Source organism: Cydia strobilella, chromosome 21 (assembly GCF_947568885.1).
Source record: "Cydia strobilella chromosome 21, ilCydStro3.1, whole genome shotgun sequence".
NCBI classification, from domain to species: domain Eukaryota; kingdom Metazoa; phylum Arthropoda; class Insecta; order Lepidoptera; family Tortricidae; genus Cydia; species Cydia strobilella.
In genome coordinates this window covers 475,897-536,844 of record NC_086061.1, presented here as the reverse complement: position 1 = coordinate 536,844, position 60,948 = coordinate 475,897, and the positions used below count along the sequence as shown (strand labels likewise).

General features: G+C 36.2%; 2 protein-coding genes across 2 annotated transcripts; one reads left to right on the top strand and one right to left on the bottom strand.

The window, feature by feature from the left end:
• Nucleotides 1-711: 711 nt before the first annotated feature.
• On the bottom strand, nt 712-38,759 carry LOC134751234 (orexin receptor type 2-like). The gene is made up of 7 exons (XM_063686617.1): nt 38,292-38,759; nt 36,490-36,646; nt 24,065-24,203; nt 20,217-20,320; nt 9,636-9,735; nt 3,888-4,009; nt 712-931 (listed from the first exon to the last, which is right to left on the bottom strand). Exons 1-7 carry the CDS (start codon nt 38,757-38,759, stop codon nt 768-770), a joined length of 1,254 nt encoding a protein of 417 aa, XP_063542687.1. The 3' UTR covers nt 712-767.
• Nucleotides 38,760-39,853: 1,094 nt separating this feature from the next.
• Nucleotides 39,854-40,723, top strand: LOC134751232 (carbonyl reductase [NADPH] 3-like). The gene has a single exon (XM_063686616.1). It carries the CDS (start codon nt 39,854-39,856, stop codon nt 40,721-40,723), a length of 870 nt encoding a protein of 289 aa, XP_063542686.1.
• Nucleotides 40,724-60,948: the final 20,225 nt, after the last annotated feature.

Genomic DNA, 60,948 nt, shown 5'->3' with positions numbered 1-60,948 from the left:
TACTAGAGACAGACGTTAAAATTAATTCAAATAAAGTACAAAGTCAGGAACTAAGTATGATCAAATTTCTAGTTAAGAGTAATTCCAGACTTGATCTAAACATTTCATGTCTGATCTACAAAATACTTACTTATCAGTACTCGTGGCGCAAAATAATAAGTGATTGTGATGTTCCTAATAACTATTAAGAGGATAAAATTTATGGTAATTTTTCCATACAAACGTTCTCGACATTTTCCTCTCTGGATTTTAGCCCTAGCCCTAGATGAATATTTTTTTATGTGAGTTTAATATTACCAGTATCTCTGTCTGTACGTTTTCCTTTTTTTATAAGAACTAGGTTACTTCAAACAGCACTAAAACCGGCCGAATAAATGCGCCGTAAACAGACGCCTAGCATACAAAATCGACAATAATAAACGCAAAAACAAAACGGTCAGACACCGATATTTTTTTTCTCATTCGTTCCGAAAATTTCGTTACGATTGGTTGTTATAGAGGAGGAGAATGTCGAGAACGAAACCTCGATTTTAGAGATTTTTACGCAGGATTTTTCGCCTTAGCTGCAGTTGTCCTTATCGCACTAATTTTAGGAGCCGTCCTCGTCGCGACGGAGATATTTACCTATAATTTTCAAATCTAAGAAGGGGTTGAGCTGACATATCCTCTTAACAAGGTCAGCAATCGAGTATTTTACCAGAGGTTTAACCCGCGTTTTGTTGAACGTGAAATGATAAAGATCTTTTTAATAAACAAATTACATCCTTCTACGAATATCCGTTTGTCAATTCACAGACGAGCTGTCTCTGTGTGAGAGACTGCATCTCGATGGACGGCTTAGATTTGGCTGTGAAGGTGACGGTCGTGGAGTGCTCATGCACGGAGCCAGTGGAGCAGCAGAACGCGCGCTTGAACTCATGGCGGAACTTTTCTGAAACAAGAAATTAAAAAAAATATCAATGGTGGAACAAACAATTGATGCCAGGCTTTTACTCTGTCTCCGTTATCTCTTTCATACGTTTGACAAGGGTTGCGTTTATCTAATTAAACCTTTTACGATTCAGATTGATTTTTCAGGCTTGTCGACCTTTGTCAGGGCACCTACATATATATGTCCCTTCCATCTAAGCCATCCGTTATTTTATGCACGTAGTCGGTACCAGAGCTATCACGACTGGGGTTCAAACGATCTTAAAATTCACGTCACTCGGGAATGTTTGCACGCTCACATCTTTATATTGTGTTGATTAGTGATGGTACGGGTGTGTAATCTGAATTCAGCCAGAATTAAATTTATCCGGATCTAGATTCGACAGGTGTACCGTACAATTTATAGCCAGAAGGAGTCACGTAGATAACTATTTGTTAAGAGTTTGTTCGTTCTCCAATTACGGCTATGGAACCCTACACCTAAGCAAGCATCGATATCATATTATTATTGCAAAAACGAGATAACTGCACCAACCTCTGATAAAACGGTCTATAACGGTTGTTCTTCCTCAAATGTATGACCAAAAATGTTAGATCTGGACGCAAGCTACTATAAAATTCGTTTACATTTCGTACTCGTAAAAATAATGGCACTATTATGCGGGTAAAATACTTTATTCTTGAATACGCGGCCCTAACTGAAACTGAAGGTCTTCATTACATTATATGGCTTACTCTTATTTTATTATGTCTGGGTCTAATCTAACGAGACATGTTTTCTTCTGCGCTATCTTCAACGTCTGTTTTTATCTTGGACGCTAATTTATTAGTATTCTAAAATCCTTCGAGATTACATGAAATGTTTTTTTTTTCACATTAAAATAAATTGATGGGCGAACAAGCTTGACAATTATTAAATAAAATCGGCAAAGAGCATGTCGGGCCATGCTCAGTGTAGGGATACGTAGTTATCTTTCGTCAGAATGTGGTCAGAATAGGTTAAACGGAGGCTATTAGTAAGGATCATGTAAAGTCAGCTGCAGAGATAGTTGACCCCCTCAGACAGACAAACGGACGGATAGACGTCAGTTTGTCTATCTGTCACTAGGCTGTGTCTCATGAACCATGATATCTATACAGTTGAATTCATAAATGATGTATTTCTGTTGCCGCTATAACAACCAATATTGAAAAGTACGGAACCCTCAGTCCGGTTTTTTTTAATACACCTTCCGCCTTTTTCGACGGCCTGTCAATTTGTGATTAATAAAAAACCGGACAAGTGCGAGTCAGACTCGCCCACCGAGGGTCCCGTACTTTTTAGTATTTGTTGTTATAGCGGCAACAGAAATACATTATCTATGAAAATTTCAACTGTCTAGCTATCACGGTTCATGAGATACAGCCTGGTGATAGAGAAACGGACAGACGGACACCGGAGTCTTATAAATAGGGTCCCGTTTTTTTACTTTTGGGTACGAAACCCTAAAAAAGATTTTAAAAACGTTGACACTTCAATTTTCATCTGTCTGCCAAGTCTAGTCGGATATCTCTAAAAATATCCACACAGAAAATTACAATGAATAATATTTCTTAATAATGGAAGAGATTTCACTCAAAGTGATTAGTACATATTTTACAAAGAAATAAAATTTAAATTGAGCTAGAATAACAAACGAGGCCGCCACAAAGACATGAAAAAAGGTCGATCCAGGTGAACAAGCTTGGCATCTATTCATTAGATTCTTTGCTTTTTTAGGGTTCCGTACCCAAAGAGTAAAAACGGGACCCTATTACTAAGACTCCTCTGTCGGTCTGTCCATCTGTCTGTCACCAAGCTGTATCTCATCAACCGTAATAGCTAGAAAGTTGAAATTTTCACAGATAATGTATTTCTGTTGCCACTATAACAACAAATACTAAAAAGTACGGAACCCTCTGTGGGCGAGTCCGACTCGCACTTGTCCGGTTTTCTTTATTATGTTTTACGTTCTTTATTGACAATTAATGCCCTTTGCTTTACTGATGCCGAAGCAATTTGTAAAATCCCTCGTAATCGCCCAAAACAGTTTTCGTTACATCAAAGGCTCTAGGAAACAAAAAAAGTTTATCTGCTTCGGCTATATTCGTAAAGAACTCCTTAGTTTTTTTTTATCAATAAAAATTGTATCCTTTGTCATCCGAGACTAAACGAATCGGCATCTTATTCACCGAATTCTACTTGGTATTTTTAAACTACAATGACTGGCATACTATATCTGTGCACAATAGACTGCTAGAACAAGTAATTAAATTTAAAAAATAAAATAAATCCGACAGTGAATGGGCAGCGACAGCTGTAACGAACAATTTACCTAAACTAAATAGTTTTTTTAATCCCTACAAAATGATATCCCAATATTGCGCCTGATTACCGCCATGTTGTTTTTTCTTATTTTTATGTATACATTTTATGTAGTGACACTCGGTGAATCAAAAAAAAACTATTGATGTAAGAATCATCAAAATCAACCCACGCGTTTGGCCTATAGAGAGCCACAAAGGAACATACATACATACATATAATATATCATCATCATCATATCAGCCCTTTATCGCCCACTGCTGAGCATAGGCCTCTCTTCCAGTACGCGACTTGGCCCGGGCAAAATGAGCTAATCTCATCCAGAAGTGACCCGCAATCTTCCGGATGACGTCCACCCAACGAGCCAACGGACGCCAGGGGCTTCTTTCATCGAAATCGGCCACCATTCCGTTAACATTTTAGTCCACCTGCCATCACTCTGCCTAGCAACATGTTCCGCCCAACTCCATTTTAGTTTGGTAATGGCGAAACCAACGTATATAATATATATAGACTGATAAGCACATTGCCCCTCCGTTGCGTTGTCGGGTAAAAATGATTATTTCCTCTAACATAATATGAACTAGATCAATTACATTTCCATAAGACTTACCACTCATGAAATTATAAATGACGGGGTTGATGGCTGAATTCACGTAGCACATTATATGTGAGACTAGCGCCAGTGACGAAATGATATCGTTGTTGTTGACGCGATCGAGTACGCCAGTATATCTGAAAGAAAGAAAAATCTGTATAAAATTTAAATTTTAATACCGTACTTTAATTGGCGGCTGTGCTTTACGCCTTCAAAGTATTGGAATCATGAAAACAAAACTTTTACGTTTGAAGGTGTCTTCAAAAATTAGCTCGATGGTAGGTATACTTGACATAATATACGTTGCACCGATATCTCAAACAACTTGTATGGCAAAGTTTCGTATCGATAGTTATGACTGTTGGAAGTAGGATGAAATTGATTAGCAAGTTTTTTTATTTTTATAACACTTTTATCGAACAAGCGAGTGAAGCGCATGTTCTTACATTCAATTCGGAACAAACTTTTCAGTCAGTATCACGTCCGTGCATTTCGAAGTTTTTAGTTGTTGGCAATTTGTTCCGCGATAGCTTATATAAAGTTTTTCTGATTTTTTTAAACTTGGTATTAAGTTCTTTATAAATAAGGAAGGTGGTGATAAAAAATATATCTAGTGTAATTTTATTGCGTCAATAAATGCAAATATATACGAATTGGATCGCTGTGAAACAGAATAAGTACCTAGATATTTCTCGCATTGGCTTCACAGGAATAAATCGCATATAAACTAACGGAAACATCTTGTTTACAACATAAACATTATTCGGAGATCAAGGAACATCGCGGGCAATATTGTATTATGATAATGAAGAGATTCGGATACGAGTTGTCTGTTTACGTACAAATTTAGCGATGAAGTGACAAAGTTCGACTTAATTTGAAATTTGGATGTTGATACAAGTTGGAAATAGGTGGTACTATTTTAAGAAGCATTGATTTTTAAATGTTAGCCCGCGTTAGGCTTTCAATTCTACTGAATTCATAATGAGTACATTATGATGGTCACGTTTTTATCGTCTGTCATCACGGCTGTTACGTTTAACGCCGCGGGCACCCATTGAGCCATTGGCTGCTGTCACTGTATATTATGACCCCAGGATCGAAACAATATGCTTATGAGTAGGAATGCTAAATAGAACAATTTTTTTCCACACTAGCCGTTATTTGTCGATTAAACGACTGCCAATGAGATCGAAATCAACTTCGTAAGAAATACGGCGCGCGGGGCCCCTGCGCAGTGTTCATAGGATCATAACAGCAGTGTTCTTAGGGATATTCGTACAATATTATGCAACTGTTGTTTTTTTTTTTAAGTCTGACTTCTAAATACCAATATTTAGTTTGATTTTATCTCCAATTTTAGGTGTTTGCCGCTGTCATAAAACAAATTGGGTGCAACGATACATAAATAGGTCTTAAAATTCTCGGGCCTTTCTTTACAAAACTCAACTTCGTTTCGTTTTGTAACTTCGGTCCTTAAAAAGAACCCTTATTATATACCTGTTGTACAAATAACTATTGGCATCCTCCATTTAAGGTCCATAATTAGACTGTTACGCTCATAATCTTTCTTTTCGCTTTATCGTAGTCAAATAATAATGACCTTATAGCCCGGAGTTTCCGGCATTCATCTTTCATTGAAGTCAGACCCGGTGTTTAGTTCGCAATGTTAAAAAAATAACTAGACGCGGCGTACGACATACGAAGGCGGCGCATGGCGTCCAGACGTTGACGTCGACGCAACGTTAACCGGTGACATTTTGAAATTATGGACGGTATAGAAAGGACGACAATCTCTTATGGCAGAACTATTGCAAAAGTGACCAGCTTTCAGCTGTAAATAATAGTTCCTAATCTCTCCGGTGGCGCTAGTTAGACTCTGGGACATGAGTATAACATGAACCTTGCAAATAACCCGACCAAATTACGTATGTTGTTTTTGGTAGTATTTCGGTGTATGGTGGCGCCGCCTAATTACTGTTTTTTGATGGACACTTTTCATACATAGAGATTTGGCTCCTTTATATAGTCTTCATGTTTTAAATTGAAGAAACATCTCTTTTGACTTGACGTTATACGCCGTCGACGCCGTGAACGGAAAAGTGCAGCCATCATATCCTCACTGGAGATTAACTCACTCGAACCAAACTGCCCAATTGAATGAAGTTTATCTAACGTAATATATCGTGTAAATGTCAACAACCAAATATCGGAATTAATCGTACTGTTGGCACAGTCATGTCAACACAAAGTGTTTGTTGAATGATTATCGTCGCCTAGGAGGTTGTAACCAAACGGAGCCGCCACGTCTGTAATTTACTGTACAAAAAAGTCTGTCAATTTTTGCGGGGGAGGGGAACGTCAAATGTATACGTAACGTCAAAATAGCCATGTCAGATAAACGTCAGTCCATACATTGTGTATGACGATTGGCCGACTATTTTCGACAGAGGGGAATGCCTGTAATGTTAATGGCTACTCCGTTTGGTTATATCCTTAGTTTATCCTATGTTATATCCTCCTAGATCGTCGCTGTGCCAAAAATGTGACTTAAAATAGGTACTTCCTATTATGTGGTTTGCTCGAGCGCAGCCCTACGGTCGGTGTCGATAGTCACATTACGATTGGCGCGTCCCGAACTGTCAGACGAGCATCGCCCGTCATTATGACGTCGGAGTGTGATTTACCTAAGCTATGCCTGGTTTCCGTGGTTTTATGTATTAAATCCTTTATGTAATGATGTATGGTGTTTTCTCCTTTGACAGTAGGTGCATTCAATTGATCTATCTTTTTGGTGAACCGCGAGTTTTCAGTTCGGGGCGAACTACTAGTTTATTACTAAATTAAACTTTGCGGCATAAATCTATTGTAAAGCAAAATTATCTCTGAAATTGGAATTAGTTCCAACGAAATACAAAATTTTAATTACGTTAGCTAATAAACTACAGATTTCAATATAGGTACATATACCTAAGTACGAGTGCTTATTATAATTATTAATTATATTCTATTCTATTATACAATAATCCTATTGTTTTAACCAAATATTATGTTTCCAAGATATCGTTTAACAACCTATTGAGGTCCGTTATCCCGGATCCCGTCTCTTTTATAACATGTGAAAGTACTGTATAAGTACTCATACGTATTGATCGGACTAAATGATTTTGCGTAGGCTGCTGTTAAATTAAAAACATTTTGTGAATGGATCTAATAAGAAGTAAATTAAGAAGAATTTAAGTAAAAAATTATATCCGGTTGGATATTAAATTTGTGGTTACGCAGCTTAATTATTAGAAAATTTGACACACTTTAATATTTCTTTAACAGATTCGGTGACATCTCATAATATTTATAATTGGATGTCTATGCATGTACGATATATACTTTTTAATACAGTTGCTTAAAAAGTGCTACTTTACGTAGCTGTTTAGAGTGCGGAAAGTTGTTTTTCGCGAACTAGTGCTTTTTACTTTTCTATTTTTTTTAAATTTATACTTGTTCTAATTATTGACTACTTATTGATGAGTATTAATATTAGTTTCCTTTAAACGACGTAATCAACATAAAAACCTACTATTAATGTAAGAATATGAAAATATACATATTTTATAATTTAATTACTTACCTCATCATCATTATAACACGTTTATGTTTTAATATTGAACATTGAAAAATCGTTCTTAATAAGTTGTCTGAATGGAACGGAATAGCTGCCGAAACGCCTGTCAAAGAAGAGGCGTTTTTTTCTTACTTTTACTACCTACTAAGAGGTGTTTTAAGTTTCCAGTTTTTATTCCTTACTTGTTGTTTTTATAATTTTTTCGCAACTGTATTAAAAAACGTCGTTCGATACACGTGCGGAAATGTCATTCTTCACTCGTCCCGAGTCTTGCCTTGCCTTGATATCTCGGTACTCGTGAAGTAATGACATACTTTCCGCACTAGATCGAAATGTACAATATCACTAATATAGATAGGGTCAGGTGGGGTAAATATAAAACCGGTAAAAATAAGACTAAGATTTTAACACTCAAAAACTTATTCTATTTCATTCCTATTCCATTTAGAAGGAAGTCTACACACAAGGCTTCTAGTTACTAACTTAGTATTGTAAACAAACATACCAGCGTGCGTAGCCAACATAACGCAACTGTCAGCGTAGCAGAGTGATACAGAGAGATGACTACGATAGACTACGGAGCGTTAACGATTGGCACGGTTGATTCGCGCCCCTGTGTTCAGACACCAACATTTTCATTTTTAGGGTTTCGTACCTCGAAAGGAAAAAACGGAACCCTTATAGGATCACTTTGTTGTCCGTCCGTCTGTCTGTCTGTCAAGACCCTTTTTCTCAGGAACGCGTTTAGGTATCAAGCTGGAATTTATATCAAATGCTCAGGTCTACTGTCCCGTGGCGCTGTGAAAAAATCAGACTTCTAAGCCAACGCAATCAAAAGATACAACCGTTTATGCCGCAAGTTTTCGACACTCGCAAGGGAATCGAAACCTACAAGGTACTTCCCGTGAACTCAGAATCTTGAAATTTGGTACGAAGCAACATCTTATAGCGCAAATAAAGGAAAAATTGCGAAAACCGTAAATTTTTAGTTACATCATATAATAAAAATATTTTTTGTACGGAACCCTCGGTGCGCGAGTCCGACTTGCACTTGTCCGGTTTTTATTGTTTATTTATTACAGTGCAAGCTTTCAGTATTACACCAATTTACTTGCACCCTAGAAGAATAGATATTATAAATATCAGGAAAATTACAAAAAAAACATGCAAACAGATAAAATGTCAAGAAAGATAAAATTTACAAATTCAGTCAATTACAATATTTAGAATTTAGAAAGATAAGAATTTAGAATATTTAGAAAGTGTCTAGCAGTATTGCATAAGTATGCTAAACTATTAGCGTACATGTCGGAATCTGTGTACTAAGCGAGCATTGAATGTAGACTCCCCGTTTAACTAAGTACCTGCACGGCTCTCTATGAAAAGTGTCACAGTAGCAATTTTATGATATCCAGCACTGGATTGAAATTAAATTCCATTACTACTTATTAGGGTATGTTAATTTTTGGTACACTCATCAGTCCAAAAATGGCTTGTGACATTATATGCGTGAGGTGTCAATTTCCAGAGTATTGTCGGTTTTAACGCCCCTTTGTGGTTCAGAAATAAAAACATTAATGTCGTTGTCCCCAATTCTTATTTGTTAGTAGAGATATTATAAAATATGGTAATAGGGCTCCCCAATCCGATTGAAACGTAGATACAAGATCATCTTAAGGCCGCAATCTATTCAAATGGCAACAATTATGTAAATCCGTTCAAAGAAATCTCTGTCACTAGGTGTTTTTTTAGGTATTTTCTCGTAAATCATGTTTTTTTTTGATTCCACATTTTTCCTGTTTTTTATTCGGCCTAAAAGGTTTATTAGACGTTGATATATCGATAAACTATTTATGGAATGTGAGGTTGCCAGTGCCCTTTACTTGAACTTCGCTTGACACGCTGCCGCGTGTAATTGTGCTTTACCAATTTGACAATAAATGAAAAAGGTTATAGCTACACCTAGGTAATCAATCCTCCTGGACTTTATCTTCAGTTGGTCTCGTAAAAATTCAGGATCGGGGTAATCTCGTCATCATATATTTTGATCATCATACTACTGGTGGAAATAACAGTGTTCGTCATAGAGTTCAACCGTGACTGTTTTGCCGCGAATGAAATGTTGAATGTTGAAAGATTACCTGAGCAGGGACAGCGTGTGCACGGGCAGATAGCAGATGGCGAACATGACCACCACCGCGACCAGCATCTTGGCCACTTTACGACGCGACCGGCGTTTGTCTGTAACAGAGAATACAATATTTGTTTTCACATCACCTATTCGAAAAAGGGCTTTCTCTTCCTTGCTAGGAGGGATCGAAGTGGCACTTTTCTTCCCTGCTAGGAGGGATCAAAGTGCCACTTTTCTGTTCTAGGACACAATTTTTATATTTTTTGCATACTATTTTTTTAGGTTAAATAATGTTTAGAAACATAATAAATTCCTTATAGGTGATATGAAAAGCAGTATGTGTCTCATGGTAGCAAAATTATTTCCACGTTGGGCGTTAACAATTGAATCCCTCACTATGCTCTGGATTCAATGTACGCCCACGCCGTAAATATGTCATTTTGCTACCTTGTGACACAATCTACTATTAATCGTACATATATATAACTAGTTGCTCTGTGAGCTGTAGACCTCGCGAGCATAGCTTAAAGCTGAAAAAATACACAGTTTTTATTAAGAAATATAAAATTATTATTAAGAAATATTAAATGACAAAAAAATCCAAGAATCTGTTTGAGAATTGCGACCTGTAGAGGAGAACATCCAGACATACGAAAGCAAAATGCCCGATTCAAAACGTAGACCTTCGCTACGCTTCGTTCAATTATACATTGAAGAAAAAAACTATCTAGAAGATTAAAGAAGGCTCTTAATGGACCTCTTCTATATAAAAGTAAATACAATGAACACTTGCAATCAAGATACTTAAATTAACTGTCGCGTAACACTTTTAGGAAAAACATTGGACTGCTTTTGTAACTGGAAGTCATATTGATAATTTGCGCATAAGACTCGATCGTTTTGTGTATGCCTTATATCGGTTACGGAATGTAGACTCAGAAGAAGCAGCTCTCTCTGCATATCACGGTTATGTGGCATCAATACTCCGGTACGGACTCATTCTCTGGGGAAACTCGACGGATGCTGAATTTTTTTTCTAAATACAAAAAAATGCATCCGCACTTTATGTGGAGCCGATTTCTTAGACCACTGTAAGCCACTTTACCAATCCAAACGTATACTGCCACTTCCATGTGTATATGTGTTTGAAATGTGTATCTTTGTAAATAAAAATATAGAGCTGTTTGATGTAAGGGTCACTAACTCTGAAAGAGGGACACATAGGATTAAGTTAAACTTACCGAAAACCAATCTAGCATTATCACGACAAAATTCGTACTGTATGGCTATTAAGATATTTATTATTCCCTCTGATACATTTAAAGAAATGCCTTTTAATATTTTAAGAAGAAGTTATTTAATTGAACATTGTTATTATTCTGTCGATGAATTTATAAACAAATGTAAATTGTAATATTAAATTTATTACCTACTCGAATATCATTGTTATATAATATATAATTGTACTAATTATTCATTAATTTTATATACCTTAAATCTAACTGGATAATTATGTATATAATTGCATGAATTGCATGAAATTATAAATTAGAATCGTAGTCTGTAAATTTAGGTTTATAATATCTTGTACATAGTCAATTTAGTTAGTATAAAACAATATTGTTACGCCAGTCATGGCAAAACAGGGTACGTCCAAAAAACAAAAATGAAACACCTGTATATAAATATACGCTTGTTTGATACAAATAAACATTCATTCATTTCATTAAAATTCATTAATTCATTCTGCTTAAGTAAACAATCAGTGTAACAACAAAGCGGTCAAGCGGGAAAACACCTACGCCTACAAACCTTGTTTTTTTTTCAAGTTCTAAGTAATTAAGTAAATATTCTTTATTGTGCACTTCATGGGGGATGCCGCTGAAAGTTCACTTATTGATGATGGTGCACTCTTAGATTCCAGACAATGAAATGAAAAAGACAGCATCTTTTGCCTATTTATCTAGAAAAGGAGGTAAAACCACCCACTTTTCTAGTAGCATTTCGTTTTTGTAAGGGTCGCAGTTCTAACCTAACCTAACCTACTTTTCTGATAGCATTCCGTTTCTGTAAGGTTCACAGCTCTAACCTAACCTAACCTACTTTTCTGTTAGCAGTTCTGTTCTGTGAGAATCGCAGTTCAAAACCCACCCACCCACCTAACGCACTTTTCTAGTAGCATTTCCAGGTCCGGGTCCAAGTTTGGGTCAGAGTTCGGTCCGGGTCCGGGTCCGAGTTGGGGTCTATGTCCAGACCCGGGTCCGGGTCCGAGTCCGGGTCCAAGTTTGGGTCTGGGTCCATAAGGAAGAGAACAAATCGCCAAACGTGAACTATGTGTTATTGAAGAGTTCCATTCTGATCATCATCAGCAGTTCCACTTCATCAAATGTCACTTTTTTAATGTAAATGCTGGATTTGTTGATGAAAATACAAAAATCACTATATGTATGCCTTTAATATTTGAGGAGTTCCCTCGATTCCTCATGGATCCCATCATCAGAACTACTTTTTGACAAAAACGGGACCAATCTGTATGTAGATACTTATAATCAAAAAAATAATTTTCAAAATCGGTCCAGAAATGACGGAGTTATGGAGTAACAAACATGAAAAAAAAACAACCGAATTGAGAACCTCCTCCTTTGAAATCTTGAAGTCGGTAAAAAAATACACAGAAAGCGAAATACAAGCTTAAGACTAGGTAATAACAGACGGTCTTATCGCTAAAAAGCGGAGTACCTATCCAAGTTAAACAACTGAACAAATAATGCGATAAAGTAAAAGTTTTCTATATACAGGATCCCATTATTAAAATTTTAGCCTTAAAAGCTACCCTTAAGTTTTGGGACCATCGAGACGATTCTACTAAGCACTTACCTAAGCGAGTTTGGCAAATATTTAATAATAATGGATGAAACAACGCGCCCTAAGTATGTGCTACCCTTTACCAAATAAAGGTAAATATTTACAATTTACCTTGAAAAGTATTTGTTAGAGTCTAATTGTTCGACATGTTTAGCGCTAGAGAATGGTAGATGGGCGTTTTCTAAAATAAATATTGAAAACCTGATTCTTTCAAATCTGGTAATTTTTTGGCTCATTCTACTCAGAATCGACAGCATTCTCCATCCTGCCATTAAAAAAAGATGTCCCACATTACGTCACGTTTTGGTGTGAAAAAAAACCGGCCAAGTGCGAGTCGGACTCGCGCACCGAGGGTTCCGTACTTTTTAGTATTTGTTGTTATAGCGGCAACAGAAATACATCATCTGTGAAAATTTCAACTGTCTAGCTATCACGGTTCATGAGATACAGCCTGGTGACAGACAGACAGACGGACGGACAGACGGACAGCGGAGTCTTAGTAATAGGGTCCCGTTTTTACCCTTTGGGTACGGAACCCTAAAAATGTTCACTTGTATGTGCGTGACGTATATACAAATTTTTGGGACACTTTTATCATCAGGATTGAATATTCTAGTGATTCTGAGTTGAAAGAACCCAAAAACACCAGAATCTGAGAATCAGGTTTTCAATATTTATTTTTGAAAACGCCCAGATCCAATTCAAAATTGCATTCCGTAATACGACATATTTCATGAGGTCACAGGTCACCGAAATGTAGGTAACTAAAATATTCATAGCCAGCGTATTTTTAACCCTGATATATCAATCACGTTTTCATTACGAGGCCAGTATTGATTTATTGTTGTTACAAGTTTAAAATATTTGCCGCTGGAAACCCAACGTACGACTACGCTTTCGGAACGTTAGTTGAATGACGAAAGCAATAAGTACAAGTATACAATAGTGTTGGGAGGAACGAGCTTTTTGGGTCTAAATTTGAAGAGCTCGGCTTGTTTTTACGAGACTGTACAAAATAACTTCGGATTCATTTAAGTCCCGAGTCGAGTCCTTAAATGAGTATTTTTAAGCTCAACATAAATGGACTCGAACTTCCGAATAAAGACTCCGTCAACAATGCTGTAGTAAAGTGAATAAGTTTGCATCCCATTCTAACCCATAAATAAAGACATTTTGATTTTTTTGTAAAAAAAAAACCAGCCAAGTGCGAGTCAGACTCGCGCACAAAGGGTTCCGTACCAATACGCAATCAATTGCAAAAAAAAAACACGTTTGTTGTATGGATATACTTAAATATTTATTTTATTCTATTTTTAGTAAATATCTCATGAACCGTGATATCTGTTGTAATACTAAAAAGTATGGAACCCTCGGTGGGTGAATCCGACTCGCACTTGTCCGGTTTTTTAACACACTTCCTTTTGCGACTAAGAACATAACAATACATTCAAAAAGTATGTAATTTCGTTAAAATGAATGTAATTTCAGAGAAAATGTTAAATTTATTGTATTCGATCCCTGACCTGAAGATAAACATTTCACACCTCTTTTAATTTGTCGTCCTTTGCTAGATCTAATCAAAATGCTCAGGTGTCCAACGGAAAGGCCCTACTTAGCATACATATTAGATACCTTAGGCAGTTTCACATACGATATACGATTAACATTCTACGCATTTTTACCCCACTATGGGAAGGGTCATGATTTGAGAAGACTACGTACTTATACTCGCTTCATTCCAGCGCCAAAATATCTCGTCAGAAATGGGTGCCTTGCATACCTCATCTACTATTTCTGTTTTTCATTAAGTCGTATATTTAAACTATTTATTTTCGTGAATATTTAGGGTAAGATTACATTTTGTAAATAATATAGATCCCCCGGCATGAGACTGTTATTCGACCTTCCGTCCCAGAGCGGAAATAAGCTTTATTTAATATGTTCGTTTTCCTTGTGATGTTTTTATTCCCGAACAGAACTTTCACTCAACGTATATTCGGTCCAAGAAAGTAAATAGTGCGAGAGATTTGTTGAGATTACGTCCATTTTCCTCACGACGTTTTCATTCACCGGTGAGCGACTACCAAAGATCCGTAATAGATGGATACAGTCTAAGGAAAAAACGTGCCTCGAAAATCAAGAAAATTTGATTCTCGTTCAGAAGGCGCTACTAGTTTTGGCCTACAGTCGTATAGATGGCGTTGACGGTTTCGTTTGTTATTTAACCATATTAACGCATATCAGTGAAAGAACATGGGTCAAAATCATAAAAATAATTAATGCAAATAAAAACAATCATTTATCTATATTTAAATACATTCTATCGTATTTTTATAAATCTTCATTTTTAGTTTTAAAGTGTGTCGACAGATGGCAGTGAATTTACTGGGGTTACAAAATTTACTATGACAGTACCGCTCTAGTATAAGTTACTCTATGGCGACTACTTAACACATATACTGATACTTAATTCCCAGGCGTAGCAGTCGTGATTCGATCCTACGACCATCCAGTTTTTAAGACGAACGGCTTTTCATTCAACCGTAATGCTCATTTTCCTCTGGATATTAAATTAACATAATTGATAATAATATTGTCTTCGGTTACCGCGATAGTTACTCATGAAATAAAACTAACTAAAACTATGAAAAAAAAAAAAACTTTTTGCACTTTGTAATTTTTCCTCAGTCACCCGTTGATCACGAATGCTGTAAAGGGTTCGAAACGTCGGGATGTATTATAAATTCAATATACGCGCTATAATCCGTTTTCATAGTTTTATTTCATTATTGATAATATTTTGGCACAATTTGATGGATATCAACCACAGCTATGACCCATCGTTTGATTTATTCGAATTTTTAAATATTATAATAGTTAGAAGCGTTTAAAATTGACATGGAATTTGTTTTTCGCTCCTAATTCTTACAAAAACAAATGGGCTATGGTTAATATACAGGTGTCTCATTTAAATCGGTCAGTATGGGAAAGTCTGAAACTATAAGACATACGAAGATTTGTTCGTAGGAACCATGTCATCGATTTTAATATGAAGAAAAACTGCATTCATACATTTAAGAAAACCTGTACTCAGCTCGGGAATCGAACCCGGTTGTTTTGAAAAAAATAACTTACACTATTTCTATTTAGATACCGATTGTGTAGATCTTAAGCAGTAAATGGCTCTATGAAACATGATGTCTAAAATAAATAAAATGCATTGTTTTGTTAATCGATGACATGGTCTACAAACAGATCTTCGTATGTCTTATAGTTTCAGACTTTCCCATACTTACCGATTTAAATGAGACGCCCTGTATATCAAATTATGTAAAAATATTTTCCATGATGTCAATACGCAATGAAGAAAATTAGGAGTACGTTTGAATGGAGAAGAAGCGGTCGACCTCTTTTCTCAAGACGCATGCTTTTCCGCCAGGCAACCAGCGCTTCTGTTATAGATTACTAGCTTTTGCCCGCGACTTCGTCTGCGTGGAATTAGTAATTTGGGTACCTTAATTCTTAAACAAATCTGCTTTTTAATCCATCCTTTTTCACCCCCAAATTGGTCCACACTATAAATTTCCACCCCATTTTTTACACCCTTAAGGGATGATTTCGGGGATAAAAGTTATTTTATATTATTTCCCACAGCTCAAACTATCCCTATACCAAGTTTCATCGAAATCGGTTCAGCGGTTATTGATTCCCCATACAAATTTCCACCCCCCTTTTCACCCCCTTGAGGGGTGAGTTCTGGGATAAAAAGTATCCTATGTCCCTCCCCGGGACTCAAACTATCTGTATACCAAATTTCAACTAAATCGGTTCAGCGGTTTAAGCGTGAAGAAGTAACACACAGACAGACAGACAGACAGACTTTCGCATTTATAATATTAGTATGGATATGGATTAAACTCTAAAACTGTTCTTTAAAATAAATTCTCCAAACAATATTATCAACCATTTATGTAATTAGTTACCATGTGAATACGCCTCACACCTCAGCTGCCTAGTCAATCAATCTCGAAGAACAAACAAATCCACAACAATATATAGGTATTATCTATTTATTGGTCCGAGGGTTCAACGCAAAATACTGCTGCGTAAATATTGCCCAGGAATGTTAATTATACGAGTACGAAACTCTAGCTGGGGTATTTATTTACTTATTTCGTTTCAAATTTAATTCGCATAATAATGGTTGCACAATAATACTTGGAATGTTTTTGTACGTTTTAAGAATGAACCAAGAAAGTAATAAATTTATTTTTAACCGACTTCAAGATTTCAAAGGAGGAGGTTCTCAATTCGGTTGTTTTTTTGTTTTTTTTTTTTTTTTTTTTAATGTTTGTTACTCCATAACTCCGTCATTTCTAGACCGATTTTGAAAATTCTTTTTTTGATTGTAAGTATATACATACAGATTGGTCCCGTTTTTGTCAAAAAGCAGTTCTGATGATGGGATCCATGAGGAATCGAGGGAACTCCTCAAATGTTAAAGGCATACATATAGTTATTTTAGTATTTTCATCAACAAATGAAGCACTTACATTTAAAAAAGTGACATTTGATGAAGTGGAACTGCTGATGATGATCAGAACAGAACTCTTATTGAAGAGTTCACGCATAGTTCACGTTTGGCGATTTGTCCTCTTCGTTATGTTTATTAAGCAAGTTAGGTTTTCAAGAAACATTTTTGTCAAGCTCGAGTTCTGATGATGGGATCCATGAGGAATCGAGGGAACTCCTCAAATGTGAAAGGCATACATATAGCGATTTTTGTATTTATATCAACAAATCCAGCATTTCCATTTTAAAAAGTGACATTTGATGAAGTGGAACTGCTGATGATGATCAGAATGGAACTCTTTAATGACGCATAGTTTAAGTTTGGCGATTTGTCCACTTCTTTATGTTTGTTAAGCAACTTAAGTTTTTAAGACATATTTTTGTCAAGCTCGAGTTCTGATGATGAGACCCACGAGGAACCGAGGGAACTCCTCAAATGTGAAAGGCATACATATAGTGATTTTTGTATTTTCATCAACAAATCCAGCATTTACATTTAAAAAAGTGACATTTGATTAAGTGGAACTGCTGATGATGATCAGAATGGAATTGTTCAATGACACATAGTTCACGTTTGGCGATTTGTTCTCTTCCTTATGGACCCAAACCCAAACTTGGACCCGGACTCGGACCCGGGTCTGAACATGGACCAACTCGGAACCGGACCCGGACCGAACTCTGACCCAAACCTGGACCCGGACAGCCGGACACGGACCCGGACTCGGATCCGGACCCAGACCCAGACCCGGAAATGCTACTAGAAAAGTGGGTTTGGTGGGTGGGTGTGTTTTGAACTGCGATTCTCACAGAACAGAACTGCTATCAGAAAAGTAGGTTAGGTTAGGTTAGAGCTATGACCCTTACAGAAACGAAATGCTACCAGAAAAGTAGGTTAGGTTAGGTTAGAACTGCGACCCTTACAAAAACGAAATGCTACTAGAAAAGTGGGTCGGTTTACCTCCTTTTCTACATAATTAGGCAAAAGATGCTGTCTTTTTCATTTCATTGTCTGGAATCTAAGAATGCTTTCAGCGGCATCTCCCATTGAAGTCGGTTTTTTTTTCTTAAAAATTATTATATATAAAATTAATGACATACCTATATTATAACAAAAGTTGAAAATCAAAATTTTGTTGCTATTTAAGCTGGGATGTGTATTGAATTATGAATAATTATGGTAGCTATTGTAAATATACAAATGTAGAAATAGGCAAGAAGGATATTAATAGGCAAAATTTACTAGTTATATTTGGCTACTTTGCAGGAATAGGTGTGAGTGTAAGCATGATCCATCCTAGACTGCATCGGCACTTACCATCAGGTGAGATTGCGGTGAAATGCCTGCCTTTTTGTACTGGACCCGGGTATGTCCATAAACTACGTCCGGACCCGGGTATGTCCTTAAACTATGTCCAAAAGAGAGGTATGGGCACTGCGAATGACATCTCGCTTTGTGTGGTAGGGCACAGGACAGCGGATGTCATTCCAGATCTAGAGCAGAGCCCAACTGGGGAAGTACCTCCACCTTACAGAAAACCGCAGCCAAATAACACTAGACCCTACTCATAGTGTTGTGTTCCTGCCGGTGAGTAAGGTTGCCAGAGCTCAACGAGGGAGAGGAGTGTTAGGGTCGGCAACGCGCATGTAACTCCTCTGGAGTTGCAGGCGTACATAGGCTACGGAGACTGCTTAACATCAGGCGGGCCGTATGCTTGTTTGCCACCGACGTAGTATAAAAAAATGTGCACATGCCTATTTTAGTTTAGAAAACGTGTGTTGTGAAAGTACCTATGTATTGTGTACTGAATATGTAATTAAATCTTTTCACCTCAGCAGCTCGAACAAGCCTACTTTCGTCACTCCCTGGAGTGAGGAAAGTGCGACTTTCCTCACTCCTGGGAGTGAAACAATGTAGCTTTTTAATTTAGTGAAGGCCATGCACTTCATACTTTTATTACATTTTTTTTATGGTACGGTACGGTACGGTACGGTACGGTACGGTACGGTACGGTACGGTACGGTCCGGTACGGTCCGGTCCGGTCCGGTCTGGTCCGGTCCGGTCTCGTCTCGTCTCGTATCGTATCGTATCGTACCGTATCTTATCGTATCGTACATGTTATAATACTTTTTTTGTTGTTTATTCTGTGTAATTCGAAATACATTTTAACCTTTAATATGTTCTCACTACTGAGGTGAAAAATTATGTGTGCAACACGAGAGCAGTTATTTTACATCTCGTGTTTTTGAGTCCCTCGCTACGCTCAAGATTCTACCTTAGAATCACTCGCTTTGCTTGTGATTCAATTATAGAATCTTTCGCTTTCTCGGACTCAAAATAAACACTCGCAAGAAAAACCAACTTTCCTCTCTTGTTGCACAAATAACTATTGTATATGTTAGTTTTCAAAAGTTTTACTAAATTTTAAGTATATTTCTCACACATGCAATTATATTACTTGTTTTCATGTATGATTTTATTTGCTTTATTTGTTCCGGTAAGTAGGCTAGACATTAGCCAATATTGTAGTTTGTTGAGGAGATAATTAATAACAATATAGGTAAATATAGGTTAGTCTTAATAGTAGGAACGTTTTGTTCGGCTTGTTTTCAGATATTCAAACTTTCTTATAACAACAACGGGTTTATGAAATTTAATCATGTTTAAGTTGAAAGTTCAAAAGTAAATATCTGAAATGAGAGTCATATTAAAAAGTTTACGAGTAAATTGTGGGCTTATGAGCATACATCGGGGTTTTTGTTTTTTTTTGCTTTTTTTTTAGACATGTTCGAAATGTGAATGTCATTACCGAATCTATTTTGATATAATAATGAAGCTATTAGTACATTTTCACAGATACGAAACACATATAAGAAATTTGTTGTAACAAAACAGTTTATCTTAATGTTTGCCATTATTTACGGAATTTGAAGGCATCATTTTGAAGAAGTCAAACCGGGGATCCGGCAGACCTCGTCGGCGATGGCGGGATAACTTGGACTCCTTTTTGAGCGACTGGCCAGATGTAGCTCAAAACCGGGGGGAGTGGAAGAAGAGGGGGGAGGCCTTTGCCCAGCAGTGGGACACAATAGGCTCGTAATAATAAGAAGGCATCATAGAGGGTTTATGATATGTGTGTAGATGAAACATCTTACTTTCATTAATGTGTTTGCAGTTAACTTGTCCCGGAAAATTTTCCGACCTCCACAACTCCAAGATGATCAAAGAGTAAGCTCCACCTAGCAGCACCAGCGGAACCCTGTAACAATTATTAAATTAGTCTACAGGTAAAGTGCACAAGTGCTTTTACACCTTGTAGTTACTCTACCACTTAAACTCAGCAAGTGGCATCTCAAAAACCCCTTCATAAGAGCTGAAAAATTATGACCAAGTTTGTCATCTCCATTCAAGCCTTGTTTATAAAACATTTTCACATACTCGTTTAAGCAAATGTGTGTGTGTAAAATGGGGTGAGTAGGGTTCGCGGGGAGAGTTGGGTTACGAATGGGGAGAGAAAGTATGAAAGGGGGGTGAGATGTGATTTTAAGGCTACTGCTACAAAAATAATGTATTCCAATTTAAAACGGAGCTATAGTAATACTCATAATAAAAAAAAAGATCCAACAATCTAAGAAAATGTATGAAAACCCATCTCATCCCAATTACGAGGGACTACGGGGTGAGTTGGTTTTTCCTGTTTATCGTCAAAGTTATGAAATGGAACTACCCAAAATAAAATAAAAACACTTATTATATACACCATTCAGTTTGCATATGCAAAAATAAAATGTTATCGAGGTTTGAATGTCAGTTTTCTCCTACTCACCCCATTTTACGGTACTACTGATTATTGAAATTCTGAACTAAGCTTGCTAGTTGTACGCTTTATTGTAATATATCTAGTCGTTTGTGAGCTGTAGACCTCGCGACCATAAGTTGAAATAGAATAAGTGTATGGTTTCAAAAAAATATAAAACCTGAATAGACAAAAAAAATATGTAATGGGATCCAACATTGTCTCACCCCATCGCTGCCCTTGCGGAACTTTTGTGGACAGCCTTGGACACCACGGTTTATCGTGTTCTAAGAGTGCCGGCCGCCTATCACGCCATGCCTGCCTCAATGACATCCTCCGTCGGGCCTTCGTCAGCGCCAACGTTCCAGCCATTCTAGAACCACCTGGCCTCGCGCGTGACGATGGAAAGAGACCCGACGGAATGACTCTTGTGCCCTGGAGTGTCGGACGGCCCCTTATTTGGGGCGCAACGTGGGACCCTGGCACCGTCCCATCTAGGTTCAACATCATTGAGAGCGGGCGGGGCGGCCGCAGCGGCTGAGGCGGCAAAATGCCGCATATATATGGCTCTCACTGACCGGCATATATTTGCGGCATTTGCAGTCGAGACTCTTGGACCGTGGTGCCCAGGCGCTCACAAATTATTCTGGCAGCTGGCTAGATAAATCTGTGAAGTCACCGGGGACCGTAGGGCTGGCTCGTTCCTCGCCCAACGGATCGGCATAGCCTTCCAAAGGGGGAACGCAGCCAGCCTTATGGGAACCCTTCCACAGGGCTCGGACCTGGGTGATGTAGCCTAATATATACATAGGTCTTAGTTTTTTTTTAGGTATTAGTTTTAGTTTTTTAGGCAGTTTTAATTTTAGGTTACTTTCAAAAATGGAATTAGACTCTTTAGCTTTAATTTAAAATGAATCGTCGAACCTGGTCACAAAATTTCACGAGAATCGGTTGAGTAATGCGACCTGTAGAGGAGAACATTCGGACATACGAAAGCAATTATAAAATATTGTATATACATCTTGATTCAAAGTTAAAATGAAATACAAACTATGAAAACGGATTATATCGCGTATATTGAATTTATAATACATCCAGACGTTTGTTGCTGTAAAAAGTGACCAGACAACAGTCCACACCTACCCTACCCATATACCTACACCATGGCCACGCTTACTTTCTTACAAAGGAGTTGACCAGTATAGCAAGATCTCTCACAATAGGTTAGGCCTTCTAGGGTCTACTAGCTCCATAACCCCTGGATCGAGCCTGCTCATAATTTAATGACTATAAATTTATGCCCTCAACTACACAATTTCATTTAAATTTGAACAAATTTACTTAAGTCCTTTGTGGTTCAGGTTAAAAACATCGAAATGCCGAGACGTGCCCCTAGCCAGCCGTGTAAAGTGGAATGTAAGAACTTTGCTTCGCTTCGCCTGCTCGTTTGATTATATTCCAAGCATCATTATATTAAATCTTAGATATTACTGTTCAACCACCTATTTTCATTTCCCCATCAAACATTTTTGTACGTAAATATTTACTGTATTAAATAAGTGCAAACCGAGACCGACCATGCTTGTTTGCTTAAAAATACATCATTCTATAACGCGTCTCGTCTAAGAATCATGATGTAACAGATAATTGAAGAGTTAAACGCATAAATACTGGGAAATCCTAAAAAAGTAGGTATAAATTCCGTACTACCAAGTGTTAGCAACACTAGCAATCTTTTTAAATAAAACAAATAAAATGGGGCTAAGAATTGATTTTTAGGGTTCCGTACCCAAAGGGTAAAAACGGGACCCTATTACTAAGACTCCGCTGTCCGTCTGTCCGTCTGTCACCAGGCTGTATCTCATGAACCGTGGTAGCTAGACAATTGAAATTTTTACAGATGATGTATTTATGTTGCCGCTATAACAACAAATACTAAAAACAGAATAATATAAATATTTAAATGGGGCTCCCATACAACAAACGTGATTTTTTTGCTGTTTTTTTTTTCGTTATGGTTCCGTACCTTCGTGCGCGTGTCCGACTCGCACTTGGCCGATTTTCAATTAAAATAACAGGCGGGTATTCTGCAGAGTCAAGATGATCGAGCACGTAAAGGCTGGTACTTTTGTAAAAAAAAAAGATAAGTATTGGATAAATTGAAGAAGCGTAATATATTGGTATACAAATCGAATGGTGTTGTATTTCCAGAGGCTGATGAAGTGATGTCCTTTAATAATAAGGTGGATGAGCTTTCTGTTAGATGACGAAGCCTGCGCTGTGGATCTGACGAGGCTGATGAAGTGAGGACCTAATACAAGTAGGCAAGTACATACTTATACGACCATACTAGAAAAACGGTACTGAAACGGAACCTAGGACTTGCTTAGGTAACTCAGTTTTTAATACAGTTGCTCAAAAAGTGCTACTTTATGTTTAGAGTGCGGAAAGTTGGTTTTCGCGAACTAGTGCTTTTTAATTTTCCAACTTTTTTAAATTTATTCTTGTTCCAATTCATGACTACTTATTGATGGGTGTTAATATTAGTTTCCTTTAAACGTCGTAATCAACATAAAAACCTACTGTTAATGTAAGAATACGAAGAATATACATATTTCATATTCATCATTATAACACGTGTATTTTTTTATATTGAATATTGAAAAACCGTTCTTAATAAGTCTGAATGGAACGGAACGCCTGTCAAAGAAGAGGCGTTTTTTTCTTTCTGCTTTCCAAAGGGAACATACATTCGATATTGTTTTTATAAATGTATGATACACAAATAATCGTAATTAACGATATTTGGGTAATAATAGTACAATAATATTTACAATTGTTTCTGTCTTATAGAACATGCATTTAAAAAAAAAACTCATTGAAGTGGGTTCAATAATAATAACACTCGGCTAAAAAAACACCTCTTCATAATGTCAATGTCAATGATGTCACAGAATTAATAATATAAAAGTTTCGAATTCCTTACTTGTTGTTTTTCTTATTTTTTCGCAACTATATTAAAAAACGTCGTTCGATACACGTGCGGAAATGTCATTCTTTACTCGTCCCGAGTCTTGCCACTCGCCTACGGCTCGTGGCAAGATATCTCGGTACTCGTGGAGTAATGACATACTTTCCGCACTAGCATCGAAATGTACTATTGCGAGTTTTCAAATTAAATCTCAAAATTAAGGCAATGACACTTACGCGTACATAAAGACCATTTTGATGACGTGCCAGACGAGATCCGCGTGGGCGGACCAGGTGGGTTGACACTGCACCATGTGCGGCAGATCGAAACGTAGAGGCTCTTGCACGGTCGTCAGGGAAATCAGGTCCGGGCAGTCTACGAATTAAAATAAAAGTTAATATATTATATTCATGCAAATATTCATCCATATGGATGAAATGTGGAAATCGTGAATTATATACTTATTTAAACTAACACGATTTTCACTCATAATTTTAAACCTAACATGGTTAGCAAATGTAAGGGGGAAAAAACATCCCACCACATACCATCGGATGTTGCGTGTAGGCAAAGTGCAACCCTAGCGTACAAGTTAATAATCAAGATCAAGTGCGGGTAGTTCGCAAAACCCGCGCGGCAAGAAGATGTTGATACAATTCCAGTTCTTTAAAACATGCCACAAAAACTACTTATTACTGACCGGGATATGGACCGTAATTACCTTTTGTATTGTTTTCGAGCTCTCGATACAAACATGCAATGAAATATTGATATTATGTTGTTCCTTGGCTGCGAAGTGTCACGTTTCAGGCGCGGCTAGACTAGACGTCTAATAAAATTTCATACAAAATTGCAGGCCTAGGCCGGAAAAGTGCTCTTTTTAGGGTTCCGTACCCAAAGGGTAAAAACGGGACCCTATTACTAAGACTCCTCTGTCCGTCTGTCCGTCTGTCACCAGGCTGTATCTCATCAACCGTGATAGCTAGGCAGTTGAAATTTTCACAGATGATGTATTTCTGTTGCCGCTATAACAAGAAATACATACTAAAAAGTACGGACCCCTCGGTGGGCGAGTCTGACTCGCACTTGTCCGGTCTTTTAATTTCCATTTCACAGATATTTGTGACACACCATCATGGCATTCAGCCATTTAAAAAAACTAACTAATGCGGTAATGGCATTCATGCCTCATGCCACTACGCCTATAAAAAAAAACAATAAACGATGTTTTGCAGTTTTATTTATATAAAATGGACATAAACATAATAAATAAAACATTATTAACAAAATATTGTCTTTTGTTACCGCGATAGTTACTCATGAAATAAAACTATGAAAACGGATTATATAACTAACCTTATGAACCGATTTTGCATGTACAACTAGCCTTAGTCTATGATGGTTTATTATTTTTAGTATGTGGGTATTTTTGCACTTTGTAGTTTTTCCTCAGTCACCCGTTGACCACGAACGCTGTAAAGGGTTCTAAACGTTTTTAAGCAGCAAAGTACACTTGTTAGAGCTGCTGAGGTGAAAAAAAAATTGTGCCCCTCCCCCCTCTAACTTTTGAACTATGGGTCCAAAAAATATGAAAAAAAAGTGAAGATAGAGCTTAAGAAAGACTAAACGAAAACTATAGTGGACATGATCAATTAAACCGTTTTTGAGTTATGGCAAAAAGTCTCCCTTTCATAGTAAAAAGACGTACAGCCACACTTAAATGTTATTACGAAATTAAGTGGATTTTTAATATTAATATAAGATAAAATTATTTATTTGACGCAACCAGTGTTTAATATTTAAAATATCTGGAAGACTAAGCTTTGCTCGGAAAACATATAAAAACTATAAAATACGCGTTTTCCCAGAAATAAGACCTAGCTAGATCGATTTTTTGCCCCCGGAAATCCCCATATAGCAAATTTTATCAAAATCGTTAGAGCAGTTTCCAAGATCCCCGAAATATATAAATATATATAGATAGATAGATATATACAAGAATTGTTCGTTTAAAGGTATAAGATTTTCTAAAACAGTTATGTTGGCTGTATGAGTAATGCCGTTGACTGATGGTAATTTTAGAACGAAAAAGTAAAAAATTTAAAAGTAAGAGGCAATCCCGCTGATTTTCATACTTTAATGAACAAATCATTTAACAATTACTGCAGTTTGCTAAAATATGTTATTTCATGAATATGGCAATCTAAATGTTTTCGCTTCGCGCTACACTAATAACTTAAAATATTCTGACGGAAGGGTAACTACGGAACCCTACACTGAGCATGGCCCGACATGCTCTTGGCCGCCGGTGGACTTGGACACTTTTTAGTGTATGATATCTATTTCAGTTTGTAATTTATATATAGTAGTGTGATCAAAATAGTTTATTAAATAATTTGATTTGTTTCAGAGTTGGATAGAAAATATTGCTCATTTATTTTGAAAAATAAGAAATACTTGTATAACACCGGGATTTGTAGTAATAACGTATAATTTAATTATTAAACACGGAGGCGTCCTTACCTGTTCTCATAATATATTTTTCCAACTTTCATTTTCGTTGGAATTTTATAATTTATTGCGCCCTATACAAGTACAAAGAGGCTTTCTTTAGGGAAACATTGTGCGTAGGCATGTAAAGCGAGTATTTCAAACTCGAGTCACCTGTAATCCCACAGGCTTGCGTTGGATATTAAAATCGTTTTATTTCATCTTCTTTTATTAGGTATCGAACTGAATTGATGAAATATTTTTTAACGAAATGATGGATAACGCAAACAAAATGAGGTATACAAATAATAACAGGAGTAAAACTCTGATTATTACCTAAATATCGTTATTTACGATTATTTGTGTATCGTATATTTATAAAAACAATATCGAATGTTGCCTTTGGAAACTTAAAACATTCTTGCAGTAAGAAAATACGCCTCTTCTTTGACAGGCGTTCCGTTCCATTCAGACAACTGATTAAGAACGGTTTTTCAACATTAAAAAATAAACGTGTTATAATACTTATAAGGAGGTAAGTAATAAAATATGAAATATGCATATTTTTCGTATTCTTACATTAACAGTAGGTTTTTATGTTGATTACGACGTTTAAAGGAAACTAATATTAACACTCATCAATAAGTAGTCATGAATTGGAACAAGTAAAAATTTAAACAAATTGGAAAAGTAAAAAGCACTAGTTCGCGAAAATCAACTTTCCGCACGCTAAACAGCCACGAAAAGTAGCACTTTTTGAGCAACTGCATTAAAAAATAAGTTTTAAATTTACAACACATTGAAATTTATAACAGGAGTAAATAGTAGTTGCTGTAAGATTTGAATTTGTTATTATATGGTCAATGTGGTCAAAACCGGCATATAAAGTTTATTGCGGGTAAGAACTATCGTCATCACTAATGTCAAAAAGAAGTATCCACTTAGGGCGGCACATACTGCAACCCTATGAGGTACAGAACATTACGGCCCAAAGAATCTGGAATTTTCTGGACTCAACGGGCATTAGTAATGAACTTTAAAGGGCCGTCACAATATATCACTGCTTGGTCGACGTGACACTCACAGGCCCACAACACCCCAACAATAACAATCGTCATCGTCTTAGGGCGAGGACTCTTGTATTTGTTTGGGACGTCGCTCAGACACAGAAAGCAAAAGCTACATTCCTTCTGCTTTACTGACATTATGTAAATGGAGTAGTACAAACGCAGCGTTAAAGGTGACGACAGAGCTAGTAGGCGATCTTCTATTATAGATGGTCTTCTCCAATTGAAATGTTGGGATAAATTTATTGTCGGAATCGTAGATTTTCATGTAGTAAATTTGCAGTGTATCTCAATAAAACGTGGCATTGCACGGTATGCAAAGATTTACAACCAATAGCGTAAATAATGTTGCGTTATGTATGAGTTTATTGTATGATCTGCGCAATATACTTTTATTATAATATGACCTCGGTCTCTTTAAAACAAGAGTGATTAGGCTGTTACTGAGCCGGTGAGCTCCATCTTAGGCCGTCTTCACTTTCCATCAGGTGTGACTAGGGCCAATCGCCGATCAGTTTATAATAAAATAAAATAAAAGAAGTTCAAATTGGCACTTCATAGGTCTGTCCGTGTTATGTCCATTCTGTGACTTCTGTCCAACGACATTTCACACTACTTTTGTATAGCACAAAAGGTAATCACGGTCTATATCCCGGTCAATATAAGTCTAGTGAAACGACCTAACCGTGAATCATTCAAAACTCCTTAGTGTATCGAGTAAAAATCATTACTCCGCTTTTAAACTCATTCTAAGCTTAATAGCGTCGTTCGCAGACGTTTCTGCTTGTTAAATAGTAGATTGTTAACCAAGGGATGAAAGGCACTCATTTCTGCCGAGGTATTTTGGCGCTCGAACGCAGTGAGAGCGCCAATAGTTCGAGGCTCATTCATCCTAGTTAAACAATCTACTTTTCATTTCGAATACGAGGAAAGTAAAATGAATGTTTTTTTTTTAAACGACTAAGTATACATTTGTATAGTATTTCTTGAGGGTATTTTCAATTAACAATTACGCAGAATTATCGTTATTTATGGAATGGAGAGTCAAATATAAGAATGGAAATTGTATAACAAATCCATTTAAACTCAAATTTCAATTACTTATCGTAAAAATTTTTTACAGTACATATGGTGCTACTTTTTCGCACTAGTGCGGGAATGAGCACTTTTCGTGCATATGTCGAAAGTTTAAAGGGCCATATGTACTGTAAAACGTTGTACGATACACGTGCGAAAAGGTAATTCGCAACTCGTGTCGATTTAAAACACTCCCTGCGGTCGTGTTTTAATTTATCGCCACTCGTTTCGAATTTCCTCTTTTCCGCACTTGTATCGTAAATAACTATTACAAAATCGTACTTCGAACGTAAAATGCTCTAGTGCAGGCACGTATTAGTTTCTGCACACCTTTTAGAACAACTATGACCCTCTTTCAGAGCATGAGTCATGAAAAAATAATTAAGAATGGGTAGCACATCGTGACTGGTGAATTTCCAATATGACTTGGAACTCCAGTGGCCATTTAAGAAGTGTAACGCTCTTACGGTAGATGTCGCTAGAGTCCCCTAGACGCATATGGTGGGAAGATTTGCTGACTAATGCCGTCTTGGTAGCTCAGTTGGCAGAGCGCTGGAGTATCGATCCAGAGGCCGTGAGTTCAAGTCTCACCCAAGGCAGTAATTTTTTCCACTTTTAAATTTATTCTAAGCTTAAAGCATCATTCGCAGACGTTTCTGCTTGTTGAAAATTAATTTCGAGTAAAAACGTTCCGGAAAACTGGCGCTTTTCTGTAGACACTAATATAGAAACGGTTTTTGTGTGTTGCCGTCCTATGGTATCCCATTGGTACTGAGGGCCTTCGTGAGACGTCGCCATCCGCTCCTGTCTTATGCTTCGCGCTCCGCGTCCCTCCAACAGTCCAGCTGCCCGCAGCTCGGTGTCGACAGTGCGCTGCCACGTGTGCGAATTAGTAAACGGTTAAGGTACATTTTACTACAACTTTCATTACACAACTTTTATAAGAATTATAAGGTTTGAACATATATACCTATCAAAGATAGATATAACTCCGTAATAGGTGGATTCAGTCTAAGGAAAAAACGTGCCTCGAAAATCAAGAAAATTTGATTCTCGATCAGAGGGCGCTACTAGCTTTGGCCTACTGTCGTATAGATGGCGTTGACGGTTACTCTATGTACCTATCTATAGCTAGTGTTGCAAACTTTGCAGGATATATTATTATGCTCTTCTATTCCATTTACTGAATGGAACTTTGGTTTTTTCGGTCGCTCACTCTTTGTTAGTCAAAAACCAGTTAAACGTGTGGTTTGCAGTAATATACCAAAAGATAATATTGATCAATTAATTCAATTTACTAGCTAATTTTTATCGTGATGTGAAGTTATTAAAATTTATTCCGTTAAAAACCGTTAGCCTAATCGTATTAATTAACACCGCTCCATTTACTCCCCAAACTACCCTATTGTGACGTCATTGCAACAAAAGTCCGGAGTCTAATCATTTTATATTTTTAAATTCAAAAATGTACCTCCAAAGAAAATGTCATGCCCGGATAAAACTTTCTCACGATAAACCAATTTTGTAGGATCTGCATAACAGAGAAGATAATTGTAAATTTTCGGAACATTATTCATAACCTGCGCCAGCAAAACGTCTCTTTGAACTGAATTAAACGCATTCCTAACGTCAATTTTGACCGGAACATCGCAAGGCCCGCAGGAAAGGGGTGTGCGTAAAGCAGTGAAGCTGCCTTCAAAGCTTCACAGCCTCCCCTCACACCGATACCAAGCTGGACTTGCTCAAAAAGACGTCTATGTGTAGTGTACCAACGGCAATTGGTCTTACGCCACCAACCTTTTTTGTTAGGGCGATCAGGTTTGTTCCGTATAAAATCGGAACAATGTCGCGGTTGACCTTACCGGGATACATGAAATTGGTCAATTTCGTAATTGAATCAATTAAGTAAGCGCTCGCCCACGTCATGAACGTAATGAGACGTGAGGTCCTAAGATGCTTACTTCAGGTTTTTATTTCAGTTTGGTTGTCGTTATTTTTGTAATTTTACGTACCCATTGTGAATATTTGGTTGCAAATGCCGGTAATGGTTGACTGGTAGAGAATGCCTTAAGGCATTAGGCCCGCCATTTGTACTTTCTTGTATTGTGCAATAAAGGTTAAATAAATATATAAATATTTATATTTTTTTAAACATTAATTTAAAAGGTAAATTGCCCTTTCATTCATTATTTCGGATTACAACCCACGCTCATCATTTTTAAGTAGATTATATTTTACCACCTTTTTAGCGTAATTAAAATTTAAATTGAGGAATGTCTTTTCAAAAGGGTTTATTTCTCTATGAAAACCATACAAAAATAAGCCTTGTGAAAAGACACACAAGGCTTATTTTTGTATGGTTTTCATAGAGAAATAAACCGTTTTGAAAAGACTCCTCAATTAATGCTAAATAAAAAATTTCTTGCACTAAGGGCCACCGGGCTAAGCTGCGACCGGATAAGGAACCGACAGGCAGCAGATTTTTTGTAGACAACGAAACCTTAAAAATATAATCACTTAAACAGACTGAGTCAGTTATCAGAGCTGTGTGACTACCTTTAGCTACCGTGAAATATTTGTGCTTTATTTTTCTTTGACCATTGCTGTTTTTTGAAGTTTTCTGTTTTTTGCGACAATAAATTACTTTTTATTTATTTTTTAATTTTAATTTTAAATCACCCAACTACTCGTATAATCCAAAAGCTAACTATAGTCCAAAATATACTCAAAAAGGTACCTTTGTTTCGTTGTAAGTATTATTTCAATAATTATTTGAATGTCGTAATTCTTTGGCTAAAGAGTTTTATAAATGGAAGAAAAAACAGAGAACATATAAAAGAACCTTGATATTTAACATCAATAAATTGCTCCGATAATTACCTTAAGATAATATATATATACGTACATATCGTCAGGTGTCAAGGAAACTCACTAATTAGGTACTGAAAAATAATTAAACAAAAATCAACCTTATACGGATAATAATACGGTTCACGGCTATGAGCTTGTGGTGGTACTTAGTGACTTTAGCTTGTCACCCGACGAATATTATTCACCATTCATAAGTGCTTGTTGCTAGGCCTACACGAATAAAGTATATTTGAACTTTGAACTTTGAATACCTACATACTAATAACGTCACTTGTGGACTATAATTGAATGGATTTACGGTACCTTATTCGTGTCGGCAAAGTTTTAATAGAACATTAGCATTTGTGGTTACATTGAGGTATTAACTAGTTTTGTATGGGTACGACTGTTTAGAAACGAGGACAAAAGTCCAACATTTCACGCATCCACGTGCCAATAAGCTCCACATGTCCTTATTCCCTAGAGTTTATTCAAAGCTTAACCCATTTACAAACTTCGAGGCGACCTAATTTACCCAATTAATCATTTGTTTAGTCGTGACTAATTACAAAGACGATTACCCTATTTATTCAGACGCAGCAGTTTAAGGCGCTTCTTTGGTAATTTGATAAATTAGAAATCGCGAGTTTGTTAAACTGATTTTAAAACTTTAAGCTATTATGAGACTTTTGCCAAATTCATACCTATCAGAAAAACTGTTGGAATTAGCTCCATGCATGAATTTATTTTTATTTTTGGATTCATAATTTATATCGTTGGAACACCGGAAATGATAAAAATACTTTTGTAAACCTTAACATTATTTTATTAAAAAATATTTAAAATATTGAAAATTTTTGAGCGGTTGAAACGCTCATAATTTTTGGCGCGAATTCGACAGAGCGTGATGACGTCACACGTTGGGCGGCCCAACTGACGTTTGCTACTAATGACACTAATCTGTCGAACGCGTGACGTCACGTGGCGTTTCGAGCGTTTCGCTCACTAGCTTTTCACGGGCAAATTTTTGTACTTTTTATTTATATTTTTAAGTAATTAAATGATAATTTAAAAACGGAAATGCATATGTATGTATAATGTAACATGATATAACGGTAACATACATCCGAATAAAACATATTTCGCTCAAATATAAACTTCATGCATGAGGCTAATGTAGTACCTATATTTTGTATGACACCTACTAAATTTATTAAACTTAATATTGTCTTCGGTTACCGCGATAGTTACTCATGAAATAAAACTATGAAAACGGATTATATCGCGTACATTGAATTTATAATACATCCCGACGTTTCGAACTCTTTACAGCGTTCGTGATCAACGGGTGACTGAGGAAAAATTACAAAATGCAAAAATACCCACATACTAAAATAATGAACAATCATAGACTACAAACTTTAAGGCTGGCCTAGCCTTATGAACCGATTTTGCATGTACAACCAGCCTTAAAGTTTGTAGTCTATGATTGTTCATTATTTTAGTATGTGGGTATTTTTGCATTTTGTAATTTTTCCTCAGTCACCCGTTGACCACGAACGCTGTAAAGAGTTCGAAACGTCGGGATGTATTATAAATTCAATGTACGCGATATAATCCGTTTTCATAGTTTTATTAAACTTATTAGACAGTCGCACGAGAAGTGGATGTCATTTCAAGATCATGCTCGTAGCCTGGTATAACTGTGTTGTCAACTGAGGGCACATTGAATGTCGAACAAAATTCTAAACTGAAAATTTTCTCAGGTTTAAATTATAAAAATCGGATGTTCTCATGAACTGTGATAGACAGTTGAATATTGTCTTCGGTTACTGCGATAATTACTCATGAAATAAAACTATGAAAATGGATTATATCGCGTATATTGAACCAGCCTTAAAGTTTATAGTCTATGATTGTTCATTATTTTTAGTATGTGGGAATATTTGCACTTTGTAATTTTTCCTGTCACCCGTTGACCACGAACGCTGTAAAGGGTTCGAAACGTCGAGATGTATTATAAATTCAATATACGCGATATAATATTTTCATAGTTTTAGACAGTTGAAATTTTCACAGATGATGTATTTCTGTTGCCGCTATAACGACAAATACTAGTAACAGAATAAAATAAATATTTTAGTGGAGCTTCCATACAACAAACGTGATTTTTTTGCTGTTTTTGCGTGGTACGGTACTGAACCTTTCGTGCGCGAGTCCGACTTGCACAGCCGCTTAGACAGACAGCGGAGTCTTAGTAATAGGGTCCCATTTGGGTACGGAACCCTAAAAATTCTCGACATACAATTTCCAAACTGCCAGCATTCCTAAAATACACATTACAACCAAATAAATTGTACCTCAAAAAGAAATTTCTTTAAAAATACTCGTAAAGTATCATTACCAAATCTTAAAAGCGTAAACACGCTGACCAACCGAATGCCAACCCTGGTGAAGTTCGATAAGAAAGGAAGAAAGAAAGCTGCCCATTAGTTGCTTAGGGGTATTATTAATCAGTATAGTAACTATTTGGCTTGGCACCGACTTCAAACGCATTAGTTGCTAGCGTATTTAAAACGGAATGATACTTAATTTTATCCCTTTTGTCGGTTTTCCTTTTTTTTATTAATTTTATTTTAGCATTTTTAGTTTTAATATTATTCTTATACCTTTAAACGAGCAAATATTTATATATTTCGGGGATCACGGAAACGGCCCTAACGATTTCGATGAAATTTGCTATATGGGGGTTTTCGGGGACGAAAAATCGATCTAGCTAGGTCTTATCTCTGGAAAAAAGCGCATTTTTGAGTTTTTATATGTTTTCTGAGCAATGCTCGGTCTCCCAGATATTTTTTTCTTATATGTAATGCATTATTCTACAAAACCAGTTCCTGTCTGGCCAAACTGTCATGTCACTCAGCATTTTTGCACTTCGAGTACGTTTCAAGGTCTAGATCTGAAGCTATCAATATTTAAGAAGTTAAACCTCATGAAATCCATCATCAGAACTAGACCTTAACACAAATAAAACTAAATAAAATTAATATTAGCTAAGCAAAGCTTCAAAACTTGCTTAACAAATGTAACAAAGAGGACAAATAGCCAAAAGGTGAAATGTCCGATGTTAAAGAGTCCCGTTCAGCGGTGTCAGCATGGTTGCATTTTTATCACCTGTCACTATGCCTGTCACTTTCTCACTTACATACTTGTTAGAACGTGACAGGCATGGTGACATGCGATATAAATGCTACCGTGCTCAGCTCGCTGGTTATCCTCAGCAGTTCCACTTCATAAAATGGAACTCTTTTGTATGAAAATGCTTTATTTGTTGATGAAAATACTAAAGTCACTATATATATCCCTGCAAGATTTTCCTCATGGATCCCACCATCAGAACTAGGTTTTGTCAAAAATGGGACCAACTTGGGACTATAAATACATTCAAACATAAAAAAACATTATTTTTTTTCAAACAAGTTCTGAAATGACGGAGTTCTCAGGTGCATACAAAAAAAATGAAAAAAATACGGTCGAATTCTCCTTTTTGGAAGTCGGTTAAAAATAGACAAAGACTTATATTTCTAAAAAATAAAGCTTTTCTTTCACTGTGTGATCTCTGACTCATAAATTTTCAGTATTGGCCATCTGTTCGCACAATTTGTTTCTATATGAACGCGGGTGATTTAGGCAAAATTGTTCACAAAGTTTGAAAGAAGTGTTTTTTTTTTTTACGAAAATCCTTAGTTAATCCTTATTTAGGAGGGAATTAAACCTTTTCGGTTCCGAGATGTAGGGTTGGAGCCGGCGTAGTTTTTATCGCGTTTATATATATCTTTACTTGAAAATAATTGTAGTGTATAGCCTTATGAACCGATTTTGCATGTACAACCAGCCTTAAAGTTTATAGTCTATGATGGTTCATTATTTTTAGTATGTGGGTATTTTTGCATTTTGTAGTTTTCCTCAGTCACCCGTTGACCAAGAACGCTGTAAAGAGTTCGAAACGTCGAGATATATTATAAATTCAATATACGCGATATAATCCGTTTTCATAGTTTTATTTCAAAATCCTTAGTGTTGTAAAAGTTTTCCTAAATTAAGTAAATAAAAGTTCAGTTGGGGCATTTACGCTCATAGCGCCATTAGCTATAAGTAGACGACACCGTAAACTTTTCTCAGTAAGGAAAGGAAAATTTTTGTCACGGTGGAAAGACCTCTAACTTCTTTTATGGTTGTTTGTGACTGGAGCTGAAATATGTCACTGGCTGTCGTGTACAAAACCATTTTATTTCGAATATCAGACCTTTTTTTGGCGTTTAAAGATGATGATAATTTTTCTGAGCATTTCTGACCATTAGTCACAGAAAAAGAAACTACCTATACCTGCAAATCTTTAGAAAATTCACGTTTGTAATTTTTAAACGTTAAGGGTCTCCGGCCAGCTCGGTTCTCCATACAAACGTAGTTCCGCTCTCATTTTAACACTACTAGCTAGATTGCTCTGAAACTTTGTACTTACAATAGGATAAGGTTTATGTAGCTTCAGATACCATAGTTAAAAAAATACAGCGAATTTAAGTTCTTCATGCAAAACTTGTTTTGCTCTATTTCGTTTGTTTTATAAACTGAAGCTATATAAACTAATTTCAGATTTAGATATACCTCATGTCATTGTGTATGCAGTTTCATTACAATCCAACACGTAGTTTTAAGATGAGAGCGGAACTAAAGACTGACCAGGAATATATGATCACGCGCCATGTTGCGGAATTTCACCGGAACTATTTTTTTCATACTAAAAGACACTCACTAAAACTCCAAATTAGTTTACAATAGATTATTTATTTTGAGTTTTCTATAATTAAAACAATACAAATCTCTTATCCAACAACTTGCGTTTTTCTCTCTGTCTTAACTTAATCTCCTGTCAATGTCATTATTGTCCAAAACCGCGGCAAACCATCTGTCACTTGTCAGATATTTTAAAAATAAAACTAAAAGACCGTTTGAGATATCCTCAACATCTAACAATACTATATGAACTGTCACCCTATACATGAGAATGAACAGCGCCCCCTTGACAATGTTCATATATTACTGGTCAGGCTACGTTTGTATGGGAAGGTGCAATTCGGCCGAGCTTGCCGAGGACTTAAAACGCGAGTGTAACTTACTGAACAAGAGCGACACGATCCAAATGATGCAGATGGTGGTTTTGACGTGCACGATGGGCTCGTTCTGCTGACGGTGGCTGAACGGGTGCACGATGGCGTAGTATCGGTCCAGCGCGATGAACGTCAGCGTGAGGACCGACACCGTCACCGACACCGACTGTTGGGGTCAAAGTACAAACTTATAAGTCTGCTTTTTTATTCCGTAGTCTAAAATGACGTTTCATGTGTAAGACATGACATTTCTTAGTACCACATGAAATGTCATTTTAGTCTACGGAATAAAAAAACAGAATATAAGTAAACCTATTATTACGGTGATATGCTCAAATAGGTATGTGTCAAAAAACGATATATTATGTAGGTACATACGTGAGTAGCAAAGTGTGTTTAACTCTCGTGCCTTGAAATCCTCGCAACGTTCAAGATTACACTTTCTGGAATCGTTCGTTAAACAACAACTTTGCCCTGTTGTGAAATAAATAACTATTCTTCAACCTAATTTGATACAAAACAGATGGAAATTGGATAGGTACGTAATTTATAGCCCAGACTGTGGCACCTGACGTCCGCGTCGTCCTCATATAAATGCCTCCCTAACCTAATATAATTTGGCCCCCATATTTACTTTACTACATTTCAACAATATCTACTTTTGTAATATAGTTATTCATCAAATAAATCAATTTTATGCCATTTACCAGCACCCATCGTCACAGACAGACTAATTTAATCAAAGTTAACCTTGAGATGTGTAGTGTACATTACATTACGAATTATATCGCGTAAAATGGAGTTAGTATACAATATATACTTAGAAAATTCGTATATATTCCTTATATTAATCGTTTATCCAAATCCAGCCAAATCAAATCCTGAACAGTTACATCCCCATTTAGAACTTGGCTCCCCACTTAGATATCATTTTTTTTGCCGGCGAAGTCAAAAACGACGCACAGTCTTAACATTAAACTTGGCTCTTATTTCACATTTGTTATTTGTTGTCATTTGGTTTGTTGGTGGTTTGTCTTTTGTTGTGGTATTGTATGGGATATTGTTAGGGTTCCGTACCTCAAAGGGAAAAACGGAACCCTTATAGAATCACTCGTGCGTCTGTCTGTCTGTCCGTCTGTCTGTCACAGCGTATTTTCTCCGACACTACTGGACCAATTAAGTTGAAATTTGGTACACATATGTAAGTTTGTGACCCAAAGATGGAAATATAACGTAAACAAATAAATTTTACCCACGGGAGCTACTTTTGGGGGGTAAATGAGAAAATTAAAAAATAAAGTTTGTCAAACTATATCGTGTTACATATTAAATGTAAGAGCTTTTCATCAGAATCTCAAATATATATTTTTTTACAATTTTAAGATAAATAGTTTAGAAGTTATTCAAGAAAATAGGCAAAAAATGACTATTCCCCCCCCCTTTATCTCCGAAACTACTGGGTCAAAAAATTTGAAAAAAATACACAAAATAGATCTTAACCTATAGATCACCGGAAAACCTATTATAAATGTGCAGTCAAGCGTGAGTCGGACTTAATTACTTAGTTTTTGATCCGACCCCTACGGGTTTTTTAGACATTTCACATAAAAAATATATTGTTTAAATTGTGTAATGTACGGAACCCTTGGAACGCGAGTCCGACTCGCACTTGGCCGGTTTTTTTTATTTGAATAAACCGCTTGTGGTTATAAATTCACAGGGAAATTTCGAGAGTAAGTAAGATCAAATTAAACATAGAGGACATGTCGTTACTAATTTTAGTAATATATTATTTATTAACCATGTCTTACCTGAAAGTATACAAGTGTTTTACACAATATCTCTCCCAGGAACCACGTCTCAGTGACGTCCCAGGCCACAGTCGGTGGCAAGCACAGCAGTATCACCAGAAAATCTGCCACCGCCAGGTTCACCAGGCAGCGGTACGTCACCGAACCTCTCATAGAAGGATTCCTGAACACCGCTATACACACCAGGGCATTGCCTACTAGACCCACCACAAACACTACTGAATGTGTAGCTATCAGTCCCCATTCGTGTGGCTTTGGAAATATGTAGTTGTTTAACATGTCTATGTATTCTTCTTTGCTTATGTTACAGTACGCTGGATCTCCCCTGCATGTCACGTTGGGTACACCAATTTGGTTGTCATCAGTTCTATTGATTTCGTCCGTTATTACGTTTTTGTTTATTTGTAAATTACTTATTGTTGTGGCCTCGATTGTTTTGGAGTTAACATAACTTGGGGTGATAATCATAACGATGGTTATAGTTGTAAATATTATTTGATGGGAAAACATATTGTAAAACGGCTTTTTAGTTTAATTTTGTAGTATTTGCTGTCTTCTGAGGTAGGCGAGTGAACCCTCGTCCTTAAGGATACAAGGGAAATTGCTATGTTGAGGTAGAGAATAAGCTGTCTTCGTTGTTATACCTGCAACAATAAAAACAGTGTGTTACGTATTCTGTCACGCAGAAATTTTTACCTAGGTCTACTATAGCTTAAAACATCAAATTCACAGAACAAAATTTCAATGTTACTCGTATAAAAAGCAAAGAAAGGTACTTTTTATTCAAATGTCAAAATGCTGATTTAGACATTTGAAGTGACCTTGCAACGGTAATTTGCGTTGCCTTGATAATTTGCCTTATCTTGAGATTACATTGTATTGCATGTACACAGCGCGTAATTTTAAAGGCAAATTTAAACGTACGTGGGATTTAAAAACATGAAACTGTTCTGAATACATTTTTAATTTAGTCATAATTTGGAGGTCATATTCTTTTTTGAGCGGTAACGTATTTCGTACAATTCGTACATAGTCGACACTTTTTAAACGACTGCCCAAAAAAGGAGTGTATTGTTTTTACAATTGCGTCAAACAGTCATATATTTTAATAAAACATAAGAAAGCTTGTTCATTGAGGTCCATATATTATTAGCTTCTTGTATCGCAAATGAACGGTGTATATTGGCATTCAATTAGGTGAGTCTACCTCGGTGTGTTTAAATTAATTATTATTACCGTTTGAGGCAATACATGCATAATTACACATAGAGCGTATATATTTAATCACAAATTTAAACGTTTTAGTTTGTTTTAGTATATTAGTCATCTCTTATCATTAAAAGTCGTGCATTTGTAATAAAATAAACAACGAATACGTGATTGTATCAAAAACACACGCTGTATATTGACCTGACATATATTTGCAGATTATACGGCAGATAGCAAAATACGGTATATAAATGTACGGAATTCATTTATATCAGTTATCTGCAGCTTGTAAAGTAGACAATTGGTTATATTTAAGAAGAGTAATTAACAAAGTATCAGGTAACATCATTATCATGGTCAACAAAGTGGCATTAGTGACGGGCTCGAATCAGGGCATTGGTTTCGCTATTGTCGAAGAATTACTGAAAAGAGGTGTTGAAACTGTCTATATTACAGCAAGACACGAGCAACGAGGGCGTGACGCCGTAGAAAAGTTAAAAGCAAAAGGTTTAAACCCTTACTTTCACCAATTAGACGTCACTGATTCAAAAAGTGTTAAAAAATGTGCGGATCACATAAAACTTCTGCATGGAGGCTTGGATATTCTTGTTAATAACGCTGCTATCACCGTAGAAAATTTCGAAGAGACATCTTACGAAGACGCAGTACGTGTTCTCAACACAAATTATTTCGGTATCCTGACGATTCAAGAGCATTTCTTTCCTATACTAAAGAAGGATGCTAGAGTTATAAACATCTCCAGTGACTGTGGACATATTTCTAATCTCAGGAACAAAGATTGGATCGCCAGGCTGACCAATAAGCATGTAAAGCGAGCAGATGTAGATGAATTTGTTCATTGGTTCTTAAACTCAGTCAAAACTAACACCTTGAAGCCTGAGGACTTTTATCAAACTGAGCTCCTTGCGTACAGGATTTCCAAGATAACAGTGAGTGCGTTGTCTGTTGCGCAACAGAATGAAATTGACAGAAATATTTCTATAAACTCTATTCACCCTGGATTCGTTCAGACGTCCATGACCCTTGGAGCTGGTATTTTCACATTGGAAGAATCTAGCAAAGCTCCAACGTACTTGGCTTTGGACGTGGATCAGTCGGTGAAGGGACAGTATTTCTGGTTTGATAAAGAAATTAAAGATTGGCGCAACCCCGATCTACCTCTGCATTGTGATTACGAATGGTTGAAAAAGTATTGGCAATAAATTTTCTGATTTGCTCTGGGTTGAAGATTCTGGTATATTAGTTGTTTTCTTTTCGTTACATGTGTATCAATCCACAATTGTATTACATAAGCTTATGTTGAGACTAAAGTTCTAACTCTAAAGTTCTTATGTAAAATGTAACATGCTGCTTTTATACCCACATCATTTCTTGATAGCATATTGACACCCTCAAGTTTGCTTTTATATGATCCAATTGGAGTATTTTTTTTTGTTAGAAAGGAGGTGCCATATTAATTTGGTCTTGATCTGAGGATGGGATGCATGAGGAATTGAGGGAACTGCTTAATTATTAAAGACATATGTCATTGTATGGTAGCTTAGGTGTTTTCTTAAGCAACTCAAGCATAACGTAGAGGAAAATTATCTTCGCCCGTTTTCAAGATATAATTACTTATTATTGTATAGTCGACTGAATAACTAGGTACATCATAGGGAACAGGAGTTGTAATTTGATCTGGATTTGTTATGGATATGGTCATTGTCAAAAATGACGTTTTGTCGTTGAAGAAATTACACTTTTGATACTTGCAACTCAAATCCATAGCAAATGCGGATCAAATTTATAACATGGTATTACAATCAAAATACGCTTTCAGGTACATTGTGGTGTTTTTAGCGATTCTGTTGGAAGCTGTTCTCAATCCCATGTGATTTTTAGGGTTCCGTGCCCGAAGGGTAAAAACGGAGCCCGATTACAAAGACTCCACTGTCCGTCGCTGTCTCTGTCACCAGGCTGTATAACATGAACCGTGATAGCTAGATAGTTAAAATTTTCACAGATGATGTATTTATGTTGCCTCTATATAACAAGAAATACTAAAAAGTACGGAACCCTCGGTGGGCGAGTCCGACTCGCAACTGTCCTTTTTTTCCGAAATGTTAAATAATCAAATGAAAAGCAATGATTGATATGAAACTTTGTCTGGAAATATTGAAAGTATTTACTTTATGTAACGTTCCGTTAATGCGCACCGTTACATCGTGACGGATCACTTGTAACGGTGCGTATAACGGAACGTCTGTACTTTATAACATAAAAGGTACCCCTAGCTAGCCAAGGTTAAAATGAAGATTTAAAAATAAATCAATTTTAACGTGTTTACAGTAATGGTACAAATATTTATGTTACAGTCTCATGATTCAGAACGTTTTAAATGCGATTACCAAAAGACTACTGTGTGGCTACAAGAATGAGGTGCAGGAATTTACTTATATATATTTTTAGGGTTCCGTAGCCAAATGGCAAAAAACGTCTGTCTGTCTGTCCGTCCGTATGTCACAGCCACTTTTTTCAAACTATAAGAACTATTCTGTTGAAACTTGGTAAGTAGATGTATTCTGTGAACCGCATTAAGATTTTCACACAAAAATAGAAAAAAAAAAACAATAAATTTTGGGGGTTCCCCATACTTAGAACTGAAACTCAAAAAAACTAAAATCCCGTTTTAGTTTCATAATGCATATTTATTTTATTTATTTATTGATAACACATTTACATGACATTACAGTATAAAACTAATGCGCCATGAAAGTTAATTACATTTAAATTACAACTAGTACTATGATATATTTACAACACTAAATTACTACAGTGGAGCACCTATCATCCATCCTCTCACAAAACCACAGACATTCACTATGAAAACTGTAATGCGCTCTTTCGTAACCAATATGGAAAACCTCTTTCGCCATGGGTAGGAAAACCTGCGGCATAATAATTTAGCACCACCGCAAGCAAATGTTAACTAATTGTGTGCGGATGGATTTTCCACGCCTGTTTCCTGGATAATAATTAATTCCACGTTACAGTGGAAGTTATTAATGTTTCTCCTTTTACGTAAAATACATCCCGACAATTTCTTTAATCATTGACTCTCGAAACGAAATGTCCTTCGATTCATTTTCTAATTACAGAGCAATAATTGGTGGCCGGCGGCCCCAAATTATTGGAATAGAATCAATAACAAATACGGCCCGCGGTTATTTATGCGCAACGAATCATAATTATAGCTCTCACAAAAGAGAGAAAAAATGGCGTAAACCCAAACTGTTTACTCGCCGTGTCGTGCTATAAGCGGCATTATAGTGTAAACAAGGGTTGAAACAAAACAAACTTAAATATACTTTCGTTTGGAGCTGAATTCAGCGGCACTAAAGATCAAATTGAGCTGAACACGTCTTTGTACATGTTTCTTTTTATTCCAGGCCATCCGTTCCGTCTAATTCATTCCGTATCATCGGCTTTTAGTTACATTTAATCTTTATTTCCATCATTACGGTCATGATAAAATAAACCCACAGTCGTATTGATTCTAAGCATTAGGCTGATGAGGGTTGAATAGAGGATTTTAGGCACATTTACACAACAAACGGATTGTAATCAATCATGCGGCAAGCGAGCCCGAGGATATTCAATTGTTTTCAGGCACAAAAACGTTTTCTTACACCTAATGAACCCTACCTCAGAATCCTCAGAATGTTTAAACGTAGGTATATTCTTTTTAAAATCAAAACTTTGGCTAAAATAATAAGGAATGAAATTTCAAGGAAACACAGTCGAAATAGAATTGTTTTCTTGTAATGAATGTTATAGTTGCTATCTAACCGATATGAGGAAACATGGTCATAGTTGAAACTAGTATTTATAAAGTATTTACTATACAACCCAACAGTAACCATAAAACTTATGACCCATATAATACCTAATACCTTACGTACTCGTATGCTACCTACTGAATCCTACTTTCATTTCGAAGACCCAACATCGTAACTCCGTCGATTTATCTCAAGCATAAATGCAGTTGTAATGCCAGTGCATTGGCACGGCACGTATTTTAAAAAGCTATATCAAGTGATTCAAACACAATGATATCATCGTTATAATATTGCAGTTATCGACATAAATCATCATCGTAAAAATGGTAATAAAAACCTCCCTAGGGGACATATTTGACATCCTTCCGTCCCACCTTTCAATACAACGCGGGTGGCGTCAAAGGGAATTGAAATAAAGGCACTTAGTGCTAGCCACTCACTTATTCTTAATATCTGGGAGACCGAGCTTTGCTCGGAAAACATATAAAAACTCAAAAATGTGCGTTTTCTCAGACATAAGACCTAGCCAGTTCGATTTTTCGTCTTGTAAAACCCCCGTATAGCAATTTTCATCGAAAAATATATACATAGATAGATAGATAGATATATACAAGAATTACTCGTTTAAAGGTATAAGATACAGAGATATATAGATATATACAATAATTGCTCGTTTAAAGGTATAAGATACAGAGATATATAGATATATACAAGAATTGCTCGTTTAAAGGTATAAGATACAGAGATATATAGATATATACAATAATTGCTCGTTTAAAGGTATAAGATACAGAGATATATAGATATATACAAGAATTGCTCGTTTAAAGGTATAAGATACAGAGATATATAGATATATACAAGAATTGCTCGTTTAAAGGTATAAGATACAGAGATATATAGATATATACAAGAATTGCTCGTTTAAAGGTATAAGATACAGAGATATATAGATATATACAAGAATTGCTCGTTTAAAGGTATAAGATACAGAGATATATAGATATATACAAGAATTGCTCGTTTAAAGGTATAAGATACAGAGATATATAGATATATACAAGAATTGCTCGTTTAAAGGTATAAGGTACATAGATAGATATATACAAGAATTGCTCGTTTAAAGGTATAAGGTACATAGATAGATATATACAAGAATTGCTCGTTTAAAGGTATAAGGTACATAGATAGATATATACAAGAATTGCTCGTTTAAAGGTATAAGGTACATAGATAGATATATACAAGAATTGCTCGTTTAAAGGTATAAGGTACATAGATAGATAGATATATACAAGAATTGCTCGTTTAAAGGTATAAGATACAGAGATATATAGATATATACAAGAATTGCTCGTTTAAAGGTATAAGGTACATAGATAGATATATACAAGAATTGCTCGTTTAAAGGTATAAGGTACATAGATAGATATATACAAGAATTGCTTGTTTAAAGGTATAAGGTACATAGATAGATATATACAAGAATTGCTCGTTTAAAGGTATAAGGTACATAGATAGATATATACAAGAATTGCTCGTTTAAAGGTATAAGGTACATAGATAGATATATACAAGAATTGCTCGTTTAAAGGTATAAGGTACATAGATAGATAGATATATACAAGAATTGCTCGTTTAAAGGTATAAGATACAGAGATATATAGATATATACAAGAATTGCTCGTTTAAAGGTATAAGGTACATAGATAGATATATACAAGAATTGCTCGTTTAAAGGTATAAGGTACATAGATAGATATATACAAGAATTGCTTGTTTAAAGGTATAAGGTACATAGATAGATATATACAAGAATTGCTCGTTTAAAGGTATAAGGTACATAGATAGATATATACAAGAATTGCTCGTTTAAAGGTATAAGGTACATAGATAGATATATACAAGAATTGCTCGTTTAAAGGTATAAGGTACATAGATAGATAGATACAAGAATTGCTATAAGCGTAATGGAAATCGTTACTTTCGTTGGATTTTAGTGTCCATTTTATGCCATTATATTTATTCTTTGTCTAATTTTCTGATCTTACTTGAAACAGTAGATTTTTACTGTTGTTAAAATTTGTAACTTACAATAACTGGGAACAATTACAAAGTTTAAACGAGTTGGTAGTATGTACTTATCTAGATATAGTATTAATATAACAATCCTAGAGTAATTAATGTGAAACTTTACATTAGCTTAAGTTCATATTAATTATTAATATCTTCACCTAAATATTAGTCCAAATTAAATGTTCGGTTACTATTTATAAAACATTAATAGTTAGTAGCGAGGTTTTCTGTCACAAGTATTTATTTACATTTACATAAATAATTGTGAATTGTGAAAGGTTGTAACCAAATAAACAATTTTCATTTTCATTTCATATTATCAATTAATGCCGTGATTTGTAAGAGTGATTTCTATGTGATTGCCAAATCGTAAACCGATGTAAACGTAAACAAGTGTTAAAGTCGATCCGATCACTTAGGTAGGTGCATTCAATTGATCTAACTTTTTGGCGAACCGAGACTGTCTCAGTTCGGGGCGAACTACATCGCATATATCGTCGTCTAAGTATGCACAACACAAGCCTTAGGCCCACTTGCACCATTCCACTAACCCGGGGTTAAGCGGTTAAACCGTTACCCACCCAACCCAGTGTCAAATTGTACTGGTAATTATGGTACCTCCAGGTTTAACCGGTTAACCCCAGGTTAGTGAATGGTGCAAGTGGGCCTTACTGAGTTACCGTGGGGCTAGGTCGATTTGTGTAAGATAGACCCATAATATTTATTATTTACTAGCGACCCGCCCAGGTGTCGCACGGGGTGTAGTATATTTAGTATCAGCATTGCCCCCGTGCGAAGCCAGGGCGGGTCGCTATGTAACACATATGAACCTTCCTCTTGAATCACTCTATTTATTAAAAAAACCGCATCAAAATCCGTTGCGTAGTTTTAAAGATCTAAACATACAAAGGGACAGACAGACACCGGAAAGCGACTATGTTTTATACTATGTAGTGATATTTAAAATGTTGATCTTTTTAAGGTTCCGTACCAAAAAGGTACAAAAGGGACCCGTCCGTCCATCTGTCCGTCTGTCTGTCACATTGCTAAATATCTCGAGAACTACTTAAGCTATCGATTTGAAATTTGGAATAGTTATGAACAACGCTAACCCAGACATTTTGGAAGTGTATTTTAAAAAATATATTTTTATTAATTATGGAAAATACCCAATTTAAAGAGGGAGCAAAATTTAAAACTCTAGTTAACAGGTCAAATGGGCTATCATTTGAAAGAGCTTAAAGTGAATATTACAAAGCATTTTTTTAGTGATCTAGCTAGGTCTTATCTCTGGGAAGACGCGCATATTTGAGTTTTTATATGTTTTCCGAGCAAAGCTCGGTCTCCCAGATATTAACTATTAATTTATCACATTTTCAACCTTGACGCAAGAAAGCTGATCTGAGTTTAATTTTGATCAAATTAATATCAATGTTAAACATGAACGATTCAGAACATTTAATTAAATGTAGAGTGGCCACCATCTTGGGCTAAAAGGTTCCCCGAAATAATTGAATCAAAACTTTGCCTTTTGTGAGGGCTTTTGGCAACAAACTTTATTGTCGCTTTAATGTGGCAAGACGAGGTCTGGCCACGCTACCCTATGTATATTATTGTGCGAAACTAGCCTCACTATTATGGATCCATTACCTGACCATGTTCGCCAACAATAGAGGAAAACGTTTATGGAATGCATGCAGTGAGTAAATACAACTATTTTTTCCACGTTTGTCAGGGTAGGCAGGATTTTAACATATCAAATAGGCATATTATTAACACCTGATGCTAAAAAGGGGTGTTATATGTTGACGGCGATATCTGTCTGTGTGTCTGTCTGTGCCATCGTAGCTCTCAAACAAATGAACCGATTTCGATGCGGTCTTTTTAACGTCAAAGCGAGTTTTCTTGCGGTAGTTATCAGCTTTGTTTGATAAATATCGATCCCGCAGTTTGTAGAGTATCAGCTCTTTTCCAAAATGATATAAGGTATTTTTGGTATAAAATGGATTTCCTTTTGGATGGAATGGATTGCATAGGGAATCTTTTAAAAAAAATTTATTTACCTTTTTAATTTTAGTTATTTTCAGTTGAGAGTAGAAGTGACATAATAATAGTCTTGTTTTAGTAACAGTTTAAAGTGCGGTAGACCGAAGCCGGTATAACATAATTTAATCATAGCAATGTCACTAGTTTAAAGTAGTTAATAAAGTTTTCTTGATAGAAAAACAAATCAGTCCCCAGCCTCATTTCATTTCATTTCATTTAACATTTTGTTATGTAAACAACCTTCATTTGACTCGAGCATAACCCACCAAGTCTCCAACTTCTAAGAGTAAATACAACAGAGGTTAATAAACAAATTAAGTCTCGCTCATGGCGTTTTTTGAATCCGGTCAATAAAATTTACAGCCATCGTTAAGTCTGGAAAACGCCTTAGAGGTTATTAACTTCGAATAAAAAGCGGGAAAATACTTTTGACAAATCAACTTTATGGAGTAGCAGTGTGAAACGAAGGAAATCTCTCTCTGCTGGCATTCAAAGGGCTATTTGTTAATATAGAACTTCAGGCGACACTTTAGTTTGAGACTTAGTTGGAGACCTTTAATTAAGTCAAACAATAAACGTCTTAATACTGACTTACATATATACAAAACGCTCAGCTTTTACACAAGAGGATTAGCTTTAAACAAAGGACTCCTACTCGTATTAGATCATCTGCCTTGATTATTTGTGTTCATTGGTTTTTTAGAGCACCTCAAAAGGATAAAACGGAACCCTATTACTAAGACTCCGCTGTCCGTCTGTCCGTCTGTCCGTCTGTCTGTCACCAGGCTGTATCTCATGAACCGTGATAGCTAGGCAGTTGAAATTTTCACAGATGATTTATTTCTGTTGCCGCTATAACAACAAATACTAAAAAGTACGGAACTCTCGGTGCACGAGTCCGACTCGCACTTGGCCGGTTTTTTTTTGTGTACATAATCGATAAAAACCTAGAGCCAGAATGTGATTTTAATTTCTGATATGTTCACAGCTCACAGATCATAGGTAGGTACCCATAACCATAGAGTAACTTATACTAGAGCGGTACTGTCATAGTAAATTTTGTAACCCCAGTATCACTGCCATCTGTCGACACACTTTAAAACTAAAAATGAAGATTTTTAAAAATACGATAAAATGTATTTAAATATGTATAAATGTTTTTTTTTATTTGCATTAATTATTTTTATGATTTTGACCCATGTTCTTTCACTGATATGCGTTAAAATTGTTAAATAACAAACGAAACCGTCAACGCCATCTATACGACAGTAGGCCATAGCTAGTAGCGCCCTCTGAACGAGAATCAAATTTTCTTGTTTTTCGAGGCACGTTTTTTGTTTAGACTGTATCCATCTATTACGGAGTTGTATCTATCTTTGCCATAACTAACATATTAATAAATAAATAATAAGTAAACCTAAGTATGTACCTACAGTTTGTTCTGTACTCTGTATGTAGTTATAACAAGAAAGTACATATACTATTGAGAGCGCACTATTCGCCAATAAACTGTCTTCAGTTTGGCGAAAATATTGTATACTTACCTAGTCCTAAGTGTCTTTGAAAAAATAAAAAACCGGCCAAGTGCGAGTCGGGCTCGCGCACGAAGGGTTCCGTACCATTATCTATAAAAACGGCAAAAAACACGTTTGTTGTATGGGAGTCTCCCTTAAATATTTATTTTATACTGTTTTTAGTATTTGTTGTTATAGCGGCAACAGAAATACATTATCTGTGAAAATTTCAACTGTCTAGCTATCACGGTTCATGAGATACAGCCTGGTGACAGACGGACAGACAAACAGTCTGCTATCCACAGAAATAAATATACCATAGAAGACGCAAATGCATCTACTTCGCGTGTCCGAACCCCGACCAAGCGTCGAGGTTGACCGTCGCTCTTTACAGTCCACGACGCCGGTAGTTGCAGCCGTGAAAACTTAAAAAATGCTTCGTTGCATGATAATTAACTTCAAAGCACCCAAAGGCAAGAACATATTTCCTATCACAGATAAGTAATTTTAAAATTATATTATGCGTAAATTTTGTATGAAAAAGTCGGCACGCTTGGTTTCAATACAAATCGTGGTATTTGCGTCATCTAGCTATTAAATTTGTGCTGCTGTCTGTTAGTAATAGGGTCCCGTTTTTACCCTTTGGGTATGGAACCCTAAAAATGTCACAGCCCATCGAATCAAGTTTTATTTTACAAGTAGGTATTAATAGTATGAAATAATTGATATTGAAAGTACATTACTACAGAGGCCGTGAAGTAAGGGGTTGCCGGCCGAATAGAATAGATTTGAGGCCATTTAGTTATGAGGCCTGCAACCCTCAACAACTCAACTGCAACTGCTTTCTATCACCACACCGCTCGCCATCAGCAGGGTGTTCATCCTCACACCCTAGCACCTAAATGGTCGCGTACTGTGCGGTTTAAGAGGAATTTCCTCCCTGAATGAGCTCCCTGCCGAGGTTTTTCCGAGGGGCTACAGTATGGGGTTCTTCAAAAAAGGAGTGTACAGGTTTTTAAAGGGTCGGCAACGCGCGTGTAATATCTCCGGCGTTGCAGGCGTCCATAGGCTACGGTAACTGCTTACCATCAGGCGGGCCGTATGCTTGATTGCCACCAACGTGGTATATAATAATAAAAAAAAACCTTTTCACGCTGAGGTATGTATAGTGCTTTTCTCAAACATGCAATAAATTTCAATTATTTATTTGATTCGAATCATTTTGATCCATATAGTGTTAGTAAATACAACAAAACTTAGAATGAAATAAGGTTAGTGACATACAATTACAATTCACAAAACACACACATAAATTATAAAATAAAATACAATAACAGCTAGTATAAAATAAAATCTAGGCAATCTAGATGCACCATTTCTCAACATCTGTTGCGGCCACGTGTAGAATAAAATAATAATACAAATATTATGGTGATGATGATGATTGTTCCATGATATAGATTACTCAGTGCGTGGGGCATTAAAAGGGAACAAAAATTTTATTATTTTTGCGCTACGACGCACGGTTTAGGAGATACAGTCCTATAGAGATGAAAAAAAATTATTCCCCTCACTAGCTCGGAAAGTTGTCGTTTATCCTTCAATACAAGCGGGGAAAAACGCGTTTTATCCACTAGTGGGGAAAGTAATTTGACCTTGGATGGAGCGTGTTTAAGTAGCTTGACAGATAACAAAACGTAAAACGCTCATGATAATGGTTCGTTCGATATTAATTATCATTAGATAAATGGTTTGAGAATATAATAAAAAATACCAAATTTAGCTTTATTTAATGATTTTAAGTCATAAACCTTAAAATTCCATAAGAAACTTTTTTTATATAATGATGTTAAATATAATTCTGAACGCACAAGTTGAGTCGATGCAATTTCAAAACGCATCGTTGAAATTTCATACATCAGAAATGTCAACATTGTCAACAATTTTTTTACTTAAAACCTTTTCTTACCGACTCGCGTAAAAATACACAACTTCCAGAGTTCTCTGTTATAATATCGTAAAGAAATGAGTGATTCCAGTGATGAAGATGATCTAACGCCTGCGGATGTTGCACTTTCCTCGCTATAGTGAGGTGAAAAGTTTTGTGTTACACACGGGCGCAAATGTATTTTACTTCTCGTGTGTTGAAACACTCGCTACGCTCAGGATTCTATTTTAGAACCACTCGCTTCGCTCGTGGTTCCCCTATAGAATCCTTTCGCTTGCTCGTGTTTCAATTCTACACTCGCGGGTAAAATACAACTTTGCACCCTTGTATAACAAATAACTATTGCTGTTTAGCCTGTTCATGAACACAGACGCCTGTTGTGTTTATATTTCCATTAAAATTAAAAAAAATTGCTTCCCGGCCTAGGCCTTCAATTTTGTATGAAATTCCTTTAAAGTTCTCTCGAGTTGCTCCGCCCGAAACGTGATACTTTAAAACCTGTTATAACGCACGTTAGGACGGCATATCATTGCATGTTTGAGAAAAATAATATAATAATTGCGAATAGGAAGAAACGATATTGGCATGAACGTCGAATAATCCATTTAAATTAAAAAATACATGCTAAGACCAGTCAGTGGTTTTAAATAATTTCATTGTGTAACTACCTTTAGCAGTTAATTCATTATGACAATCATCAATCATCATGATTTATTTAGCAGTTAATTCACGAGAGTAGGCCGAGCGCGGTCTACACAACTATGACACCCACCCGCTATCTTCAGTCACCCGTAACTGCGTCGAAATATCGGGAGCTCATAAACAATACAAAAGGTAATCACGGTCCATATCCCGGTCAATATAAGTCTAGTGAAACTAACCGTGAATCATTCAAAACTCTCATGACAAATTAATTAATTTAATCACTCAACTTCCTACAGAAAGAGGGACGACGTTACAAAAGGAATTGTCTGAGTTCCATTTACCTATTAGGTAGGCTTTTCAGAAATCTTTAAAAGCACTTCGGTTTTTCAATCTTTTCTATCCAGCGTTGAAATGTTCCGAGAATATACAGTGTGGAAGAAATTTATGGGCCCTGGAGGGAAAGTGCCTTAAAACTTTAAGTTAGCTCATTTTACTTAAAGGAAACATTTTTTTTTAAATAGAAACAACTGCATTCAAGGTTTTTTTTAAGCTTGTCTCACCAGGGAATTGAACCGATCAAAAATTCCAAAAAATAAACACTCGCTATTTTATTCTACTAGTCGATACAGTTAATGTTAATGATAACATTTCTCCAAGAACCATTAGGTCTTACACTCGTCTGCCGTACAAATTATCCATAAAATCGAATATTTAGTACTCGAGAATATTTAAAGACAAGCAAAATTTAAAAAAAAAATTGCAATCTTAACATGCAGCTTTGTTACTTTAAAAAAATAAAAGAATGGTTCCCTTAATTAAAATGAGCTAACTTAAGGTTTTAATGCACTGTCCCTCCAGGGCCCATAATTTTTTTCCACCCTGTATTTATGCAGAAGGTATAAAATGGTTTCGCTACAAATAATTTACAAGTCGTTTCAATCGTGTATAAGCACTTACATGTATTACTTGAGTAAAGGCGTGAAAGCCAAAGCTCTTCTGCATGAATAAAGTTTCAGCTTCAGCAAATCCGAGGAGTGACATCCAATTTTATGGAACACACTCCATATTCGATTTTTACCTTTTACATAAGGTCCAGTCATACAGGCCGACTCGTGCCAAAAACCGTAGAATCCGTAGATTATTTGGATAATATTACAGGTACCTGTCATTTCAAACTTTTTATTAACTGGCAATGTACCTATGTAGGTAGTATGTATGTACGGGTCAAATCTTGCAAGGTAAATTTGACCCACTTCCCGACTTCCAATGAAGCTGAAAATTTGCATACATATGTAAGTCGGGTGACAACGCAATATTACGGTACCATCGAGCTGATCTGATGATGGAAACAGGAGGTGGCCATATTAACTCTGATAAAACAACGAAACCTAATTGTGTTTTGGGGTTTTTAGAATCGTCTCGATGAGTATTAGTTACCTGTGGAAAGAAAAGCGCAGTCAGCGATAATAGCTTGTACCAAAAATGAAGTTTTTGCCAAAAACTTATTTCTAATAATTGTAAATTTCGTTTACATTTACCTACTCAATCAAGTAAGGCAAAGATAGATATAACTCCGTAATAGATGGATACAGTCTAAGGAAAAAACGTGCCTCGAAAATCAAGAAAATTTGATTCTCGTTCAGAGGGCGCTACTAGTTTTGGCCTACAGTCGTATAGATGGCGTTGACGGTTTCGTTTGTTATTTAACAATTTTAACGCATATCAGTGAAAGAACATGGGTCAAAATCATCAAAATAATTAATGCAAATAAAAAAATCATTTATCTATATTTAAATACATTTATCGTATTTTTACAAATCTTCAATTTTAGTTTTAAAGTGTGTCGACAGATGGCAGTGAATTTACTGGGGTTACAAAATTTACTATGACAGTACCGCTCTAGTATAAGTTACTCTATGAGTAAGGTAAGAAAATGTTTTTAGGAAGCGCATTTCTAAATTTCCATTATATTAAATCTTGATTTGTAATTAGTCAGATTTGATATTCGTATTTGAAAATGAATGCGTGTTATTTTTGTGTTTATATCTTGATCCAACGATATTGCCGCTCCGGCCTGGCACAATTTCGCGGGAAATGATGATGGCAGTACGGCAATGTTTTTATATATGGAATGTAATATTAACCCTTGGAGTCGTGTTCTAACGACTTCAGCTGTCAACCAGTATTGCCGTATTAGCAAACAGTATAGCAAAGTGTGGCTTTATGAAACGAATGAAATAGTCGGAGGCCGACTGCCATATTTATTTATTTATTATTTTTTTATTTATTCAGGTAAATACACATAATATACAACTTAATTACAAAAGTACCGTTAAACCAGTAAGGTTTGTCTCGGTACACCATCCGCAGTAGATTTGATACAATAATAAAATATAACAACAACATAAGAAAGTTAGACATCAAGAAACATGCAGAATTAAAAAAAACTGTGCGACTGACACTTTTCATTTTGAATAAAACGTCATCTCGGCTAATATAAGAATAGAGGCCAAATCACATTTCTATGTTTCTCAAAGATGTTCTAAATTTGAATGTAATTAAGGCGTAGGTTATTTATAAGGTAGTTAAATTTAAGATGCACATATAGGCCGTTAGGTTATCATTTCTGAATATATTATAGGGAGGTTATGATATTGATGTAGATAATAGTACATTATGATACAAGTGTGCTAAGTTGGTCACTACACACGAGGCGATATTGTGCGCGCGAGCTGTAAGCGAGCGCGCAATAAGAAAGCTGATGTGTGTAATGACCAATGCACACGCGTTTCATACGACGTTTTTCAACACACTTGCGAGAAAAAAAAGAAACTTTCATGTTAATTAAATTTTAATAGTTAAAACAGTTAGTATTGTGTGTTTCATCTGTCATACTCGAACTGCCGGCCGGCCCTCGCTCGCCCCGGCCGCGCACTGCGCAGGCGGTCGGGCGCGAACGTGCCCGCCAGTCCGACCAATTAAAGAAGGCTCAATTTCCATGCATATTATTAGCAATCAGTTAGCTTCTTAACTCAGTCGGATAATATAATGAAAAAGCACGAGTGGAATAATACACTGAAAGAGCACGCGTGTTTAATATCTAGGATTATGAGCCAAAAATCGGTGGAATAAAAACGTCGTTTTGAGCAAGTGTGTTGAAAAATTATATTATAGTATTTGTAGCAGTTAAGAAAGTACAGATGGAATATAAGAACTATTCTTACTATCCGCATGGTCGTTTCATAGGTGATCTTTTTCTATGTTTTTCGATTGTTTCAATGAAAATGTTGGGAAATTGCCAAAAAGAACGCAATGTTCTGGTAGTAATGGGCTGAGCTATATTGAAGTGATTTAGTTACGAATAATAGGTATGCCATATTGTCTGCGTGACCGATTGATAGGCGGATTTCCCCGCCTTTTGTAAGTTATGTAAGTGGTATCTCAAAAAGATTAGAAAAAAAAACCGGCCAAGTGCAAGTCGGACTCGCGCACCGAGGGTTCCGTACATTACATAATTTTAACAATGTATTCTTTATGTGAAACGTGAGTGAAAGGTAAATTGCGGTTTACGATTTATGACGTATTAAAAAAACTACTTACTAGATCTCGTCCAAACCAATTTTCGGTGGAAGTTTGCATGGTAATGTAGATCATATATTTTTTTTTAGTTTTATCATACGTATTATCATACCCCACACGTATGGGTTTGATGAAAAAAATATTGTGTTTCAGTTCTAAGTATGGGGAAACCTAAAAATTTATTGTTTTTTTCTATTTTTGTGTGAAAATCTTAATGCGGTTCACAGAATACATCTACTTACCAAGTTTCAACAGTATAGCTCTTATAGTTTCGGAAAAAAGTGGCTGTGACATACGGACGGACAGACAGACAGACATGACGAATCCATAAGGGTTCCGTTTTTTGCCATTTGGCTACGGAACCCTAAAAACGAGAGCAAACGATTAGTGGAAGTTCGTCAAAGGACAAAAACACTCGAAAGCTCTAATCAAAGGGTTCAACAGCAAAGTTGCTAAGGAGCTTCTAGGGTTTAAGACACAAAACCTGCGCGGTGACTAGAATACTGACTGGACACTGCAAGTTGAACAAACACATGTTTCAAATAGGAAAGAAACAAGATCCGACATGCAGGTTCTGCCAGGAGTCAGAGGAGACTGCAATGCACATTCTCTGTTCCTGTGGACCACTAATGTCAAACAGAAGTACCTACTTAGGGCGGCACGTACTGCAACCCTATGAGGTACAAAACATTACGGCCCAAAGAATCTGGAATTTTCTGGATTCAAAGGGCATTAGTAATGAGCTTTAAAGGGCCGTCACAACAGATCACTGTTTGGTCGACGTGACACTCAAAGGCCCACAACGCCCCAATAAATAAATAAATCTCAAAAAGATATGGCAAACCGCCAAAAAAACATGACGAATTATTAGGCTGATCTACCTACATTCGTGTAATTTCGAACCCGCGAGGGACGTTGCAAACAAAAGTAAAATTTCTATCAAGAAACCTCATCTTTCTATTTTTAAATGACTCGCGGTTAGCGTCACGTAGCGCCGTAGGTCACGGTGAGTTTATTTTACGTTGCTATTAGACTTAAATTGGAGTTATATAGAATCATTGACAAAAAAAAATTGATACTTTTAATGCATGCATTGACATTTTAAATTGTTTGACTTCGTTTGGACTGTCATGCGTACACTGTACACATACAAAAACGTACTATCGCCAGATATATAAAAAAAGTCATTTATTGTAGCAGAAAGAAAAACAGTAGTCGGTACAATAAAATTACAAATTACAGCAGAATACAAGTACATATTAGGAACTAACTAGGTATATATGACTTAGAATTATAGTCCCCCGAGTACAGTATATCCCGAGCATCATACGTGTGGCCGTCGCCTTAGGTACGTATGTGGATTCAAATATATTTTTTCCAACCTTCAACCACAGATGTGAGGCGTACCGAACAATTTTAACTAATTTTAACTAACTCGAGTTAGAAATCGGATTTTTTTATGTGGACACAAGTATAGAATAGAATAGTTTTTATTCGTAAACGAACAGACAATAGACATAGGTATATAAAAAGAACATAGTGAAAATAAGGTGTCACGACATGGCCCCATCTCAGCATGTTGCTGACGACTTCCAGCGCTGATCTCCCAATGAGACCATCAAGTGAGAAATAATCACGGAAGGTAACAGACAAAAATAAAGAAACATAAAGGAGAAAAACTTAAAAAAAGCCGAAAAATAATATAATATATATTTCTATTCGGAAAAGGATGGCAGACACTTTCGGAGTATTATTTATACGCTACTATTCATACTGATTATACACTCATTTAAAAGTTTAATAGCTATTTCGGCAAAACTGTGTTCGGCAATTGTAGGTGGAAGAGTAATGGGTAATAAAATAATATTAGTAGGTATATGAGTCTTGTTAATAAGTATACGAAATAAAAGATTTAAATACAGAGTAAACTCCATATATTTAACGTCACTCAATATAACGCTTCACTCCCTATAACGTCAACAATTGTTGGCTATAGTTATACTTTCATATTAACTTCTCTCTATTATAACGAAAACTCTCTATAGCGTCAAAAATCGTCCGGGCCCTTGAGTTTCGCTATATAGAGTACACTGTATAAGAATTTTACAAGCATTCAATTTCATTCAAGTCGTTAAAGCTGTTAAAACAGCATTAAATACGTAGTCAACTAGAAAATGTTTACATTAAACTCTTACAAATTTCAGTCGTAATCGCGAAACAACATGTGGGTTTATGAACATACATCGGGGTTTTTGGTGCGGGAATGATTTGAGCATAGAGTAACTTATACTAGAGCGGTACTGTCATAGTAAATTTTGTAACCCCAGTAAATTCACTGCCATCTGTCGACACACTTTAAAACTAAAAATAAATATTTATAAAAATACGATAAAATGTATTTAAATATGGATAAATGATTTTTTTTATTTGCATTAATTATTTTTATGATTTTGACCCATGTTCTTTCACTGATATGCGTTAAAACTGTTAAATAACAAACGAAACCGTCATCGCCATCTATACGACAGTAAGCCAAAGCTAGTAGCGCCCTCTGAACGAGAATCACATTTTCTTGATTTTAGAGGCACGTTTTTTCCTTAGACTGTATACATCTATTACGGAGTTATATCTATCTTTGATTTGAGTAAGAGTGGAGATAAACCGATTATAGGTTAGGTAGTCTGAGAAAACATCATATTATGCCTAATGAATAACGACCTCTCTGTGAATTTTTACACACTACGACACAATTTTATTTTCACCACACGTTCGTAAAGATCCTCTTTATCTTTCAAAAGCGAAAGAGAAAATTGCATTTTATCCACAAGAGTGATAAAGTCGTTTGATGCAAATTTTGAGTTAACTTTTGATGTCGGCGAGTAGAATTGACTTTTAAATGATTATTTTTAATGATAAGAATTTAAAAACGTTCATTTGGATTTGATTTGTAATGTTATATAGTTAGTATTTTTATAGCGTTGGTGTGGTGAAAAACTCATTCATTGAAAAAATTATTTAACAAAAATCAACTTTGTTTTGTGTTTAAAATGGTTCTGAACTCGGCGTGGTTCGGTTTGGTTTCGTTGTCACCTAACTGTGGATTGCTAATGTCAAATTTTGACATGTGATGATTCAAGGCCATTAATCAACTGACATATTAACAACGTAAAAATTACATCCATTATTTTTTGATCCAACAGACACCCAGACGACTGTCAGTTAACAAAAAATATTTTACTTAAAGTAAAGGTAAGAATGGCTGTACGTGGTGTTGGAAATTTCATATTTGTTATATTTCAACAATTAAAGTCCGTGCTTTTAAATACTCGACAAAACTAAAGGTCGTCCATTAAGAAATACCTGTTCCAAAAACTATTCCAGTAAAACGCCCCACCTCTAGTGTGGAAATGTTCATTACCTGTCAGCGAATTTACCTATTCGACAACACACGATTTCTTCCATTCAACTGGAGCGGTATTCGACATGCGTTAAGTGACGTTTCGTGTTGAACTTCAGTTGAATGGAAGAAATCGTGTGTTGTCAAATAGGTAAATTTGACATTAGCAATCCACAGTTAGGTGACAACGAAACCAAACCGAACCACGCAGAGTTCAGAGCCATTTTAAACCGTATAGTAGTAAGAAAACAAAGTTGATTTTTGTTGCATAATTTTTTCAATGAATGAGTTTTGGTGTACAACCAAATGATACTTTCCACAGTTGATGAACAAATGATTCATTCCACTGTTGAACTGATGTTGAAGCCGAAACTGACAGTTGTGCATCTCGAATAGGGCCCCAGAAGTTCAACACGAAACGTCACTTAACGCATGTCGAATACCGCTCCTGTTTCCCAAGGTAGCTAAGTTATAAAATCATTTTGAACTTAACTAGGTAGAAGCTAGATTACATTCTGTTTTTTAAATCAATAACTACTCTTTGGCTAATGTCATACATTCCCGTACCAAAAACCCCGATATATGTTTATAAAAAACCGGCCAAGTGCGAGTCGGACTCGCGCACGAAGGGTTCCGTACCATTACGGAAAAAAACAGCAAAAAAATCACGTTTGTTGTATGGGATCCCCATTAAAATATTTATATTATTCTGTTTTTAGTATTTGTTGTTATAGCGGCAACAGAAATACATCTGTGAAAATTTCAACTGTCTAGCTATCACGGTTCATGAGATACAGCCTGGTGACAGATGGACAGACGGACGGACAGACGGACAGATGGACAGCGGAGTCTTAGTAATAAGGTCCCGTTTTTACCCTTTGGGTACGGAACCCTAAAAATAGTCTTCCCAAATGTTAGTCCAGTGAGTCATTTCTCTTTATTTCACAAAGTAGTCAAGAACGAACGTTTTTCGCAGAATACTGTTCTGTATTGAATAAAAAACGTGATTATATATCACTTTTTATGCTGATGATATAGCCAAGGTGACATAGTGAGATATATGTAATATAGCCAAATATCGCGAAGACAGATGCTACGAAAAGTCACGTGACTATTTCCATACATTATTTATTTGTTCCAATTGGCGTGACAAGGGGATGAGGAATCCTTGGTAGAAACCAAGGATTCCTCATCCCCTTGTCACCTTGGCTGGGTTATGAAAAGTATTGCGACCTTCTTAAACATAATCAGCAAGAACACAACACTACAGTATTTGGGAAAGTTTAATCACAACAGTATTTATTAAAGCTGTGGTTTTTTGTTAGGAAGACTGAATCCTAAAAACGAAGGAATGTGAGTGAAAACAAACATTGTTGCTTACTTGAACCATTTGCATGTAAAAGGTACAGTGATTTAGATCTGTGTGGCAGACTAGTGATCTTAAAATAGTTCTATAGTACAATCGTCGGGTTAGGTACCGCTTCACACGCTACTGGATATTTAAAACATCATGTCATTCTAAGGGCCACTTGCGCTATCCAGGGTTAGCCACTAACTCGGGGTTAACCGGTTTAACCCGGAGTTACCAGTACCATTTAACCCTGTGTTAACGCTTAACTCCTAGTGGCATCCATACTAATATTATAAATGCGAAAGTCTGTCTGTCTGTCTGTGTGTTACCTCTTCACGCTTAAACCGCTGAACCGATTTAGTTGAAATTTGGTATACAGATAGTTTGAGTCCCGGGGAAGGACATAGGATACTTTTTATCCCAGAACTCACCCCTCAAGGGGGTGAAAAGGGGGGTGGAAATTTGTATGGGGAATCAATAACCGCTGAACCTATTTAGATGAAACTTGGTATGGGGATAGTTTGAGCTGTGGGAAAGGATATAGAATAATTTTATCCCCGAAATCATCCCTTAAGGGTGTAAAAAATGGGGTGGAAATGTATAGTGTGGACCAATTTGGGGGTGAAAAAAGGATGTATTAAAAAGCAGATTTGTTTAAGAATTAAGGTACCCAAATTACTAATTCCACGCAGACGAAGTCGCGGGCAAAAGCTAGTAGTTCTATAATACAATCGTCGGGTTAGGTACCGCTTCACACGCTACTGGATATTTAAAACATCATGTCATTCTAAGGGCCACTTGCGCCATCCAGGGTTAGCCACTAACTCGGGGTTAACCGGTTTAAACCGGAGTTACCAGTACCATTTAACCCTGTGTTAACGCTTAACTCCTAGTGGCTAACCCGGGATTGGTGCAAGTGGCCCTAAGAGCGTTTTCACATTGTCCGATCCTACATCCGCGTAGGCGCCGTCTTTAGCGGTCACGCACACAACAACAAGCATTATTATTTTATTTATGCCTACACATACGCACACAAACAAATATTATCGGTCC

Coding starts and splice junctions, on each gene's coding strand:
- LOC134751232 (XM_063686616.1), top strand. CDS start 39,854: ATGGTCAACAAAGTGGCATTAGTGACGGGCTCGAATCAGGGCATTGGT.
- LOC134751234 (XM_063686617.1), bottom strand. CDS start 38,759: ATGATTATCACCCCAAGTTATGTTAACTCCAAAACAATCGAGGCCACA. Junction 36,647..38,291: donor AAACACTTGTATACTTTCAG/GTAAGACATGGT, acceptor TGACCCCAACAG/TCGGTGTCGGTGACGGTGTC. Junction 9,736..20,216: donor CTGCAAACACATTAATGAAA/GTAAGATGTTTC, acceptor TCTCTGTTACAG/ACAAACGCCGGTCGCGTCGT.